The sequence below is a fragment of the Arvicanthis niloticus genome, chromosome 22 (assembly GCF_011762505.2).
Source record: "Arvicanthis niloticus isolate mArvNil1 chromosome 22, mArvNil1.pat.X, whole genome shotgun sequence".
In the NCBI taxonomy this organism is placed as follows: domain Eukaryota; kingdom Metazoa; phylum Chordata; class Mammalia; order Rodentia; family Muridae; genus Arvicanthis; species Arvicanthis niloticus.
In genome coordinates, this window is record NC_133429.1 from 634,790 (window position 1) to 706,878 (window position 72,089).

Sequence of the window (72,089 nt, forward strand, 5' to 3'; positions counted from 1 at the left end):
GCTTAGGGAATAAAGAAAGTAAAAGGAATTTCAGGCTGTAAGAAGCACATTAGTTGAATTATTCTATTCACCACTTTTAAATGTTTTAACATTCTCCATTTTCCTGATTTCTTTTTTATAAAAAACATAGAGGAATTCCATGGACTAAGAGACGCTTTTGTATGTTGCTCCTACAGCTGCTCTTGTACCTGCTGCTCAAGTACCTATAATTTTTCTTTGTTAAGGGCCACTGATTTACCCACACAGGCATGTCAACAATTTTAAGGATAGGGTCATTGGTACTTCAGTGATGGCTTCCCTTATAAATTTGGAAACTCAATCCCTGTGATCTTGTGTTTGGACAACTAGCCCAGCCTTGAGCTATTTTTGATGATGCATGGCAGTGTATTTCCCAGGAGCATGTACCAGTTCAGCCCTAATTTCATCATGAGGTCATGGGAATATTAATCTAAGCCCACTGTTGTAAAAGATCCCTTTCCTACAAACATATGGGTATGTCAGCTACATAACGCTTTAACTTTCCTTTTTGACATTCCAGTCTCACATATTTGTCCCATAGTACACTTTGTCTGAGATAACTTTCCAGTTCCTAGAAACCGTGTAGGAACCTTTGGAAATGGTCATTCTGAATTTCAAGATTTTTAATAAATAATAGTTATATTAGCCTCTGTAACCACCAAAACTACTATTTCAATACTATTTACTTGCAGTAATTTTAATTATAGTCTCTGATCATTAAAAACTGTTTGCCAGAATATGTTTTCCAGAACTTCCAAACCCTCCTGTTCTTTCTACTTGGTGTAGGAAGCCGCGGTTAGTGCCATTCCAAGATGGCGCAGACATCGTGTCCTCCCCACTAGTAAACAACTAACTGCGCAGGTGCAAAAAGGCAAAAGTGTGCCGAAAGTCACTGCCCATCCCGGGGCGTATTATGGGTAATGAGTGAACAGCCAATCAGAAGTGAATACGTCACTCTAGGGTACATAAAGCAGCGCCTCTTCCTGAATACGTCACTCTAGGGTACATAAAGCAGCGCCTCTTCCTGTCTTTTCGTCTTTTCCGCTTCTGCTTATAAAAGAAGTAAAGCCTCGTTGTAGTAACCACCCAAATTCTGCCTCTCGTGTCTCTCTTCCACGGGCGAAAGGGGACACAGGAGGTACGCAGAACATCTGGCGCCAAAAACCCGGGAATTTCAAGGTGCTGCGGAAGGCCCCCCGAGACTCGGGGCGGGTTACAAGACTACAGGATCGAGGTACACCTCTGGAAGGTATGCCTGGGATGGAAGCCTTCGTTTCGAGCGGATATTCACCCATTGCCTCCGCTGCAGTAGTTGGCCTCTTGCTTGTGTTTTCGCTGTTAGCTTATTTGTGTTGTGAGGATTCAGCTGGCAGCACAGTTATTAGGGCAAGTCAAGAGGTTTCAAGACTGGTCCGCTCCAGGCTATCAGAACCAGAGTGTGTTAGATGGCATCAGGCCAAAGGGCCTGGGGATCAGGCCAAAGAGCCTGGGGAAACAGAGTACTCAAAAGGAACAAGGGCTACTGCAGAGCTCGTTAAACTTAAGGACCCTTCACCAGTTGGTGAAGAGAGAGTGGAGGACAAAAGGACCCTCCTTTATGACAGAATCTTTGGGGGACCAGAGCAAACAATGCCAGGGATAGAACAGATGATCTTTGAAAATGCCACAGTTGAATGCCGTGCAGCCGTTGTCCCTCATAGGAACAGGAGGCTACAAGATTGGCTGAGGGCCTGTTGTGGCCCGGGAAGGGAGATGTTTGTGCTTATTCCACAGGTGAAAACAATTCAATTTGGGCCCCTACGCGGCTGGTGCAGATTGTGAAGAAGGAAGCCAGATTGCAAGATGATGACCCTGATTCTCCTGACACTGATGTTCAATTTGGCGATAAGTATACCACTATGGGACATAGTTAGATCTTGGCCTGTTCCATTGCCAGTACATTCAAATGCTGCAGGCTGCCTTTGTTTACAGCTATTGAGTGTTACTTGGTTGCCCTGTCCTCAGGTGCACCCTCCAGCAGCCTGAGTCATATAATGCTACAAGTTTTCCATTAAATTTTACACTTTGTTTTGTGGCAGCAAAACTTTACAGCATAAAGGTAATCTACTTGGTGTTGATTTCAGATAGAGAAAAGATACAACAAGTGTCTTTTAAGGTTTACAGTTTAAATTTAAGGTTTGAAGTTAAAGTTAAAGCCAAAATGCACAATTTGGCCTAGCCAAGCCTCAGAGAACAGGCCGGAGGGAGGTTACATTTGCATTTGAATTAAGACAATGCAGACTGAGCTGCAGAAGCCCAGGTGCTAAGCATCTCTTTTGTTCTGGGTCTTTACCACCAGGTCCTAGAAATGTGCTTACTGGAATTCGTCCCTTGTCTTCATTGTTTCTTGTGAGAAGAGGGATAAATCTAAAACCCAAAGACTTTACAACAGTCTGTGGGCTAAAAGTTATGATTATGCTGGAGAAATTAAAATTATGTCTACTTCCCTCCATGAGTATAACTGTACCTGCTGATAAAATACTGTTCAAATTGTTTTAATTTCTTTATATTCAAAGTTGTTAAAAATGAGATGCTTTGGATTCCTCAAATATGTAACAATTATTAGAGAATAAGGTTGGTTTTTATCCAATATATTCATTGGACTAAAAAAGATTGGTTATTAAATTAATCCAAAATAAAGTTCAAATTTAAGATTTATACAGCCTAACTTGCCTACTCCAGCTGCCATTTCAATAAATGCTTATAGAATTATAGATATAAAAGATGTTTTTATACCATCCCTTTACATTTCTGGTAAAGGTAAAAGGTTTACAGGCAGTAAATTTATTCATAATTTTTAAGAGCCCATGAAGCGATATTTGTTAAAAATAATTGCTTCAGAAAATGGTTAATCGTTTTACATTTTATATATATAAATATTGTTGTTGCTTTAATACAAAAAATTAAAAGGTTAAATATTTTAGTGTATATTATTCATTGTGTGATACTTTATTAGTGGATTTCTCTAAAGAAGTTTTCTGCAAGCCATTGCCCCAATATAACTAGCTTTAAAAAATTTTTTGGACTACTTGTTGCTCCAGAAAAGATTCTTTTTTATATTTGAGACAACTTGGGGCTAGAGAGATGGCTCAGCCGTTAAAGGCTAGACCTAATATTTTCAAAGGGATGCAAGTCCTAAATTAAATCATATGTGTATCTTCTTCAGTTTACCCTGCTTCAACACAATTAAATTATGTGTTGTAGCCACTGTTTAGAATGTTAAAAAAGGGGTGTATCTGCCTTTGTCTTGTTGAATGGTATATTTCATGAAGTACAAAATGTTTCAGCTACAAGATTTAATATCTCTAGCCATTTGAATAACATTAAAATTAATAAGGTGTTTAGGAATACATCTGCACAACCGGTGTCGGTGTATGTGGACCCTCCATTTTTCTTTGTTATCCAACTTTCAGAATAATTCTGATATCTTAGATTGTAAGAATGTTACATGCTTTTTAGCACAATGCTGGAATGGATCACTAGACCTAGCCTTGGTTGTGCATTTGCCTACCTTTGTGCCTATCCCAGTAGAAGCTGACCCTGAAACTTTCCCTACTACATCATTATTGAGACATAAAAGAGACTTTGGCATTACTGCAGCCATTGTCGCTACTATGCCATCTCTGCAGCTGTGACAGCCGACACAGGCATGGTTAATCAAGTTACAGCAGCTACTGTTGTTAATCAAATCTCAGCAAAGACCTCTAAGGCTTTGACCATTCTACAGAAAGTGGATGCATACCTGGCATCAGACATTTTGTTGGTCAATCAGAGAGTTGATTTGCTCCAAGCCCTTGTGGAGCAGCTCACGGATGTGGTTCAAATAAGCTGCGTGTCAGCAACCCCACATCCAGGTATTACACCTCTGAGATTTGTGAATGATACATTTATGCAAAGCCATAATCTTTCTGCTTATTTAAAAGAGAATTGGACTGGGGAGCTGGACCAGATGCAACAGCAATTGCAGATCCAGATCTTGAGCCTTGATGGAGCGCAGATGGACCCTGTTTCCCTTGGCGATTTTACTTCTTGAATTTCTTCTGCCTTTTCCTTCTTTCTTAAGGGGTGGGGATAGGCCTGTTTGATGCAGCCCTATGTGTGTGGATTGGTGTTCATGATGGTTGTTCTGTAAGCTCAGAGCCCAGCAAAAACGTAACAAGGCCACTATCGGCCAAGCACTCGCAGTCTTGGAGCAAGGATCTCCCCCTGAAAGTTGACTATCTAGGCTAAGAAAGTAGCCAATGACTGAGACCCTCAGTCGATGCACCCCAAGGGTTCAGCCCATTGCACTGGGTCGATGAGAGGTCTAAGTCCAGGCAGCCCTTGCCTGAGTAGCTGTGGTACCTGAATAGTAGGTTGATAGCCCTTGCACTCCTGGGAACTATACTCCATTGCACAGGGACGGGTGTCAATTCCTCTTTACATCCCCTTAGCCCTTGCACCCAGAGGACTTGTTTCCATTGCACCTGGTAGGGTAAGGGACAATCTTCGGGCTGTAAGCTTTTGATCGCTTATTCCCCCAAGATGGAGTTTGCTTGATCGGGCTTCAGTTTGAATCTTGATTGGTGCTGCGCTTAATAGGCAAAAGGCTGTTCCATATTAATAATTTAAACAGGGGGAGATGTAGGAAGCCGCGGTTAGCGCCATTCCAAGATGGTGCAGACATCGAGTCCTCCCCACTAGTAAACAACTAACTGTGCAGGTGTAAAAAGGCAAAAGCACGCCAAAAGTCACTGCCCATCCCGGGGCGTATTATGGGTAATGAGTGAACAGCCAATCAGAAGTGAATACGTCACTCTAGGGTACATAAAGCAGCGCCTCTTCCTGTCTTTTCATCTTTCTGCTTCTGCTGTTACAAGTAAAGCCTCGTCTGTGGTAACCACCCGAATACTGCCTCTTGTGTCTCTCTTCCACGGGCAAAAGGGGACACGGGAGGCACGCAGAACAACTTGACCCATTTTGACTTTGATGTAGGGAAACAGTAGAAGCTGAGCAATTCCTATCACCTGCATTAAATTCCATCTCTGTTTTTACATAGGCTATAATTTTCTCTTTTGAAATCTTCATCTTTAATTTCTGGATAGACAATGAATCCTTGAGAGATCAATCTGCACATTCCCAAGATCTCTACTGTCCTGGCAGGCAGAGGACCATAAACTCCAGTATATATTTTATAACATTGAGTTTTGGGGGATACAGTAAGATGTTTATCTATGGCCAGGCTGAACAGCACTGCCTGCAGTAGCTTGCATTGGTCCAATGGAAACCTTTGCCACATTCCCTGAACATACTTTGATGACTATAGGCTGTCTTTTTAGTGTATATATAGAAAAACATTACCCTTAAAGATGTCTTCTTTAGCCGGACAGTGGTGGCGCATGCCTTTAATCCCAGCACTTGGGAGGCAGAGGCAGGCGGATTTCTGAGTTCGAGGCCAGCCTGGTCTACTGAGTGAGTTCCAGGACAGCCAAGGCTATACAGAGAAACCCTGTCTCGAACCCCCCCCCCCCAAAAAAAAAGATGTCTTGTTTACTTTTTCAGTGCCAGTACCATATATTTTGTGTTTAACACACTGGCATTTTGTGATCTGAGATCTATAATGGCTTGGTCACTGTCTCTTCAAATAAGCGTATTTCATGCAATTGAAGCATTTTGATATTAGAGACCTCTAGCTATAGTTTGATCTATGCTATAGTTTGCGTATATGGTACACATTAGAACCAGTATCAGTCGTATCGCTTATCTGTTCATCCATGTGTGCTTCCCAAGCCTTTGATATATTCTGTATTTGCATTTTCCTCTGCCAAGGTTTCTATCAACACCTGCCTTACATCAGAGTCTGATAGGGCCTTCTTTACAGCTGAGACTAACTTTTGTTTTAAAAAAATCAGTGATGGTTTCTTCAGATCCTTATATAACTTTGTAAATGAGGCAGATCTTGTATTATTCTCAAATTTGTCCCAAGCTCTTAAAGCCACTAACAACATTGTCCTACAGTAACAAAATCGAATTGCTTTTTTTCATATGTCAGAGTACTGCCCTTTGCCTAGCAATTGGTCTTTTACTATATTCATTCCCCTTACACTATTTCACTTTTCAATATTCACAGCTCCTTCCTTTCAGCATGTGCAAAGGTATATTTCTATTTTGAGTAGAACAGTCATTTATGATTTGTTTCACGTAAGATAAGGGCATCCCAAATGAAACCATGGCCTCCTTAAAATGCCTTAGATTTATCATCTCAACAGGATGCCATCCTATCTTGTCATAACTTTGTTTCACCCTATGAGCAGGCACTTGCTGTATGACTGGGGGAAAGATGATAGTGATTTTGTAACTCCAGGCTTCCCTGCCTCCCACTCTAGTGGCACAATTGTTTTGAGATTAACCCTTTCTCTTGAAATAGGCTGTTTCATCAGACTGCCATCCTTTCTTTTCAGCTTTTCTCTGACCTGAGGAACCTCAAGAGCAGTTTCTTTCCCACTTTATTCTTGTCAGAAAGTCCTGTTGTCTTGTGCAGTCACCTGGACTGAGTCTTTTTGTTCTCCTTTTTCCAGTGCTTGCAGTTTCCCAAGTGCTTCGATCTCCACCTGCAATTTTTCCGGTATCCCTGACAATTCTGTAAATCTTTCGAAAAAAGAAAGAGCACAGTGAACCCTTTTGTTTTCTCATCTCTGTCCTTTGTTTCTCAGTCCCTCCATTTTCACTCCCAATGTTTCCAACTGCTGAGTCGTTCTCCCCACCTTTCTTTGAGACAGGATATGGGGAAAAGAAAAAGAAAAAAAGCAATGAAAATAAATATAAACAAGAACAACAACAAAACAAAACAAACAAACACAGAAGATCCTGAGAATAAATCAGGAAATGTCCCAAGGTAAGCAGCACAATAAATGTCCTGTTGGCATCTTGAAACAAAAATCCCTTCCTTCATCCCCAGCTGTTTCCTCTATGGCATTTGAAATAAAATTTCCCATTCTGCCTAGATCCACTTATGGGTGCCAAATGTACCCAGCATTTGCTTCTTTGTGGGCCATTTCTTCAGCCCTTCTTCACTCCTTTTCTTCTTCCCTTTCAACCTCCCTAGTACTAAATCTAAAAGAAAAAAGAATATAGGGAAAGGAAGCAATGTTAGCCTTAGACTACTTCCTGCTGATTAGAAGTGTTGAGTTCCTTGGGACAAAGTTTATCTTTGTCATCAGGATATCTAATTTGTTCTTGTTTCTTTGAACAATAGCATTCAACTACCAACCATCAACCCACACCCCCTCTTGGGGCCATAGCATTTATATATATGCCCTCTGAAAACTCTCCAGAATTCCAAACATGACACAATTGAAGCAACTATCTGCCACTGTGAAAAATCACATACGAGACAAATCACAGAAGCTCCATATACTCATACCTGGGATTAAAACAAAAATATATTCCTATAATGTTCCTGTGTTTTTTTAAAAGAAACCAAAATTACAAAATTCTCACTACTTCCAGATTATATTTTTAAAAGGTCCATAAAAAGAGATAAGAACACCAAGTGTGGAGGAATTTGAGGGTGGGGAGGGGGAGTGGAGGGTAGGTGGGGGCACACCCTTGTGGAGACAGGAGGGGGGATGGAATAGGGGGTTCCTGGGTGGTGGGGGGAATGGGGTAAGGGAATAAAATCTGAAATGTAATCATAACATCCAATAAAGAATATGAAAAAAAGAAAAAAAGAGATAAGTTTGTTTGGTTTGGGGTATTTTTAGTTGTTGTTGATGTATTTGGGTCATTTTTGTTGTTTTGGAATTTTTGAGACAGGGTCTCTCTTCATAGCTATGCCATGAAGCTCTAACTATGTAGTTAAAACTAGCCTGAAACTCATAAAAATTCACCTGACTCTGTCTACAAAGTGCTGGGATTACAGGCATGGACCACTACACCCAGCTGAGATGTTTTTAAAATGACCTATCTTTAAATCAGAGAATGAAAGGATAGTATAAGAATTAAACAGGAGTCTTCATTCTTTGGAGAAACAGAAACTTCTTGGAATACTAGAATGCATTTATTTTGACTGGTAAATTATTTGTGTTCTCAATATTTTGGTTGTTTTCTTTAATTTCATCTGTAATAATTTTTGTCTGTGCTGTGTTGTGCATGTGCCAGTCAGAAGACAACTGGCAGGGTCTATTCCCTATTTCCTCGAGTTGTAGAGCTGTAGAGATCAAACACAGGTCGTCCAGTTCTGCAGCAAGTGCCTTTAACTACCGAGTGAGATCATTGGCCCTTATTTACCTGTCAAAAATATTCTTGTATAAATGTCCCACTGTGTGTGTGCATGACACGGCCCAACTGAAAATATCAGAGAAAAACTTGCATGAGTGATGAGAGTTTCCAGATCACGTATAAACTCAGGTCATTAGCAGCAACCACCTTTAGTCACCGAGACACTTCTCTGCCATTCATCTGTGCTTCTGAGAAAGTGTTAAGAACAAGTATTAATTCCTCAGTATAAAGTAACCCATAAAAATGGTGGCAGTATTAACATCATTTTCATTTGCAAGTAGGTATTATTATTCAAATTATTCTGTGTTCCTCTATTCCTGGATGACAATTTGTAAACAAGATACTATTTTAATGATGAAATAATTCTACTAATCTTATATGATTCCCAGTGAGTACACTCAATGGGGAAAATGTGCTTGGTGTATAAGGCTTTACTGCATTTATTAGATTCATAGTGTTTCTAACCAGTAGTAATTCTTTCATGCCCTTGAAGACCATAACATGCAGAAGCATTATCATTTGATTACATTCACAGGTTTCTTCCCAGTATGAGTTCTTTGATATGTCTGAATATTATACTTACATGCCAAAGCTTACTGCATCAATTACATTTGAAGGGTTGCTCTCCATATGACATATTTTTTTGTGATTACGAAGACTACTGTGACATATAAAGGCTTGTCCCCACTGACTACACTCATAGTTTCTCTCCAGTATGATTTGTGTATTTGAAGATGCCTGCAACATGGAAAGGCTTTGCCACACTGATTAATTAGGTTTCTTAACAGTGTGATGCTTTCTATGATATCGAAGACTACTACGACTTGCAAAGGCTTTACCACATTGATTACATTCATAAGGTTTCTCTCCACTATGACTTCTTTCATGTACTTGAAGACTGAAGCGCCGTGTAAAGGCTTTACCACATTGATTACATTCATAGGGTTTCTCTCCAGTGTGAGTTCTTTCATGCCTCTGAAGACTAATGCAATGTACAAATGCTTTTCCACATTGATTACACTCATATGGTTTCTCTCCAGTATGGATTCTTTCATGTATATATAGATCACTTCGACGTGCAAAGGCTTTACCACACTGATTACATTCATAAGGTTTCTCTCCAGTGTGAGTTTTTTCATGTTTTTGAAGACTGCTGCTACATGCAAATGCTTTCCCACATTCAATGCAATGATAGGGTTTCTCTCCTGTATGAGTTCTCTTGTGTAGTAGAAGATTACTGCGACATGCAAAGGCTTTACCACATTCATTACAGTCATAGGGTTTCTCTCCTGTATGAGTTCTTTCATGTATTTGAAGAGAACTGTGACTTGGGAAGGCTTTACCACATTGAATACATTTGAATGGCTTTTCTCCAGTGTGACTTCTTTCATGTATAAAAAGATTATTGCGATATGCAAAGGCTTTACCACATTGACTACATCCATATGGTTTTTCAAGAGTATGGTGTTCTTTATGATTTTGAAGACTTCTATGACGTGCAAAGGCTTTACCACATTGATTACACTCATATGTTTTCTCTCTAGTATGACTTCTTTCATGTTTTTGAAGAGCATTGCTATATGCAAAGGCTTTACTGCATTGATTACATGCATAGGGTTTCTCTCCAGTGTGCTTTCTTTTATGAATTTGAAGATTACTGCTACTTGCAAAGGCTTTCCCACAGTCATTGCAGTCATAGGGTTTCTCTCCTGTATGTGTTCTTTTGTGTAGTAGAAGATTGCTGCGACATGTAAAAGCTTTACCACATTCGATGCAGTCATAAGGCTTCTCTCCTGTGTGAGTTCTGTTGTGTATTTGAAGAGAATTGCGACTTGGAAAGGCTTTACCACAGTGATTACATTCATATAGTTTTTCTCTAGTATGTTTTTTTTCATGTTTTCTAAGATGACAGAAATTTGCGAAGATTTGACTGCATTGCTTACATTCATAGGGTTTCCCTTCAGTGTGGTTTGTTTTGTATATTTGAAGAAACCTTGTATCTGCAAAGGTACATTGCTTCTTTCCATATCCCTTAAGTTCACAAGGCTTGTATCCAGAGTGACAGATGTTATGTCTATTAAAGGAGAGATGACAAAAGGTTGTCACAGTACATTCGCACAGGTTAACATTTTGTTCCCCATAAACATGTGCTATAAGGATTAAGACTTTTCCACAACAACCTTCTTGCCTCCTATGAACTGTTCCTCTCACTAAACTCTGGAAAATCGTTGTAACTCTATGAGTAACACTAGCTTTACTATGAACTATTTGCTTATAAAAAGTATGGGACACCAAATCAATGTGTATGCCTTTTATGATAATTGAATGGCATGAAACCAAATAGAGGGCAGCTACCTGAAACTGAAGTACATATAGCATTGTGAGAATTTAACAATTGTTAAAAACAAAAGGCTGTGCTTATTCCCACTGTTGCATCTCTTTAAAACTTCGGGTCCCATTAAAGCTTCCCATTAAATCAGTAATGTATTTGCATCAGCTTTCACATGAAACTTACCTTCTATATCTTCTAGAGCATTGAGAGTGTTCCTCATTATTCAGGTCTTCCAATTTACATCCTAAAATATGATTCCAGAAATTTTATTTATTTTTTATTTTATTTTTAATTTTTTTTACAAATCTCAGATTTCTTTGATTTTCCCCATTAATTATTTATTTATTCACTTTATACCCTGATTGCTACTCCTCCCCATATAGTCTCCCCTCACACAGTTCCTCACTCCTTCCTGGGAGTGTGGGAAATACCCGCCCCTCCAGGAATCTGCCACATCAAGTCTCTGCAGGGCTGGGCACATCCTCTAACACTGAGGCCAGACATGGCAGCCCAGCTAGAGGAACAGATTCCACAGACAAGCAACAGTTTTTTGGACAGTCCTTGCTCCAGTTGTTGGGGACCCACATAAAGACCAAGCTGCACACCTGCTACATATATGAAGGGGGCCTAAGTCCAGCCCATATATGATCTTTGGTTGGTGCTTCAGTGTCTGAGATTCCCCCAAAGGTCCAGGTTAGTTGACTCTGTTGGTCTCCCTGTGGAGTTCCTATTACCTTACGGCCCTCAATCTTTCCCCTAACTCTTCCATAAGAGTCCCCAACCTCTGTCAAACATTTGGCTGTGGGTCTCTGCATCTGTTTCAGTCAGATGCTGGGTGAAGCCTCTCAGAGGACAGTTATGCCAGGTTCTTGTCTGCAAACATAGCAGAGTAACATTAATAGTGTTAGGGATTGTGCTTGCCCATGGGATGGGTTTCAAATTGGGGCTGTTACTGATTGGCCGATCCTCAGACTCTGCTCCATCTTTGTCCTGCATTTCCTGTGAACAGGACAAATTTTACCTCCACTTGGGGGTCCTGCCTGGATACAGGAGGTGCCCTCTTCAGGTTCTCTATTGCCACTGCTATGAGTCTCAGCAAAGGTAACCACCATAGACTCCTGGGAGTCTCCCCGATCACTAGTCTTTGGCATGCCATAGAGATGACCCCAACCCCTCACTCCCTACCTTCAACAACTGTAGATTTCCATTCATTCTCCTGGCCTCTCTCCTGTCCCTCCCCACTCCTGATCCCAAATGCCCCCAAGTCAGTCCCTTTTGCATCCTCTCTCCTCACCAGTTGTCCCTCCACACGCCTGTTTTATTCCCTCTTCTCCGTGAGATTCAAGCATCCTCACTTGGGTCATCATTCTTGTTCAGCTCCTTTTGTTCTAGTGAGTGTATCACAGGTATCCTGTAATTTATTGCTAATATCCACTAATAAGTAAATATATACCACACATGTCCTTTTAGGTCTTGGTTACTTCACTCAGGATATTTTCACAGAAGATATGATAGTATAAATAAATGACTCCAAATTTTCTACCAGAGAGCTCCAATAGCTGATAAACACATTTAGCAACACGGCTGGATATAAATTAACATAAAAAAGTCAGTAGACCTTCTTTATATAAATGATAAACAGGCTGAGAAAGAAATTAGAGAAACAAGTCTTCACAGTAGCCACAAATACAAAATACCTTGATATAACTCTAAACAAGCAGGTGAAAGACCTGTATGATAAGAACTTCAAGTCTCTGAAAAAAATTGAAGAATAAATCCAAAAATGGAAATATCTCCCATGTTCATGGATTGGTAGAATAACATAGTGAAAGTGGCCATCTTACCAAAAGCAATCTACAGATTCAATGCAATTCCCATCAAAATTCTGACATGTTTTTTACAGACCTTGAAAGAGCCATTCTTGACTTCACATGGAAAAAGAAGTACCCAGGATAGTTAAAACAATCCTGTATAATAAAACAATTTCTGGAGGTATCACTATCCCTGATCTCAAGCTGTACTACAGAGCAATAGTAATAAAAACTGCATGGTATTGGTATACAAATAGACAGGCTGATCAATGGAATCAAAGATATAGAAATAAACTCACACACCTATAGACACTTGATTTTCTGACAAAGAAGGCAAAACCACAGGGGAAAAAAAGACAGCATCTTCAACAAATGCTGATATAACTGGATGTCTGCATGTAGAAGAATGCAAGTAGATCCATATTTATCAGCCTGCACAAAACTCAAGTCCAAGTAGATCGAAGACCTCAACCTAAAACCAGCTACAATAAATCTAATAGAAGAGAGAGTGGGAAATAGCCTTTATGTCTGGCTTTAAGTGAAATGTTTCAGGGAAGCTTTTACTATGTTTGGGTCAATCAGTAGAGGCTGAGAAACTGTTCTGAGACTGTTTGAACCTTGAGGAGATGCTGTCTACAGAATCTGCACTCAGTGCTACATGCAGTCATAAAGAACTGCACCAACCTTGCTCTGAAGACACTCCTGGGAAATTTTTAATTATGGCTAGCCATGGTCAAAAGATTTATGTAAGTCATCTGCTCACGGGGAGCAAAGGCAAGATAACATTAGTAGCTGCAACCTTTCTCAGTCACAATTACCCTGTTTAATGTTTGAATAAAGTAACTCTATTGAGCTAGCTTGGTGTCAGTCTTTTCCAAGAAGGCTGAACCCCTCTGCTCCTTCAAAAAATGAAGACTTAGCATATTGGTGAGCGTCTCTCTACCGTAGCACCTACAACCAACATCAATGAATAAACGGTGCCCAATTTTGTGGACCAGGAGGGAGAGGAATCCAGACTCACCAAGACTAGAGGTGAAAGAAGTTGTACTGACAAGGAGGTAAGTGTGCCTCCAGGATTTGGCAGAGGTCGGGGGATTTACCAGCTGGTCTGAGTCATTTCTTACCTCAAGAGCAGTTAATTCAATGTTTACTGGAAGTTAGCAGAGTGAAAGTGAAATAAAGATTATTAAGTTCTTTGCATTAATTAAAAAAGCAATGTCTATAATTTCAATCAACTCCAAATGTTCAATTAAAAGAGTTGCTATGGAAACAAGTGCTAAGCTAAGGGCTGTAAGATGGGCCCAGCAGAGTGAAGAGGAAACTCCTCTAAGGATTTGGTCTTTATGTACTTTAATTTCAACCGTATTAGACCCATTACAGAGTGAACAGTTGGAAACATACAGATCTAGTGCACAGCAAGATAATCAATCTGTCAATAAGTGAGAAGAATGCTTCAGAAGAGACTGGAAGTAAGACAAGTGAGGATGGAGAGGAATTCCCTCCCCTTCCTCCACATGAGATAGACCTAAAAGAGGAATAGACTGAACTTACTGCACAACTCCAAATAGTAAGTAAACAAGCAAAAAGCTCTTGAGACGTCCCAAAAGAAGAAAAAAGGTATGAAAATTTAAAAAGTTACTTCCCAGAAGATGAGGAAAGGTATGAAGACAATTTTTTTAAAGAGTTATTTAGAAAAGATTTAAACCAAGCAGACCCCTTCTCATTAAAAAGAGAAGTGTTCCGTGGCTTTAAGACCCTGGGGATAGAGTTGAGGAACCATCCAGATATAAGAAATGTGCTACTTGAATTTTTGGCTTTTAAAAATGCAAAGAAAGAATGGTAAAAAGTAATAATACTGTTAAAATCTCAAGTTGCCTCCTTAGATGAATAGATAAAAGCTATGGCTGACACTGAGTCTGCTGCATGTAATGCAACTTTAGTAGGACAAACACCTTAGCTAAATGTTTTATATCACACACACACACACACACACACACATACACCACACACACACATACACACCACACACACATGCACACACGCACGCACACACACCACACACACACACATACACACCACACACACATGCACACGCACACACGCATGCACACACATACACCGCACACACACCACACACACCACACACACCACACACACCACACACACCACACACACACCACACACACCACACACACACCACACACACCACACAAATACCACACACACAAACACCACATACACCACACACAAAAACACCACACACACAAACACCACACACACCACACACACCACACACACCACACACACACCACACACACACACCATACACATACACACACACACCACACACACACACACCACACACGCACACACACAATGCTATAACTGTGGGAGGCTTGGACATCTGAAAAAAGAATGAAGATGTTTGCTTACTCTATCTAACAAATGCCTCATTTTAAACAATCAACCACCGAGAACTAGAACTAGATGTGGAAAGGAAGACACTGGGCTGATGATGCTCATCAGTCAGAGGTGTCCCAGGCAATATTTTACCATCAGAAAATCAGATAAGGGGGCCTACCTTGGGGCCAAGATCAAACAACTTGAGCCAACACCATCCTGTTAGCAATGTAACAGTTCACCAACAAGGCAATTAGAGGAATGTAAATTTAATATTGGAGATCTAATTAATATATGCTACTTTAGGCACTGACACTACTGACTTAGCAGTAGGTAAATACCTTGCACTGTCTTCACAACTTCCTGTTATAAAATACCCACTGGAGTGCAGGGTCCTACTCCTACAGAGACAGAGGAGCCATCTTGTAAAGAAGACTTTCACAGATCAGGTGCTTGCTGTATATGCAAGATTAACAAATGAAGATTATCAAGGTGAAACTAAAATCAGGGCTTATGTTAAGAAAACCACACAGTTAGAGGCAGGCAATACAACTGCTCAATCTCTATTACTACCTTATCGTAAAGGTCAAGCAGCTTTAATAAAAAGGACAGAACGAAATCTCCCATGGAGTAAAAAGAAAATCACCGGCACTCGGAGCTTTAACATTTTACACTGATGCAAATTAATTAGGACTGGGAGGTTATAAATCAGGAAATATAAGTAAAGACCCTATTCTGTTCAAAAATCAAAACTGTATGTAATTCTTATGGTATTATTAGATTTTCCTGAAGCTCTTAATATAATTACTGATTCTCAGTATGCAGAAGGATTTGTCTCACATATAGAAACTGCTGACCTTGTTCCTGATAACTCAGAATTACCATTATTATTATTATTATTATTATTATTATTATGCAATTACAACAGGCAATTAAAGACAAAATTACCCACTGTGTATAACTCATATTCTCTCTCATACTACTGATTCAACGTAATGGTGAGATACATCAATTATTATAGAAATTATTAGAAGCATCAAGTAAGAGCTTAAAGAAAAGGTTCTCAGTTACATGGCCACAAAAATGATTTAAAAACAAATCATTAAAAATTGTCCTAATTGTTCCATATATAATCAAATTCCTTTACCTGCAAGCAGTGATCCTGGAGGTGAACAAAAACATAAAATTTGGTAAATAGATGTATTTCATTTAACAGAATTTGGAAAGCTAAAATATATACATGATACTATTGATACTTATCAGGGTTTCAATGGACAATTGACTTAAGGGCAGATTCTGTAGTATTAAATAAGTATTTAATTATTTAAAGATAAATAATAATAAATAATATTTAATAATTACTAATTAAAATTAAATACTAATCAAATAGCACATTTATTAGGAACAATGGTAATTATGGAGATGCCACCACAAAATAAAACTGATAATGCATCTGCTTACCTCTCTAACAAAATGAAACAATTTTTTATATGATATACATAAAACATATTACAGGTATTCCCCATAATCCAACAAGTCAAGCAATTGTGGAACAATCTAACATTACATTAAAAGAGATGTTTTTTAAAAGGGTGGGGGGGAGGACCCTAGAGATAGGTTAAACAATGCATTACTGAGTTTAAATGATTTTAAATGATAATGAAACATGAAAATAGCTGCTCAAATGCATTTTCAATGTTTTAACATCACAATGAAGAAATTTCAATGGGATGGAGGCTATGTCTTTGTTTCTACAGGAGATGAAAACATCAAAACTAATTAAAATTCTACAAGAGACAGGTGTTATAGAAGCATTTGCAGCTGACTTGATAGCATGGATGGGGTGGGGAGAGAGAGGGAGAGTCCTACATGGTGACAGCTTAAGAAATTGGCTGATAAAAGAGAAACAATAGTTTGTCTGGAGAAATCTCTGAACACTACTTGCTTTTTTGCCATGCTGTCTGTGGTAACTGTACAAGTATTGGGGTCATATCATCCTTATTGGGTTTATATTCCTAATCCTCCAATTAAAATAGGAGTAAACTGGGGAGACATGGCTATTCCTGTGTAGGTCAATGAATTTACCTGGTCCTTATGACCACAGTGGATCTGCTCAAATGGCAGAGGAGGGTAAAGAAATTGTAAATTATATTGTGGGAATAAAAGGAATTCTTATTTGTATGGGTAATGGAATTTATTGTCTAAGCATGACTTCCCATATTTGGATATCTAGAATTGATCATACTACTACCTAGAATTCTTACAGAAAACTTCTTATACTTTGCACATTTGGATTGGAGGGACTAGTTCTACAAGTTAACTGCCTTGCAAATTATGGCTTACTAACAAGGAATCTGACTGGAGACATTGGCAGGAATCCACTGACACAGGTATGTACAGTGTATACAAACAATGCTGTAACTGTCAGGGTGCTCACTGCACAGGTGAGGACCCTTGGGTGCTTGTTAATCTCCCAAGGAGAAGTCACTGGAGCCCTTATACTTGCGGGTCTTCAAATCCTTGACTATATATTCTCACTCAGAATTGGTATGACAATGAATAAACCTGTGGAAGTTGTCTCTGCTGCTAGAGGCTTTATTGAGTGGCATGTATCACAATTTGATAATTCTATTCAGACTAATCTGTGGAAATTGGCAAGCACTTTTCATCCACTTGAAGTGAGAACAGAAAGTTAAACTTTAATAATAATAAAAAAAATTCATTTGTCCTTTAATTTAAAGTCATAGCTTTTACAGCTGTGGGCCATTCCCTTATTTGTACTGAATGGCCCTGTGCAATGACACCCTAATGACTATAGCATCACTTATGCATGCTATACTCTTCATACCTGTGTCAAGGCCAGTGTGTCTTTAAATGTTTCTTTTGAAAGTTTATGTATTCTCAGAGCGAGCCCAGCAGTCTAGATGCCAGTGAGGTTGTCGAGGTCATAGAAAGACTCACCTGTGATGATAGCAGTACAGAAACTTGCTGAGAGAATATTAAGAATAACCCAATGGATGGTGGGACTGATAATTACTGTGGCCCTGGGAATTATCACAATAGCTGCTATGGCTACCACACCTGGAGTGAACAAGTTCATGAACAAGTTCAAACTGCTGAATTTGTTAAATACTGGCGTATGCATTCTCATGAACTTCAGTTCAACAAAGTAAAATAAATAGGAAATAGTTGATGAAATAGGTGAACTGAGACAAGCTGTAAAACTCATTGGAGAGCAATTAGAATTATTCAGAGAACAAATGAAATTGAAATGCAACTGGACTGTTATTACTTATTGTATTATGCCTTTAAGATTGAATGATAACAAATATGACTAGGAAAAGGTTAAAATGCATTTGTAGGACCACCTCAATTCTTCTCAAATGTTTTGTGATTTGCAGCAAGAAATTGTAGAAATGTTTTCAAAGAAGCTACTTAAAATGACAGGGATGGATGCTATAGAATGTCTTAAAGATGATGTAGCTTCATTTGATCCTATGAATCATTTGTATAAGTTTCTTCCTCTTATGATTTTATAATACTCTATGGCGATAACTTTACTGGCTTTAAAATTTAGGCTGATTTATTTGCATAAAACTGTTACACAACTAGATAGACAAAAGGCCATATTTACTGCACAACTCCTTAATTCTCCAATAATAACTCGTATCTCTAACAAATCCACTTAAAAGCAAAATGGAGGAAGATGTAGTGATTGTGTGTGTGTGTGTGTGTGTGTGTGTGTGTGTGTGTGTGTGTGTGTGTTAAAGCCTTTATGTCTGGCTTTAAGTGAAATGTTTCGGCAAAGCCTTGTCAATCTTCAGAGGCTGAGAAACTGTTCTGAGACTGTTTGGATGTTGAAGAAATGTCTCTCTAGAGAATCTGCTCTTGGTGCTACATGAGAACTTGCAGGTGCACCAATCTTGGTCTTCAGGTATTCATGGCAAACCTGGGGTTATTTTTTATTATTTATTTATTTATTTATTTATTTATTGGTTTTTCGAGACAGGGTTTCTCTGTATAGCCTTGGCTGTCCTGGAACTCACTCTGTAGACCAGGCTGGCCTCGAACTCAGAAATCCACCTGCCTCTGCCTCCCAAGTGCTGGGATTAAAGGCATGCGCCACCACTGCCCGGCCAAACCTGGGGTTATTATTTCCAACTATAGCCATGATCAAAATGGACTGAGGTTTATGTAGGTCATCTGCTCTCATGGGTAACAAGGGCAAGATAATTTTGGTATCTGGAGCCTTTTCCAGCCCCAGTTACCCATGTATAATGTTTAAATAAAGTAACTGGAGTGAGCTAGCTGGGTGTCAGTCTTTTTCCTCAGCTGAATCCCTCTGCTCCATCGGAAGGCTTAGCATACTGGTGAGCCTCTCTCCTCCATAGTACCTATGGACATCAATCACTAGTCTTGAACACACTGGTTCAGAGACAACTTCCTGAACAGAACACCAATGGCTCGGGCTCTAAGATCAACAACTGATAAATGTGACCTCATGAAACTGAAAAGCAAAGTAAGGCAAAGGACACTGTCAAAAGAACAAAACGGCTACCTACAGATTGGGAAAAGATCATCTCTGACCCTACATCCAACAGAGGGCTAATATCCAACATTTACAAAGAACTCAAAAACTTAAGATACCAATAAATCAAACAACCCAATTAAAAAATGGGGTACAGAGCCAAACAGAGAATTCCCAACAGAGGAATCTCGAATGGCCGAGATGCATGTAAGGCAATGTTCAATATCTCTAGTCATCAGGGAAATGCAAATCAAAATGACCCTGAGATTCCCACACATGCATCAGAATGGCTAAGATCAAAAACTCAAGTGACAGCACATGCAAGGATGTGGAGCCTCCACAGCTGGTGGAAATGAAAATCTGTACAACCACTCCACTCTGGAATCAATCTGGCAACATCTCAGAAAATTGAGACTAGTTTTACCTGAAGACCTAGCTAAATCACTCCTGGGCATATACCCCAAACTTACTCTGCTATACCATGGGACATGTGGGTCACTATATTCATAGCAGCTTTATTCATAAAAGCCAGAGACTGGAAACAGCCCAGATTTCCCTCAATGTGGAGAGCTCTTGGTTGCTTCTAGGAATTTGTCAAGAATATTTGACATTGGACCAGGACAGGGTATGCTCAGGAAAATACAGCCAAGGAATGGCTTATATCTTCATCATCTTAGTATGTCCCTAGAAACAGTAATCGCAGGACCTTTGTTTATGCTTTGTTTACTCCTTGACTACTTTGTTTATGCCTTAGGACTGGCCACATTCTTTGTATGTACTTAGACTGATATTGTAGAGTGAAAAATTATAAAGATCATTTTATAAAATATATATAGGCTTTTTCTTTACCCCTAGACCTGAGCAAAAGAATGCAGGTTCACCAGTTCCAGAAAGCGGAACTGAATGTAAGATTTCAGGCCTTCACCGCCCCGAGATACATTCCAGGAGGAGGACATTATCCCTGAGTCAGAGGACACTTGCTAGATTAACATTCCTCAAGCCTCAGAGAAGAGAACCTACCTGTGGGTGGGGAAGGCCCAAAGCAGGAAGACACATTCCTGACTACAAAGATAGATGCAAGACATCTGGGTGGTCCCAGGAACTGGCTGACCACAAGATGAATGGTTGGGCAAGGTTACATCCTTACAAAAGATAAGTGTACTTTCTACTATTTTTATGTTATGTTTCCTTGGTTACCCCTTCCTCCCACTTGAGGTCTTCCCAGTGTTCCAGAAAGCTGTAATTTAAGTCTAACTAGATGCTCTGCTAACCTAGATAAGCTTCCGCCTGCAGGAACTGCCCTCCACCCACACTGACTAGTACAGCCTGCTGATGTTCAAAAATTGTAAAGCAACCAATCATGTGTAATCACGCGAAAATTCCTCCCTTTCCCCACCCTGTGCTATAAAAAGCCCCTCAGCTTGCTGGTCTTTTGTCAAATTCAGCTCCTGCGTGGGCAAGCGATTTGACCGCTGGCTAGCCAACTCTCCCTAATAAACCTCTGTTGATTGCATCCAGGTATGGTGTCTTGTGACTTTTGGGTGGCCATGATTTCCCGAGACTTGAGTAAGGGTCTCCCGAGTTTGGGGGTCTTCAATATAAAAGCAGACTGGGAGAAATTAAACCCACTCCAGCTTCAGTATTAGCTGGGGTCATGTTACAGTGTTATCTAATTGTCTTTTCTTTCTCTAATCCTTACTCCCTCCAGTTGAGTGACTGAGCTGGCTTGGTCACCTCAACCAAAGAATGGATACAGAAAATATGGTTCATTTACACAGTGGAATATTATTCAGCTATTAGAAACTAGGACATCATGATTTTTTTTTCAGGTAAATGGATGGAACTAGAAAACATTATCCTGAGTGAGATACTTCACAAATTTTAAGTTAGTATCTCTGGTGTACCTAAGAACCATGTCTGATTACTCACCCATTCTTCCTTTATCAAAATTTAAATCACAGAAGTACACCAAAAAAAAAAAAAAAAACAAAAAACAAAAAACCAAGAAATATGTGTCCCCTTGTTTAGAAAGTGAAAGACAACTAGCATTCTTACCTATAGCAGTGAGATTCCAGTAGGTTTCCAGCATCACATCTTTGTAGAGACTCTTCTGAGAAGAATCAAGCAAAGCCCACTCTTCCTGAGTGAAGTTCACATGCACATCCCCATAGCTCACTGCAGCCTAAAATATCCCACATAAGGACATAATAGAAATGGTGAGATTGCACTGTACATGTATACTTCATTGAGAATATATGTATATACTTCTGGGTGCTTCACATACTTTTCCCATATTACAGAATTTAAAACACAATCAAAGTCATTTCTGAAAGGAAAAGGAGAATCACACCATTCCATACGACATTGCCAATGAAATGATAACAAGTAATGCAGATAGACAAACAAATCAACCCTATTGAGCAAAACTATATCAAAAAATATATATTTTATATATATATTATATAAAAAATTATATATATATACATTATACATATAATTATACATATAATTATATATTATATATTATATGTGATATATATCATATATTATACATAATATATAATATATATTTAATATATATTTATATATCACATATATAATATATATAAATTTTATATAATATATTTATAATATAATATATATTATATATATAATACATATAATATATAATATAATAGAGCCTATCCCAGTCATCCCATTATGCAAAACATTCTTAGTTTCACTTCAAAGATCCTCATATTGTAGAACAGGCTCGACACTGTTCCAATGCCCAACATTTCTTCAGAAACTCAAAGCAAGATCTTGACTGTGACATTGTGTAAAAACAAACATCAAACCACGTATTCCCAACACACAGTGGCACAGAACACTTATTTCCTTACCAATGAAGTAAGAAAAGATTAGACTAAGGCAAGACTGAAACCCTGCTGGGCAAACCCAAGTCTTGGAACTCTATGTCAGCCACTTGGGACTTCAGTCTCTAAGACTAAGATGGCTCTTTCCCTATGCAATTTTCATCTTCAGTCATGGGTTTCATTAAAAAGAAAAAATGCCATGTGATATCTTCATTATTGCAACCAAATGGCATAAACCAAATGGTCAACACTCATAAGTTTCCTGGTGTCACTCTAGTCCACTAAGGAGAAGTCAGACTTCCGTGCTGTGTGTTTGCTTTGATTTATTTTTACACTGATTTACCTGATATATATACTAGCTTCCAAATGAGAAGTTCTATTAGCTGTGTGCCTCCAACAAACAGTTATCCAGTTATCAAAGGAAGCTGCTAATGATCTACAATGCTTCAAAGACTCTCAGGAATTTGCACCAGCCTAGAGAGCCAACCTTGAGCAAACACAAAACCCAGAGGAACCAAAACAGACTGCAGGGTGCTAAACAGCTGCTGCCAGTGAGCTGCTAGGACAGCTGGAGACTGCAGATACAGGGGAAGCTGGATCTTAGTGCCTCACCTCACACTCCTGCCCAACAACTAGTAATCTCCATGCCTGTTTTCGTGCTCCAATATCTCCACCCAGCTCACTAAGTTCCCACTGGTGGTGTTCCTACCAGGTCAGTCCCATGCTTCAAAACCCCCACGGACTTTGTGGTGCACATCTGGCAAACTCACGCTTTGCCCTCGCTCCCACCTCCTACTACCCCCCACCCCCCACCCCACCCCTCCTACCCCCTCACACCGTTCTCTCTGGAACCCAATAGAACTGCTGCAGGAAGGAAAGCACCACACAAACTTAGCTCAGAAACAATGGTAACTCAATCTCTGGGCACAAAAACTAAAATTTTAATCTTGAATCTATATTAAATCTAAATCCTCTGGTGGCAGATCTGCCATAGAAACTGGGAGACACTAGTAGCTACATTTTGTCCTCACACTGCCCCTGTCCAGAAAAGGCCTCTCTCTCCTCCTCTTCCCCCATCCAACCCAGAAGTCCCTGCTACTTGTTTTATGTTTTCAAGATACAGTCTAAAGCAAAAAAGCTAAATACAGAGAAGGACTGTTTAACTCAGTTGTGCTTGGGAGATACTGGCCCTCAAACCTGTCATAGATCTGCTGAGTATGACACTTAAGATGTTTAAATTTAGTAGGACAGAGACTCTCAAATCCTAGTGATGAACTCCAAAGTCTCCAAGGAGATAAGGGAACACCAGCTATAGGCTTAGATTTCTCAAAACTATTTAATAAGGATTCTTAAACCCTTAAATTTCCCTTCCAGCCCACTACCCACCAGAGGCAGTGAAAAAGAAAGGTTACTAGGGCAACAGGGATGTGGACTTGTTTAGAGATAGTTCTTTTAGGTGGTTCCAATCTTTGTTGTCAGGATATCAGCAGTTCAGTTCACACAAATCAGCAGTGGTAGCTCAGTCCATTCAAACACCATTCACAAATCAGCAATGGCACTTCAATCTAGAAAAAGCCTCGAGGCTCTGCCAAACAGCATGAGTCCACTGAATCAGCAAGAAGCTACCAGAAATATCACAAGTTCTTTGGTGCATTTCTCTACAAAGTTATGACAAATGTTGCTCAGCGAACAATGTCACAGCTTCATCAGTGAAGACCAGCTGAGAGTGGCAAGGCGAACCAATGCCACAGCTTCATCAGTGAAGACCAGCAGAGTGTGGCAAGGCAAACCAATGCCACAGCTTCATCAGTAAAGACCAGCAGAGTGTGGTAAGGCAAACCAATGCCACAGCTTCATCAGTGAAGACCAGCAGGAGTGTGGCAAGGCGAACCAATGTCACAGCTTCATCAGTGAAGACCAGCAGAGAGTGGCAAGGCGAACCAATGCCACAGCTTCATCAGTAAAGACCAGCAGGAGTGTGGCAAGGCGAACCAATGTCACAGCTTCATCAGTGAAGACCAGCAGAGTGGCAAGGCAAACCAATGTCACAGCTTCATCAGTGAAGACCAGCAGAGAGTGGCAAGGCGAACCAATGCCACAGCTTCATCAGTGAAGACCAGCAGAGTGGCAAGGCAAACCAATGTCACAGCTTCATCAGTGAAGACCAGCAGAGTGGCAAGGCAAACCAATGTCACAGCTTCATCAGTGAAGACCAGCAGAGAGTGGCAAGGCGAACCAATGCCATAGCTTCATCAGTGAAGACCAGCAGAGTGGCAAGGCAAACCAATGTCACAGCTTCATCAGTGAAGACCAGCAGGAGTGTGGCAAGGCGAACCAATGTCACAGCTTCATCAGTGAGAACCAGCTGAGAGTGGCAAGGTGAACCAAAGCCACAGCTTCATCAGTGAAGACCAGCAGGAGTGGCAAGGCAAACCAATGTCACAGCTTCATCAGTGAAGATCAGCAAAGTGTGGCAAGGTGAACCAAAGCCACAGCTTCATCAGTGAAGGCCAGCAGAGTGTGGCAAGGCGAACCAATGCCACAGCTTTATCAGTGAAGACCAGCAGGAGTGGCAAGGCAAACCAATGCCACAGCTTCATCAGTGAAGACCAGCAGAGAGTGGCAAGGCGAACCAATGTCACAGTTTCATCAGTGAAGACCAGCAGGAGTGGCAAGGCGAACCAATGCCACAGCTTCATCAGTGAAGACCAGCAGAGAGTGGCAAGGCAAACCAAAGCCACAGCTTCATCAGTGAAGACCAGCAGAGTGTGGTAAGGCGAACCAATGCCACAGCTTCATCAGTGAAGACCAGCAGGAGTGTGGCAAGGCAAACCAATGCCACAGCATTGTCCAGTCTGCTGGGTTATATACCCTTTCCAAACATCACATGTCCTCTCAAGTGTTCACTTCAACAAAACACCATATGCCCTTTTTCTAGGCACCTTCCAGAAAAACCACGTGTTTGTTCTCAGCAAAACATCTTCTCATAAGACAGTCTTCAGAAAAACATTACATGACACAACTGAATCTAAAAAAAAAAAAAAGAAAAAAACCAAAACCTTGGAAATTTTCACTTCAGCAGCAAGGGACTCTATCTGGATTGTGGCAACATTGATTGCTGGGAAACACTGTCCCAGGGCTGTTCCCTAGCCCCAGGGCTGCTAGTGTCTGGCATGGACTATGAATGAGCAGCTGGAGAGCTGATTGTCCTACTTTTCCTAGACAAAGTGAGGTCAGTCCATCTCATGCTCCAACTCCACAGAAATGTTTCTGATGCTGTCCAGATACCTCTGGTCCATAACCATGGAGACCACAGGAGCCTGAGATGACTGTCTACATAATAAACTATGAACCAGTCTCTGTCATTTTAATTGATACATAAGACATTTAGATTATAATTTATCTATCTCCCAAGTGAGCCAAAAACCCTCCCTAACTAACAGCCATTAAAAGTTTACTGAAACACAGAGACTCACCCTAAACCATACTAATGAAATACTTGTAATAAATATGTATAAGGGGACTGATGTGCTCAGATGCTCTGATCCATAACAGCACAACAGACACAGTAGACTCACATGCTAGCCCAGGAGGAGAATCCTGGGAAGAAGCACTATGCTGCTGTGCTGCTGCTCACCAGTGCTCCTATGTTGGGAATTGGTTCCTAATGCTTTGTCTTAATTCAGCTCCCAAAAGCTACGCTTCCAGACACTGAGGGTCCCTGCCCCCAGCTGGCTTTGATGGCAATAAAGAATTGCTCATACAGCCAATGGCTAGGCGGGAACACAGAGGCAGGACTTTTAGATTTTGAAGGCAAGGGTCTGAGGTGGGGAGAAGAGGAGAATCACCATGAGTGGGAGGCGAAGAGATCAGAATTAAAGGCCCACCGACATATAAGAAGTCCAGTGAAGTGGCCTCAGGGGCCACTCCGTGCTTGGGTCTGGGAAACCAAAGATAAAAATAGATTTACAAAATGTTAGCTCAGGAATACCAGAGGGGAATATGTGCTAGCCATGGGGAGATTTAGAAGTGCCCAACCATTGAGCTAGGAAGGCATATTAAAAATTTAGCTGACATGGGTGTGCGTGTGTGTGCGTGTTATGTGTGTCTTTCATTCATGCATCCAGACAGCTCTTAGGCAGGTGCCAAGGAGCCCAGCGGCCTGCCGGGAACAGAATGGCATTTTACTATTTGCTGCTACACTCCCGCTGTAAGGCCTGTCCAGAGACCCTCTTTAGCAAGGGCCATCCAGCTACAACGGTTCACTAAAGGAACAACTCCCCTATACTGTAATCAGAGACCAAATGACTCACACAACACAGACCGTGCCAGCTCTGCTTCCCACCCCATACTGCAAATCTGCAGTTAGGTAGAAATTCTTTCGGTTTCCCACAGTATGTTCCTCTTACAGAGTGCAGTCATCACACACTCAACATCCAGTGCTGCCGTCCCTTTACCTCGGACCTGGACAACCTTAGGTCAAAGTCAAGTAGGAGCAACACGTAAAACAGTCACAAGGAGGGACATACGGAGGCCAGGAGAGTAAGTAATTAAGTAATTATGACCTCAAAATATATTTTAAAACACTGACAAAGGCTTTATGGCCCTATGTACCCAAGGGACTAACACTTTATGTTAGAGTGCACAAGGAATAACTCAAACCTTTTTTCTTGGGCTGTACATGTTCAGCCAGAAAAATACAACAGGTCTGTTAGGCAAGGCCACAGCAATTTCCCCAGATCCTATGGTCTGGGTGAACTAGTTTAACTACAGTAATTCAGTTTCTAGAAAAAAAATTCACTTGTGTATCCATATTCTTGATTGCTCTAGTCTGTGGACCAAAACCAGTGTTTATCAATAAGTTCATCAATCACTTAACACTGGTTACCTGGCTAACCTCTGATAAATGCACCTGCAGACAAACTGGAACACTCTCTCTTGTCCCTGCTACCTCCCTTTCTCTATACTGACCCTGAATGAACTACAAGACCCTGCAAGTGGACGACTGATTCCAATTCTGCACAGGTCACTCTGCATTTGAACCTCTCCAGCAAAAACCCGAGCTCCACTAGGAAACTTAGTCAGCTGTCTCCTTCCTTCTCACTGACCTGAAAACCTCATTCCCAGCACTAGGCAGCAGAGGAAGTTTTAGGCATTCAAAACAATTTTTAACAACATAGTAAAAGGCAATCCTGGCTTCCTACGCTGGATAGTTTTCTGTCAACCTGACACAGCCTAAAATCATCTGAGGGGAGGGAACCTCAACTCAGAAAACGCCTGTATAAGGCTAGGCTGTAGGCAGGCTTGTAAAGTATTTTTTAAATTAGTGATTAATGGGGAGGGTCCAGTCCACTGGGAGTTGTGCCATCCCTAGATTCTATAAGAAATCAGACTGAGCAGATTCTATGGAGTAAGCCAAAAAGCAGTGCCCTCTATAGCCTCTGCATCAGCAACTGCCTCCAGGTCTCTGCCCTGTGTGAGTTCCTGCCTGACTGTCTTCCGTGAGGATCAGTGCTGCTGAAGTGTCAGCCAAATAAACCCTTTCTTCCCCAACTTGCTCTTTGGTCATGGTGTTTTATCACGGCAACAAAAAACTAAGACACCTACATGACACATTGCTCTATAAATAAATAAATGAATTACTACTGGAAGAAAATTAGATGGAATTCTTACTAATTGATAAATATTGGAGAAGAGAAGCAAGTAGAAATTAGAGCAGTGATGTATGTAAAACAAATGAAAATTTAAAAGTAATACTATGGTGAGTGAGAATGACCCCCATATGTCCATGTTTGAATGCTCGTTCATCAGGGAAACAAAGGCGCGGCTTGAGGATGTTTAGAAGGTGTGGCCTTGTTGGAGGAAGTGTGGTGTTAAAGAAAGTGGGTTACTGGGGGTATGATTTAAGTTTCAAGGGCTTAAGCCAGGTCTACTGGCTTTCTCTCTTCCTGCTGCTGTTAGTGATTCTATTGCTGAGAAGACACATCATGACCATAGCAACTCTCATAAATAAAAGAAAACATTCGGGACTAGCTACAGTTTGAGGTTTAGTCCATAATCACTACGGCAGGAAGCACAGCATCATCCAGGCACACATGTGGCTGGAGAAGGTAAGAGTTCTTGGTCTTCATCAAGACCATGAGGAAGACTGTGTCACATTGGCCAGCCTTGTGCTTATAGGAGACCTCAAAGCCCACCTCCACAGTGACAGACTTTTTCCAACAAGGCCACACCCACTCCAACAAGGCCACACCTCCTGACAATGCTCCTCCTTATGAGCCAAGCAGTCAAAAACATGAGTCTAGAGGCAATGCCTGCACCACACTATGCCAGATGCTAACACCTGGCTTTTAAAAGAAATAAACTGACTACAGATCATGTAGGTATATCATGTGACTTTAAAACAGATTAAGTTCATTCCTGGTAAAGCAAATGCCATTAATAAGAGAGTTTATGATCTACCCTGTGTAAAATGTTAGCTGCTGAGTGCTGTATGCTGATACACTAGCCACAGACAAATGCCCTGTGTCTCAAACCCCTCACCACGCTGAAGAGAGCCAACCAGGCTTGCACTTACCTATATGAGAGAGTTGGAAGAGTGGGAATTTCATTGGCCCAAGGTAACCTCCCCAAATTAAACACCCATCAGTTTGGTTGGCTGCATTCCTATCGTATGAATTAATGCTTGCTGGGAAAGCAATCAGTCACCTGAGACATCAGAACACTCATTATAATGGAGGCCAGCAGGCAGCACTAACTGAGACTTAAAGCCTGTAATACAGCTCCTGTCTGTCCCTGTCTCCTCCTGCAGTTTACACAGTGAACTATTCCTTCTACTCTGGTTTCAAGAAAGAAACACACGAATCTTTTTCTTGTCACTGGCATGGCCAGTCTACTACATGATTCAAATTTTGTGTTTTCAGAACTGTGTGGTGCTAGAAACCTTCAAGCCAAGAAACAAGGAGGTTGATTCGGAGGCAGCCAGGCCTCTGTGGCTACGGAAGGGGACCTGCGTCAGCAGAAGGGCTTGTTGTCAAATATTTTTCTGAAAGCCTAAAAGTGAAGCCGTTCTTGAATTAATGTGCCTTCCCAATGAGAAATCACACCACACACTTAGAGCTTAGGAAACAGAAAATCTCTTCCTAATGCCAAGCCTCAAGCTCTAGCTAACAGATCTGCAAACCTCCATAACTACTCACTGCAGGCTTATACATCCCACATGCACTGTCAGTCTTGGTAACGGTGCTCACTGCCTCTAACAGTTCCAGTAAGAATGGGACCACAGGCTCATAGATGTAAATGCTTGGTCATTAGAAACAGGTGCTGCCTGGCAGGAACAAGGCCCTTTTGTGCCTTGGAGGAAGTGAGTCACTGGGGCTGGGCTTTGGGGTTTCAAATGCTCAGGCCAGACTCACAGCCTCTCCCCGCTGCCTGCTAGTCTGGATGTAGAACTCTCAGCTACTTCTCCAGCACCACGTCTGACAATGTCCCACCATACTCCCCACCGAGACATTAATGGACCAAACCTCTGACACTATAAGCAAATCCTAAATTATTTCCTTCAATAAGAGATGTGATCATGGCATCTCTTCACAGAAATCTTAGTTTGACTAAGGCACTGCTCTGATCTCATAGTTTGCAAAGATTGCTTTCTTATGCAACGTAAGACCACATGCCCACGGAGGCACCAAACACAGTGGAATGGCACTATTATATCCCTATACATTTGTCCTCAGGCCAGTCTGTCTGGTTTGTTCCAAGCTCACCGTATCTGACCAGCATACCCACTCCCAACACTCAGAGACAAATTCTTAAGCAAACCTAAATTCTCTTAACACTCAGTTTTCATCTTGTGCATATGTGTACACAATTAATTAATTTTTGAAAATCCGTCAACTTTAAGACTGGAGAAATGGCTCAGCAGTTAAAACCACTTATTGCTCTTTCAGATGACCTGGGTTTGGTTCCCAGCATGAACATGGTAGCACAAAATTATTCTTAGCTCCTGCTGCAGGACGCGTGATGGCCTCTTTGGTCTTCTGTGTGTACAAAACACCCAACTGGTGGACACACATATATGGAAGCAGATTTATACACATGAAAGAAATTTAGTAAGTTAAAAATACAGACTCCTATATCTCTTCCATGTCAGCATGGATAAAATGGTCAGAAATACATAGAAATATGACAAACATCTGTAGCCAAAACTACAACTTCTAATTAAAAGAATCATGGAACTTGGTCAAAGGAGAGAAATTCAATAATTTTGGACAAGAAGCCTTAATACTATTTCAGTGAAATATTTGCGCTATATATTCAAGGAAAGTCCAGTTTAAAAAAGAAATCTAATGATTCCTTGGCAGTCCTGGTGCACAACTTTAATCTCAGCACTTGGGAGGCAGAGGCAGTTGTAGCTCCCCGAGTTCAAAGGCAGCCTGGAATACAAATAAAGTTCCAGGACAGCCAGGGCTACAGAGAAACTCTGTCTCGAAAACCAAAAAGTCTAACGATTCCTGCAGCGAACGACAGAACCCGATGACAAAGGTCATCGTGGACGAGAACCTGAGCAGCACAGACTGAACACACAGCGCACAGCGCCGCCATCTGACTTCAGAACTTCCCCTCACCTGCAGTAAAGACTGCGCTGTCTGAGAAGGAATAAAGAATCAGCAGAACGTGAGAGAACACTTAGAACACACGCACAGTTAACGTCCCGTCAGTGCTGACACCTGAGGCCGGGAAACAGTGGGTCTGTGGCACTAACACACGTGTGCGCAGGCGCAGTCAAGGGAATACGTCACTCAGACGTCCCGCTTCCGCCTGCGAGGTGCAAAGAACGAACGGAATCGCACCGGGCGCCGCGTCTCGCCGCCGGGTCCCGCACCCCGGGACAACGCCCACGGGCTCCCGCGGATCCTCCCCGCGTGGGGACGGCGCCCCGCTCACCATGGCGCCGAGTCCCAGCTCGCCCGCTGTCCTCACGGCTGCGGGAAGCAGGGTCACTGCGCAGAGCATGGACCGAGGAGAGCCTTCCACAGTCACACTGCGGAACCTGAGGCAAGGCAGACCGGAAGTGCCCGCCTCCATTCCGCCCGGTGTTCCGCCTCCAGGCCCTGATTAGCTAGTGACGTCTGAGTGACAGGAGCAGCTCCCTTGGCGACTGAGCGTAGTGAAGAGACGCAGCCCAGTCATTCGCAGCCCTATCTTCCATCCCAGGCACAGAACAGAGATTGGCATTGCAAAGTCGTCCGTGCACCTAGTAGGGACTTCTCCTTCATATAGGCATAGGGTGTCTGCATATGCAGGCCATTAAACAATGGCAAACGCCTTTCTCAGCTGCACACCTTTGGCCAAACAGTAACACTTTCCCAGCCTTCTGTGGTGGCACTGGCTTATCATACCTTGTGAGGCAGAGGCGGGGCATCAGTATTTTAAACCAGCTTGGTCTATGACACAATACTTAAAAACTTCTGGTCCAGGGAGGTATCAGTATACGATGATGATGGCTCATGCCAAACAAGTTTATTAAGAAGTACAGATCTGGTTCCCACCGTGACACACTGTTCCCTCAGGGCGCCAAAATAAAACCTTTCCTCCCTTTAAAAAAAAAAAAGTACAGGTCTGATGCCCTGTTTGCAGAGGGAGAATCAGACAAAGTCAGCAGAATCCAATTCAGCAATGCTGACAAGAAGAATAGGATACCTCAAACCGAGCACAGGTGACCTTGGGACTGACACCCACAGCCCAACAGGCCCAAGAGCCAGTTCCCTTGACTCCTTCAAGACTTCCTCAAGCGCCACAGCAGACCTTGCCAAGCTGGCCCTTGGACGAGAACACAGAACTAGCACATGTGAGAAAGTCTCGGACTGGCTCCCAGGAAAAAAAAAAAAAAAAAAAAAAAAAAAAAAAAAAAAAAAAAAAAAAAAAACGGCAGCAGACAGGTGTTGAATCGATCTTAAGGCTGTTTTCTATGTGGGCATGTTAGAAGTAAGTTCAGGGTGCCAAGGAAGAACAAGCGGTGCCATTTTTGTGTCTGGAAAAGGAAAACTGTACTGTTCATCTAGAGGCTATGTTCCTGCCCTAAACAGAGGCTTCCTTGGTTTTTATTCCAAAGAAGATGGTGGGTGTATCATCTCCCCTTTGGCTTGGGTCTCAACTCAGTCTTACTCATTTTGATGTCTAGAAAGAATTGCTGCATCAGATATGAAGACGGAAGGGAACAGAGGCCCTGCTCCAGCTCTTTAAATTCCTACCAGAGACAAGTGGGTCTTTGAGGAAACTCAGGTTTTACTGGGTATGGAGATCAAAAGTATTTGAATTTCTTAATCCAAAAACAAGATTAATAGTATTGGAAGGAAAATACTCATATTTGATTTGTTAAACATAGTTTCTTTTGTCTTTTCTATAAATGCTGTTTTCTTTAAATTCATTTAAGATGTCATCACTATGTCCTGTGTTGAATCAAGAAAGTACAATGAGGAGGTAGTACCTGTTTGGTGCTAGTTGATCCAATAATCCTTAGACGGGCTTCAAGTACAAAACAAATAATTGTATCTATTTCATTATTATGGCTTAGGCTGAGACCTTTGTTTCATAGGTATGGGTCCTTGGGCAAGATATTGGCCAGTTCTCGTTGGAATGTTAGGCCAGAATCTATTCTATCTTGATGAGTTTAAATTCTGTGTCTAAATCATTCTTTTTTTATCATTTTGTAAAGATTTATTTATTTATTAAGTATATAGTTCTGCTTACATGTATGCCTGCAGGCCAGAAGAGGGCACCAGATCTCATTACAGATGGTTGTGAACCACCATGTGGTTGCTGGTCAAGACCTTGGTCAACAAGTTATCACTACTACTTTTAACTTCCCTCCTTCCCACAGCTCCTAGAACCACTTAGCTCAAAGATCAGAGCTCTGAAAACACTTTTGGGATCGTTGAACTCCAGTAAGGATGAAGCTGTGCAGGCAGTCAGCTTTTTTCTGTCATTTCTTTAATTTTGGAAGCTGCTTGCTTATACTTTGTACATACTCAGGTAATAATTATTCCTTCTCAGGTGTCTGATGGGGTTAAAGACTAGGCAACTATAGTCTCCCACATAAGTTTAAAGTCTTTAGGATTTAAGAACATGTACTAAGGTCTATGCAAGTTATGGTAAAGAATGATTAGGGCTGGAGAGATGGCTCAGACTTAAGAGCACTGGCTGGTCTTCCTGAGCGGGCATACATAGGGCAGAATGCTATGTACATAATAAATAAATAAATCTTTTTTAAAAATTATAAAAAAGAATGATTTAGACACAGAAGTTAAACTCACCAAGATAAAATAGATTATAGAACACTTTATCCAAAGTTTCTAAACAGAAAAGGCCTTTTAAAAGGGCTTTTTATTTATAAGGGGAAAATGTAGACATAATGTTTTTGTTCCCAGTGGGAAGATTATCTTTGTATTATTCAATCCTGACTTTTCTGGCTGCATATCTGATTTCAATCCTTATTCTAAGTATCTCCTGCCTCATTTTGTATAAGTACCACTCACCATTTATTCTCTGACTTCTGAATAAAAGTTTACCCGCCAATTACTGAGCAGGGGAGAGAATAGGTCAGGATTTCATCCCAGCCCCAGGGGAGAAGGAGAGGAAGTGGAGATTACCCTGGGAGAAAGAGGGCAGAAGAGACCTTGAGAATGACGTAAAATGCAAGTGTGCTGGCACTGGGCTGCTAAGGAGCTAAGTCAGCATAGAGGAGTGAAGGAGTCAGAAAGACTCAGTTACTTTGCCCTTAAAGCTTCTTAAATAAATATATTAACCTAGTCTCAACTATTGGGGAGCTGGCTGAGTTATAAAAAAACAATAATATACTTATTAAAAATCCACTAACATAAACTCTCCTTCTTTATGTTTCTTACATGACTGACTCACAATTTTATAAAATACAAAAGGTTTCTAGAATTTTTTTTTCAGGAAACATTCAGCCATCTTAATCTATCTATCTTAATCTATCTAAGAGCACTTCCATATTTCAGTTCAGCCATCTTAATCTATCTAAGAGCACTTCCATATTTCAGTTCTTCTAGTATTTTCTTTCACTTGCTCGAGCATTTATCTGAATCATTGCCCCCTGGTCTCTCCCTTACACAATCCCTCCCCTTCTCTGAGAGGGTGCCCCCCATCCCCAAGTATCCCTGCATTCTGGCACAATCTCTGCAGCATCAGACTCCCTTCCCACTGAGGGCAGACAAGGCAGCCTAGATAGAGAAATGAATTCCACAAAAAGGGAACAGCTTCAGGAACAGAACTGTTCCAGCTGTGAGGGTACCACAGGAAGACTGACCTCATGCGTGAGTTTATTTCTGGGTCTTTAATTCAATTCCATTGATCAACCTGTCTGTTTCTATATCAATACCATGCAGTTTTTATCACTATAGCTCTGTAGTACAGCTTGAGGCCAGGAATGGTGATTCCTCCAGAAGTTTTTTTTATTATATGGAGTTGTCGTATTCTCTTCCTTTTCATTGGAGACCAAGGAGAAGAAAGAGTATGTTTGGTGTCTCCACATTCACAGATGTGACTCTGGAATACTTTTGGCCTCACTGAATTCTCCTTGTATATCTGTCTATCTGGTTTTAGCCTGCCTGTGATTGAACTTCTGTAACCAAACTTCTGGATGTATATACAGAACTTCCCATTTCAAAGAGACAAGTGAGCTTTTAATGGCTGTGCAAGATTGTCTGGCTACCTTAAAAGATAAACTTCAAATAGTCCCTTTGTGGTGAGCACATTTAATCCCAGCACAAGAGAGGCAGAGGCAGGAGGATCTCTGTGAGTTCAAGGGCAGCCTGGTCTACAGAGTGAATTCTAGGACAGTCAAGTCTATACAGAAAGCCCCTATCTGCAAACAAAACTTTCCTTGACCTTTTTCTCCAATTTTGGTTACAATCTTCAAATTAAATACAAGTAGAGTATGAAAGAACTCTAGTCCTGCCATGTGAGATGGCATTCATTAAGTCAGGCTGTCTGGGTTGAAAAAGGTACAGTGGGATTAAATACCTACTCTTAATTTAAGGACCATAGGACACAGAAAACATCTACGTTAACTGAGAAGAAGACTATATTAGAATGTTCTCTGTAGCTTGTTTATGTCCAAGCAACTAAAAAATGAAAATGAAAGCACAGTTCTCTAGGGCATTCTTCTGCAGAAACAAGAATGGCCACCACCAGGAGAAGACAGGAGTCATGAGTATCTGAGGGAAAAAGGCGCGGAGCTCACCAGTGGGGTGCAGAGGTGTCACCAGTGGGGTGCAGAGGTGTGAGGAGAAGCATTAAGACTCAGTGTACCCTGGATCTGAAGCCTCCCTTTGTCATAGGTGCTCACTGGCAGCGGCTTGTCTAGCACCCAGCAATCTATTCTTTTGGTTCCCTTGGGATGTGTGCTTCACAAGGACGGCTCTCTAGGCTGATGCAAATCACATGAGTCTTCAAATCTAATCATGGTAGTGAGTTAGGACCTTTGTTTAATATCTGGATATCTGTTGGAGGCAAATAGTTAAGAACATTTGCATAATTTCCAATAAAATAATTTCCTGGCAGTATATTTGAGGCTACAAATGGGAAGACCACAATAGTGAAGGACATTGTAAAAATTCTAGAAGACTTGGAAGGTAATTTTCACATGCAAGCTGATATGCATGTGTTGCGGTAAATCTTTTGCCCATAGGGAGTCCAGAGAATAACGACACAAGTCAATAAGTATCAAATGAATGTTGCATGTCTAGATTGGGCAGATTTACCATTAAACTACACTATTTCCCCGGCTATGAGAGCTCTTAACAACTTGTGGTTTCCTAGGTCATGGTCTTCTTCGTCTTCTCTCTCTCTCCCAACTGCCCTCTTGCTTTGACCAACTGCCAACCCGGCCGCTTCTCCCTCTTCGCTCTCCTCGTCTTCTCCTTTTCCTGCCTCTGGCTCCTCCCACTCCTCTTCTACTGCCCAATCACTGGCTGTAGCCTTTATTTAACAAATTTGATTGGACAGAAGGTTTACAAGATTCACTCCTCCTTCGCAGCCCCTCCCAGGAATAGAGTTACCATGACAACAAGAGGCTAGGGCTATCCACCACATTTCCCCCTTTTTGTCCAATAATAAAAAAATTTTTTTTCTTTTCACATATTAATTGAACACTAGCTATTTTACCATGTTGTGTTTGTTAAAGTACAAGATAAACCTAACACCCAGTCCATCAATTTTTGTTAACTAAATAGAACCTTTGCCATCTCTCTCAATTAATAACTTAGTTCTGAACCTGGCTTATGTCCTGTCTTCAAAATGAATAGCATCTGAAAACCATCCTCTCAAAGTAAATAGCCTGGGTTGGCTGTGAGATTATAAATCTTCAACCCCATCAGAAATCCAGAATGACTCAGTTAAATAAAGATATGGGAAGCACAAAGTGTGGCTTCTAAAACTCAGCCAATTTAAATAGACCACTGAACATCTAGACAGTTCCTTATTTCAAAACATTGGAGCATCTGGTCTTCTGGGCCTTCTGGCCCAGGAATCATCTGACAGACCTAGTAATGCAGAATTACTAAGGGCTGATTACTCTGTCTTGGCAGATATAATCAGTCGATTATTCTGCAAGTGTGTTTCCTTTTTGCACACTATTTTGTCTGTAGATTAAAAGAGGCAATTCTTGCCTAGTGGCTGTCATACCACAACTGGTGTAACTCCAAAGATGTTCAATTTCTTCTTAGAATCTAAGACTGGGAAGCTGTCAGGATCAGATAGGTCTCCAATAAAATAAATGTTTATATCAGAATGTTTGTAATGTCAATTCTATGGATTTCTGACGTTTTTGAAAATCAACTATGTATGGCAATCTGAACAGTTGTCTGTTAATTCCTTTCCACTAATTTTTTTTTAAAAAGGACTGGGTCTAAGCCTTGTATTTCTAAATAAGATATATAGGTACAATGCCTACATGAGAGTAATATATTAATCCCACTTTTGTATTAATAAGAAACTTATGCCAGTGAAAATCCTAAATTTGTATAAAATAAATTCTATATCAATGTAAGAGATTATAATTTCAACCTTGTAACTATCATAAAGATTTCTTACCAATGTAAGATATACCTCCTTTTTTTTTAAACTGGGTCTAAGCTTTGTATTTCTGTATGAGTTATACAGGCACAATGCCTATATAAGAGTAAAATATTAATCCCACTTAATTTCTGAGATTTAGCTCTCTAATTCCCTTCCTGTCTGAAGCTACATTTGTAAAGTATTTCTTAAATTACAACACATGTATAATTTACAAAGTAACCAGAACCATCCACCCCAACATAAGGAACTGGGGCGATGATCTCCTTTTGTCTGCTTCCAGCTGAATTGGGGCGAAGAATTTCCATCTGGGGGCCCAAAGGGAAACAGGAAAATTGGCTTAGTCAAAGGAGAGCTAGCTGGCATCATTTGCCTTGAAGTCACTGTGTACTGAGAAAGTTCATAGCAAAGCTGACACCATAACTGTTACAGTCAGAAAGGTTGGACAGGCAAGCTAGATGTTCTGGAAAAGTTCTGGAAGCAAGTCCTTAAAAGAAGCGGCTTCGATGTAGTTGCAGTAGAATCAAGCACGAAGCTGGAATAGGAGGTCCTAGAGACTCAGAATCCTCGAGTATAAATCATGTTAGGGCTGAGTTTCTCTTCTTTCATCCTGTAACATATAAAACTTAAAAGCAACAGGTAGTTTTATAAAAACATTCACGTAGAACATGTAGGGCACACAGCTTTGTCAATGAAGATCAATAAAGAAAGGCCACTGCCCTCTTCAGGTTAGTTTGATTACTTAATCAAACTATATATAACTTATACACATGCCCTCATAAAGGATGGCATGTATTAGGTCATGAGAAATTATTACCCAATTAAATGTTCTTGGCTTTGTATTGACATTTTAGTCACAGCCAGTTAAGTCCATATAAGAGACATAACACCATATATACATCACCCATTTGGTTGGTTGAGTTAGTCTCCCTTTTCTTCTGTGTCGACTAGTGCTTCAGGGGGTCTCCCTTTGTCATTTTGATCTTTATCATTTTGGAAGGAACCCACAGCTTTTCTTTTCCTGTGGAAACATAAACATAACCTCTCCCCCAGCGTAATACATTTCCCACTTTCCATTCTGACGTCATACTAACCTTAATATAAACAGATTGATTTCGTTCAGTAGTTTTATCCACCATCCAATGTTTCTCAGCGACTGTGGTGTTTTGTTCATTAATATTCAAAAAATTTAAGTTTAATAAAGCAATATATAATCCATCTTTGGGGGTTCTTATTGATTCCTTTTGCCTATTAAGCATCTCCTTTAAAGTTTGATTAGATCTCTCCATTTTTAGGCACTCTTCCTTCTTCTGCTCAAGAGCAATTTCTAAGGTCTTGAGCCATGAGTCCTTTTTTAGTCCTGAGGAAACCAGGGAAGAAGCAAGCTCTTTGAGATCCAAGAGAGAAGTCTCCTTCTCTGAGAGGTCTCCTTGCAATAGGCTGACTTTTTCTTTCAAGTCTTTAAGATCTTTCTTGTAGGTTTCAATCTCCTCTTGCTTCTCTCGCTCATCTCTGTCCCGTTGCTCCTTTAAACATTCAATTGTCTGCTCTTTGTCTGCAAGAGCCTCCTTCAGCATTGTCAGAGCTGTGTCCATGTTAGTCGTGTCCACCTGCAGAGACTTGACTTGCTCTTTCAAGCTGCTCATCTGCTTCTCTTTATCTCTTAGTTGTTCCTGAAGATTTTCTATCTTCTTCTGGAGAACATTGACCATCCGCTCCTTCGTGTCTAGCATGTCCTTGAGGTCATGTATCTCTCCAGTTTGTGTGTCCTTCTCCTCAGTCATAACTGGTCTCAGAACATCTGTTTTTGAAGCAGTGACATTTAATTGTCCTGAGGAAGAGAATTCTTTTGCCCATAGGGAGTCCAGAGAATAACGACACAAGTCAATAAGTATCAAATGAATGTTGCATGTCTAGATTGGGCAGATTTACCATTAAACTACACTATTTCCCCGGCTATGAGAGCTCTTAACAACTTGTGGTTTCCTAGGTCATGGTCTTCTTCGTCTTCTCTCTCTCTCCCAACTGCCCTCTTGCTTTGACCAACTGCCAACCCGGCCGCTTCTCCCTCTTCGCTCTCCTCGTCTTCTCCTTTTCCTGCCTCTGGCTCCTCCCACTCCTCTTCTACTGCCCAATCACTGGCTGTAGCCTTTATTTAACAAATTTGATTGGACAGAAGGTTTACAAGATTCACTCCTCCTTCGCAGCCCCTCCCAGGAATAGAGTTACCATGACAACAAGAGGCTAGGGCTATCCACCACATGCATGTACCTCTAAAGAAATTTCAATGTACCCAGAGGTTTTATGGAAAAGCAACAGTGTGAATGAGCAAAGTTTAATGATGATTATTAAATTCTCAGAATGCTATATAACTCAATGTCAGGTAGCTGATAAGTTACCTGACGGCTTTCCTCTAAGAAAGAAGGCAAGGAAACAATGTCTTAACAGATACCACAATGTTAATCATAGTCACGTGAGAGCCATCTTGTAGAACTGTCCATCCACTCACTGAGTTTAGCCCTTGCTACCTCAGGGACCAATTAAACCACTGCATTTAATTCATCCAACTGAGCAGCAGCATCTCCCACCCTATGGTCTGGGACAAGAAAAAGGGCAAGAACAAAACACTTCAAATGTGCTTGTGCCCCTCTCACCAGTTTGTGTCGTATAGGATTCTTGAAGGGTTTATCTTCTGGGCCTTCCCTTTGTGGAGCAGTGGTTTTTACACAATGTATCCACTCTAGCGTTGCAATTTCCCCAGCCTTAAAATCCCTTTGTCATCACTAAGCCAAGGGATATCAGGCATCTCTAACTCCTTTTCAGTAGGCCACTTGTTGATAAATGCTTCAGCCAACCATTCAAACAAACTTCTGAAACCTTGTTTAACTGTGTGAGCTTCCATATTAAACCTAGAATCTCTACTGAGAGGGCCCAGGTCACTAAACTCAGCCTAATCCACTTTTATGTTTGGCCACCATTATCCCACACCCTTAAAACCCATTCCCACACACATTCCCCAGACTTCTGCTTGAATGAATTAGCAAACTCATTAAGCTCTTCTTTCTACCCTCCTCCCCCAGGGACCCGCTTCACCTTGAGTCTGGTTCTAGGTCTAGAAGAAACTATTGGTGGGCCTTGAGGAACATCAGTATTGTCTTGCCCAGCGTTTCCTTCATGGAAAGTCACTGCTGGTTATCAGACACTGAAGAATTAATTTCCTCATGTGAAAGAGGCATTATTTCAAGGGGTGAGGCTGAGGTAACTACTTCTTCAAGTAAGGAAAACCCTTGAGAATCTGAAGATTCAACATTCTCAGCTTCAACAGGGTCCTCCCACACATCCCCATTCCAAGTTACGGGATCCCACTCTTTACCAGTTAATGCCCTTGCTTTAACTGCTGACACCTCTGAGGCTGAGACCTGAATTTTCGCTGTAATTCAGCCAGCCTTATAATGAGGGCTTCAGTTTGATTTTCTGCAGCTCGAGCTATGGCTGCTGGGGAGAAGATCCTTTTCAAGGGCACACTTAGGGACCTTCAGATCGTTTATATGCATCTGGAGCCTGTCAATTTTATCACACAGCTCATTCTTTTCCTTCGTCAATTTGTCCAGAGATACTAAGAGCACCATGTCAGCAAAACCATCTTCCTTGTTTTCCCCAAAGTTGTAGAAAATTTTGTATACCAGGTCACCTAAATCATTGCCAGTTACAATTGATGGATCACGAGAATAAAAGGCATTAGCTTTTTTTATTAGATATTTTCTTTATTTACATAGCAAATGTTATCCCCTTTCCCAGTTTTCCCCACCCCAAACCCCCGATGCTACTCCCCCTTTCCCTGCTTCTATGAGGGTGTTCCCCTATCCACCACCCACCCACTCCCGCCTCCCCACCCTGGCATTTCCCTACACTGGGGCACTGAGCCTTCACAAGACCAAGGGCCTCTCCTCCCATTGATGCCCAACAAGGCCATCCTCTGCTTCTTTAAGTTTGAAATATAGTTTCCACCACAGGCCTTCAATATTCTCCAAGCTCCCAGGAGAGAGAGAGAGAGAGAGAGAGAGAGAGAGAGAGAGAGAGAGAGAATATCTGGAGTGGTTTCAGTAGTTGAAGGTTCTGGTCAATTAGAAGTTGCTGGAAAATTATTAAGCCAATTCCAGATTTTTAAAAGATTCATCCTTATACTTTTGCTCCTCTAGAACCACTCCTAGTACCAACTTCTGTATTAGTCAGGGTTCTCTAGAGTCACAGAACTTATAGAATGTCTCTCTATATTGAGGGAATTTATTGTGATGACTTACAGTCTGTAGTTCAACTAACCCAACAATGGGCAGCTGTGAATGGGAGTCCAAGAATCTAGTAGTTGCTCAGTCCCACAAGGCTAGTTGTTTCCGCTGGCCTTCTGTAGAAGCAGGTTTCAACAGATGTGGTGGCAAGTCAGTACGAGCAGTAGAGAAAAGAATCTTCCTTCTTCCAAGTGTCCCTGTGTTGGCCTCCAGCAGAAGGTGTGTCCCAGGTTAAAGGTGTGTAGCACCTCGCCTGTATCTGGGACTTGCTTTGTCCCAGGCTGACCTTGAACTCAGAGATCTCCTTGCCTCAGTCTCCTGGGATTAAAGGTGTGTACTACCTTGCCTGGACCTAAGCTTTTCATAGCCACTATGTCTCCTCTCAAAATCTCCGTGTCAAGATCCAGGTCAAAAACTTGTGTCTTCCAGTCTCAAGATCTGGATCACAGGTAAGGCCCTCCAATTCTGGATTGCAGTTCATTCCAGATATAGTCAAGTTGACAACCAGGAATAGCTATTACACACACCATTCAATTACTATCAAAATTACACACTGGTAAGGAGATTATTGTGTGTCAAAGATTCTTTAAAGGAAATCTTCCATATTAAAGTATCCTTCATATACATCAGTGTCTTACTCTAGTTAGGTAGAGAAGCAGTTTATGAGAGAAAAGTATGTTGTTGTTGCTGTTGTTGTTGTTGTTGTGGAAATACCTGAATCCCTATGCTATATCTATCTCTACAAGAAACAAAAAGTTAACCTGGGTGAATGCAGTGTGAAAACCTTTTATTTGTTATTCTTCCTTTAATAGGTATATCATCTGTCACTCTGGACTCGAGCTCTTCTTGCCAAACTTGGCTACCTCAGTTTCATTTCTAGTTCTCACAGAGGAAATGGAGAAGAGACACCTGAACACTGTCCTCTGCCTGCCATATGGACATCATGACAGAGGTGTATACACACTGTTAAAATTTTGGAAAACATGAAATTAATGAAGCAAGTAACTAAAATAGTGAGGATATAGAACACAATTAACCAGGAGAAATTAACACATTATAGAGATACAACACATGTTCATTGAAACCGTGATAGATCTTTTAAATCTTACATTACATCTTACAAGTCCTTTCATTCTCTGCTTCAAAGACAGGTGGTTTAAAAAACACCTCAGCTGCTTGTAGTGGTGAATGCTTGTGATCCCAGCACTTGGAAGAGAGAGGCAGAGGTAGATGGAGCTCTCTGAATTTAAGGCTGGGATTAAGTTGAATATCACAATCACCTGCCTTCATATGACTTTCCTTAAGCTTCAGAGTATAAATTGTCTTGGACTTTAAATAAGGTTGGCTATTCCATGAGACTTCACTTTGACTTATTTGTAGGCTCCATTATTCCAGGTACCACCAAATAGAGAATGGTGCCAAATGGCACATGAAACAGGGACCTGAAGATAGCTACGAGATAAGAGATCCTGGACCTTCAGAGAAGCAGGGAGAATGATGGGAAGAAACCAGGAAAGGCATTGCTTTATGTTGAGCTTCTATATCATTATTTTTAAGAAAGGAGAAGCACGATGTTTATAAATTTATAAACCATGTTCTCCAGAAGAAACTTTAAGTGAAGAACTATGGGAAAGAATATTGAAAAGTCTATAAACAAAGAGAAAAGATCCCTGATCAATTTTGGTTACAAAGACATTAATTCGGACTGTTTTCAAAATACTTTAGGAAAAGAAGAAAATTGATCATGAGGAAGAGTTGACCAATTACTTGAATAAATATCAAATGGATGATCAAAATTTTAAATTGATTTAAGAAGCAAGAAAGATGTCCTCATTCAGGGGAAATTAAAGGTAAAAATGGTTCCATTGACAACTGTGACAGTGATGGTTCCCTCAACACTATTACTGAAGCTTCCTTTAAATACATGTATCCTCTATTGTCTGAAAATGATCCAGAGGCCTGGGGCGAGGAATTATCAACATAATCTTGAATCCTCTCCACTTTTGATAAGGATTTAGGAGATCTTATGAAAAAGCTAAACTTACAACCTCAGCAAGACCTGGCATGGTGGGGAAGCAAAATTGTTTACCAGTTCTTCCCCAGCCTCCAGAGGTATTAATTGTATGATTTCAGCAAAAAAAGAAAAACGTGTTTCTCAGTGATTAGATGTGGATGTGATGAAAGAAATATAAAGGCTTCTGCTTCCTACAGACCCAATGCTCCATACTGTTATGAATATCTTTTTGTTTGGAGTAATGATATACAATTTCTTTGATGCTAAATGTAGTTTGCAGATGAAGCCCTTGAAAAAGTTCAACAACTAGGACTAGCAGGTAATCCTGGAACTGTCTCATAGGAAATAGCTTCAGGGAGAGGTACCCAGAGATTATCAATTGCATAACAAAACCCCTGCAGACCTGCCAAATGTTAGGAATACAGGATCTGCTGCCAGAGTTCAGGTCAAGAGGAGGAGGTCAGGTGTGGAAAGAATGAAGACACATGTAGGTATGTGTTCCTCACAAACCATCTGCCTGCTCTCAAAGAGGACCTCGTTTGTGTGTCCTTCCAACACTGTGTACAGAAAAGCATGTGGTACACAGGTTTTACACAATCAATTTCCAAAAACTTTCAAGGTTACATTGCTATGTTCCCCTAGCCTTCTACCCAAATTCTTCTTCCATGTCTGGAGAGCAAGAAGAGTCACAGGCTATCAACCCAACATTTAAAGAGTTCTAACTGTCTCCGCAGGAAACAGACAGCCCCTGAACTTAGCAAACAACTAGGCCTTTCAATACAAGGCAAGATATTTTGTCCAATTGTCCTTCATGGTTGTAAGGTGCCAGACGTTTTGTCTTGAGAAGCAAATCTCAAGGAGTTATTGCAGTTCTTTAAGAGGCTTCATGCAGTAGCTGCACCAGAGTCTAGCAATAATAAGCATTTAGCTTTTACTGAAGTGCATTCATTTGTACCTTAGTTCCAGAAGCCAGCCCTGTTCTCCTCATACATTCCCAAACAGAAAGAATGTTACATTCTACTCTTTCTCCATTATACCATGGTAGCCAAAATCTTTCTATGTATGCCCTTGAGTATAGAGGGGGGTGGGGGGGTGTCAAGCCAAGCCAATTTCTTAACAGATTTCTTTACTCTGGGTGCACGCCAAGCTTCTCCTGCCAATTAATATGCTACATAGCTTGAAAATTTAATAACTTAAGGCATAGCTCTTTGAGGTTTATTGGCAAGCACACTTTCCCCCTATCCATTTGATCTTGTGCCACCTGTTCTAGGGATAAGTGCAAAATCTAAGCCTTGCTCTGGGCACTCAGTCCTGTAGCCAGTGGACCAGTAAGTTCCTGATACCATTTGTATCATCATCTCTCAGAATACAATCAAAAGGACATATTAAACATACTTTAGTGGGGTCACATAAAGTAACTTGTCTTAAAACTATTGGTGTAGTCATAAAATCAGGCTGTGTAGGAGTAAAGGGGCCATAGGAAATTTCATCTATTCCTACAGTATTCCCATTTCATTTCGTCTTCTTAAATCTCCCCCAGGAGAATTGTTCTCCATTTCCCTGTAAAATTCCCTCCTTATTTTCCTGTGCCCAAATCACCATGAAAAGCTCAATAGCAACAGCAACCAGACCAAGAAGAGAGACCCAGGGACAGACACTGCTCCGGGAAATGACAGGAGTTAAAGCAGGATCTTCTTGCAGGGCCTCTGTGATACAACAAGGAGCTCAAAGGAAATCTGCCATCTGGTAATCTATCCGTTTCCACACACCCACAGCATCTCTGGCCATGCATGGCTCCTGCCAACTTGATGTCAGATCTACTTATACAAAAATTATACAATATCCCTCTGAGCCTCATGCTAATTTCATAGGGAGACTCGAAGATTCTACTGAGAAACAAGTAAAAGGGGAACAAATTCAAGAGTTATTATAAAAGAGCTGTTTTTTAATAATGCCATTGAAGACTACCAAGGATTAATCATGCCTCAGAAAGAGACAGGAAATGTTATAGACTTTCTAAATTATTTAGGAACATGAGGATCTACAAACAGAACAAAATTATCTGATGTACAAGACAGATGTCTGAAGAATATTTGAATGGAAGCCTACCTCACCACTTAAAGAAACAATATAAATTGCCCTGGAAGCACACCAATACTCTGAAATAAAGAGCTTATGGTGTATGCCTGAAATGCAAGAATACAAAAAACAAAAATGAAAACACTAGGTGAGGAACACTTCTGTAAAATTGATAAGAACAGCATGCATGGCCTACCAACTCCAACACCAACAACCATGAACCAGGATATGGATTCAGGCTCCTCTTCATGCCCCCAAAATTCTTCCTACCATTCCTATCTCTGCCTGGAAGTTTCCACTTTCCTCTCCTGCCAAACTATAGGCCATCAGCTCTTTATTAAACCTCTGAGAAGGTGAAGGAGTATGTTTACAAAACACCAAGATAGGTAATACTTCATAAACTTAACAGTGCCAAAGTCCAACTCTCTGCTGGTATAGAAATCAATATTTGAATAACACAAAGACAACCTTTTCATAGTATAAAAAAGATTATTCCAACACTTCATGAGAAAAAAAATGTGTTTTACTTCCTGAAAGAGTATCTGGTAATATACAATAAACTGTAGGTTTAAGTACTTTATTTAAGGATAATGATAAACCACTATTGTATTTAAATATAAGATGAAAAACTTTTTACAACTATAATTGACCCTGAAACTGATGTTTTGATTATAGCCATAGAAGGATGGCCACCTGAATGGTCTATTATCACAAATATAAAATGACTTGGTGTAACGCTAAACAAGCAAGTGAAATATCTGAATGATAAGAACTTCAAGTCTCTGAAGAAAACAATCGAAGAAGACCTAAGAAGATGGAAAGATCTCCCATACTCATGGATTGGCAGAATTAGCATAGTAAAAATGACCATCTTACCAAAAGCAATCTACAGATTTAATGCAATCCCCATCAAAATTCCAACACAATTTTTCAAAGACCTGGAAAGAACAATTGCAACTTCATATGGAAAAAACAAAAAACCCAGGATAGCAAAAACAATTCTCAACAATCACCATCCCTGACCTCAAAGCAATAGTGATAAAAACTACATGTTATTAGTACAGAAACAGGCAGGTAGATCAATGGAATAGAATTGAAGACCCAGAAATAAACCCACATACCTATTAACACTTGACGTTTGACAAAAAAGCCAAAATCATACAGTGGGGTACGGGGAAGCATCTTCAACAAATCATGCTGGTCTAACAGTCAGTCTGCATGTAGAAGAATGCAAATTGGTCCATATGTGTCACCTTGTACAAAGTTGAAGTCCATGTGGACTTCAACATAAAACCAGATACACTGAATCTAATAAAAGAGAAAGTGGGAAATAGCCTCAAATGCAGTTGCACAGGGGAAAATTTCCTGAACAGATCCAATGGCTCAAGTTCTAAGACCAACAATGGACAAATGGGACCTCATGAAACTGAAAAGCTCTGTAAAGCAAAGGACAGTGCCAATACAACAAAAAGCAACCTACAGATTCAGAGAAAAAAATCTTCACTAACCCTACATCCAATAGAGGGCTAATATACAAAATATATAAAGAACTCAAGAAGTTAGACCCCAAAAAGCAAATAACCCAATTTAAAAAATGGGCTACAGAGCTAAACAGAGAATTCTCAACTGAGGAAACTCGAATGGCCGAGAAGCACATAAAGAAATGCTCAACATCCTTAGTCATCAGGGAAATGCAAATCAAAACAACCCTAAGATTCCACCTCACACCAGTCAGAATGGCTAAGATCAAAAACTCAAGTGACAGCAGATGCTGGTGAGGTTCTGGGGGAAAAGGAACACTCCTCCACTGCTGGTTGGATTGCAAACTGGTACAACCACTCTGGAAATCAATCTGAAAAATCAGAAAAATGGAAATAGTTCTATCCGAAGACCCAGCAATACCACTCCTGGGCATATATCCAAAAGATGTTCCACCATACCACAAGGACATGTGCTCCACTATGTTCACAGCAGCCTTACTGATAATAGCCAGAAGCTTGGAAACAACCCAGATGTTTCTCAACTGAAAAATAGATACAGGAAATGTGGCTCTTTATACAAGATAATACTTTTCAGCTATTAAAAATGAGGACATCATGAATTTTACAGGCAAATGGATGGAACTAGACAATATTACTCTGAGGTAACCCAGACTCATAAAGACATGCATGGTATGTACTCACTGATGAATGGGTATTAGCCAGGAAGTACAAAATATCCATGATACAACTCACAGATGGTATGAAGTTTAACAAGAAGGAAGGCCCAAGTGAGATGCTCCAATCCCACTTAGAAAGGGGAACAGAATAGTAGAAGGAGGCAGAAGGAGGGAGGGAGGGATCTGGGGGGTTAGAAGGGAGGGAGATGGGGCAGGATCTGGTATGGGGTAGACAGGAGAGAAGCCTACAGGGTCAGGAGAATGAATAGAAATATGCAGCTGCAGCGGGTAGGGGATGGGAAACCTCAAGAAAGTTCTAAAGACCTGGATGTGAGAGGCTCACAGGACTCACAGGGTATGACCTTAGCCAAAATGGCCAAAAGTGGGGAGAAGAAACCTGAAGAAACCACCTCCATTAGATAGTCAGGGCCCCCAGTGAAGTGATTGGGCCACCCAACTATCTTTCAATTTTTTGACCCATAATTGTTACTGTTTAAAGGAAACACAGAGACAAAAATGGAGCAGAAAGGCCATCCAATGACCAGCCCAAATTGGGATCCATCCCATGCACAGCTACCAAACTCTAACACTACTACCAATGCCATGTTGTGCTTGCAGACTAGCATGCCTGTTTTCTGAGAGGCTCTAACAGCAGCTGAGACAGATGCAGATACTTACAGGCAACTATTGGACTAAGGTTGGGGACCTCTATGGAAGAGTTGGGGGAATGATTGAAGGAGCTAAATGCAATGGCAACCCCATAAGAAGAACAACAGCATCAACTAACCCAGACCCCTCAGAGTTCCCAGAGGCTAAGGCACCAACCAAAGAGCAAACACGGGCTGGTCTGTGGTCCCCAGCACATACGTAGCAGAGGACTGCCTGGTCTGGCCTTAGTGGAGAAGAATCCTGTGGAAACTTAATGCCCCGTGGGGATATAAACAAATCCTTCTCCCCATGCTGCCTTTCCTAGTTGTAAACTTATTTCCCCCATAACTAATGTTGTGAATGTATTGACATATGTCATGAGAAGTCACCTCAGGCTGTGCCCAATTGTCCAAATACAGGACATCACAGGAAATCGAGTTTCCAAACTTATAATGGAGGGCACTGCTGAAGCACCAGTGGCCTTACCCTTAAAGTGGTTGACTGTCAAACCTGTGTGGGTAGAGCTGTGACCCTTAACTAACGAAAAATTATAGGCACTTGAGCAGATGGTACAAGACCAGCCGATAGCTCAACACAAAGAAAAGTCGAGCAGCCCATGGAATTCCTCTGTTGTTACAAAAGAAAAAAATCAGAAAAATGGAGGATGTTGACAGATTTAAGAGCAGCGATTACAATAAGTCAACCAATGCATCTGTTACAGCATTTTACCTTATTACCTGTAAAATGTTTTTGTTTAAGAGTAGATTTAATAACCCATCCCTATTCATCTACTTAATCATAATATTACGCAGTAATATTATGTAATATTAAGTAATATTACATAATATTATAAGTAATATTAAGTAACATCCCTCCATGGGATATAACATATATACTTAATCCCCATGGAGGGATGTTACTTACTGGCTTGTTTGCTTTCTGATAGAACCCAAGATCACCAGCCCAGAGATGGCACCGCCCACAATGGGCCCTCCCACGCTTGATCACTAACTGAGAAGCTGGATGTCATGGAGGCATTTCCTCGAGGGAGGCTCTTTTCTCTGTAATAATTCCAGCTTGTGTCAAGTTGACACACAAAACCAGCCAATACAATGCCCTTCCCTTTATCTACGAATGAAACATGGATAGAGAAGAGAAAAGGTGAGAGAAATCACTGAGTATAAACTCTGCTTAGTTTCTTCCCTGTCCAAGACCATAATTATTTGTAAATTAACCTTTAAAATAACAACATATCTATAATTTATTAAATAACTAAAACCATCCATCCCACCTTAAGGGACTGTGACAAAGGTCTTCTTATAATTGCTTCCTGCTGAATTGGGGTGAAAAATCCTGTTTGGGGTCTAAAAGGAAATTGTAAAACTGGTTACATCAAAATAAAGCTAGCTGTCATTATTTGTTGTCCAGTTTTTATATGTTGAGAAAGTTTAGGAAGTCCTGATTGGAACAGTCTGAAATGCTGGATGGACAGAGGTCATCTGGAATTAGCAGCCCTTTTTGACAGTGTCCCCAAAGCAACTCTCTGAAAACGACATCACTCAAGTCAGGACCAGAGGGAGCTGGAGCAGCAGGACATTTTAGCATCCCTGTGGGTGCATCTTATCAAGGCTGCCCTCGTGATATTTCATTTTGTAATATATACAACTTACAACTAATATGTAGTTCTATAAATATATTTGTATGGAATGTGCAGGGTGCACGAATCAGTTAAGGACTAATCAAGTGAAAGAAAACTGTCTTTTTTATGAGTTAGTTTGATCAATAACCAAACTGTAATATAATTTTTCATTCATGCCATATGTAAAGATAGCATGATGAATTTTGAGGACTCTCTAGGCAACAAGATGTATTGGCTACGTATAGCTGAAGTTTGGGCTACTGACAGTTGTTGACATAATTATTTAAAAATGGCCTCTGGTCAAGCTGACCAAGCTGACCAAGCTGACCAAGGTGCAGCAGCTCTGCCTAGCTCAGCTGCCATGTTCCATGGCCGGAGGCCACATGCGCACCACAGCTAGAAATGGCCAGCCAGAAACACCAACCCTGCCACCCATGAGACACCAGCGTGGGAGATGGTTCTGCCAGTCTTCCATGCTGTCTTTACAAGGCTGGGCAGTGCCCAGACCATCCCACCATCCACGCAGTACCCAGTATAAATGAAACTCTAATGCTTAAAGAGTAACCAAAGGCTTTATATGTTTGGTAATGTTCAATAATAATATGCCCATACAATTAGAGGTGTTCCTCAATTAACTAACCTAAATATAAGTTGTTACCCGGAACTGCTCTCCATACCTGCGTGGCTCTTCCTCCTCCTACCTCTCCGCCTCTCTCCCTCACTCCTCCTCTTCCTTTTCCTCTTCCTCTCCTTACTCCTCCCACCTTAGCTCCTCCTACAGTTTTATGCTTTTGCCAGTTTTAGGCAGGAGTTAGCCAATCGTGTTACCTGTCCTGCTTGGGCATTTTTATTTACTTTTCTCCCTGTCTAGAGCCAAGATCTTTAGGAGGTCTTCGTCTATCAAATCTGATCCTTATTACTTTGGAAAGAGTAAAAGGCCCTTGTTGTTGTTGTTGTTGTTGTTGTTGTTGACATAAATACAGAGCCTCTCTCCAAAAATAGCATATCCTTGGTCCAGCAACCCGAAGTCATCAGAAGCGTAGATTGATGTAATTTAGCAGTCTCTTGCTCTACTTTGAACTCTCTCATAGAGGATTTAACCACCATTATAACCACCAAACTTATAACCCCCTCAGTTTTGACGATTAAAACAATTATTACTATTTATTAAGATAGGGTTCCTTGTAGCCCAAGCTGACCAGGATTTGTTTAAAGATTAAGTTGGCCTCAGACGCACAAGAAACTTAAGTATCCTTGCCTTTGTTTCCTAAGCACTGACATCAAAAGCCTGGACTTATTCATTTATCTATATATTCTTAAAAATATTCATATTATTTTTATTTTTTTCCTTCCATCCTTAAAGACATTTATATCAATTTCCATTTATTTCTTCCTTCTTTGGAGATTGATATCTCTGTGGATAAATATACTCATATCCACTTTCTCTTTAAATAAATTAAATTAATATCCTTTTTATATTTAACTTTATTTTAATTCTATTTATTGCATAAGCCTATTCCCATGCCAACATATATGAGTCATGCAGTAGACCAAGCAGTCCCAATATTCCCATGGGGCCACTTGCAGAGAAACCAGTTGCTTAACATCACTATAGAGTATCCAATGTCTTTTTATTATTCTTTAAATTTTATTTTTACACATTTCATTAAACAATAACTACATCACTTTCCCACTTCTATTTCATTCCTCCAGCTCCTCCCATATTTTCTTCCTCCAACTCCTTCTATAACTTCCAACTTTCAAATTCATTGCCTCATCTTCTTTATTTTTGTTAGATACATGTTATGTATATATGAGTATGCCAAAGTATGAATGCAGCCTACTGCGTCTGCTTTTGCTGCTTGTGTGTACATGACATTATACCTGACAATTTTGTATTGTATAACAACAGAGGGAGCTCATCCTTGTAGGAGGCTAAGCCTACCTCTGGCAGAAGGAGTCCAGTCTTTAATGATGAACAGAAGTCTTGCCTCAATGATTTAGACTGCCTTGAACAAGAAACATTGTCAACAATGTAGAGCTCATGCTGGAGAAATAGCTCAGCGGTTAAGAGCACGGAGGACCCAGGTTCAATGCTCAGTAACCATACGAAAGCTAGTGACTGTTGTCACTCCAGGTCCAGGGTATTTCACTCCCTTCCAGGCCTCCATGGCCACAGAATATGAACACAGTATAGACCTGCATATGGCAAAAAGATCAGTGCTCAAGAAACAATAATTTTCAAAAATTGAAAAAGAAAGTAGAAATTATTAACACTAAAAACTTTCTTTTTCACCAGCTGGGAGTAGTCATGTTTGCCTTTAATCCCAGCACCCCAGAGGCAGAGGCAGGAAGTGATCTCATTTCTAACGCTGACAATCATATGCACAGTCATGTCTGAGAGACTAGTAATCATACTACTTTAAGCAGTAATTTAGAATTATAAAATCTATTGGGAAAAAACAAGGGCAGGTTGAAATGTTACAAAGTATTGATAAATTTACCACATTTAATCTGGTATACCTAGATGTGTAATTCTAAAACTCAGGACAATCTGGCCCCTGAGACTTCAAAGACATTCTATGTTCTGAGTGAGACCCTGATGCAAGGAAGTTTAAAATATAAAATAAAAATTATACATATTAAGATTTAACTTTTAGCCACGTGTGGTAGAGCACATCTTTAATCTCAGTACTTGAGAGGCAGAGATAGAGAGATTTTGGTAAATTCAAAACCAGCCTGGTCTACAGAGTGAGATCCAGGACATCCACACAGTAAAAACTACACAGGAAAGACCTGCCTCAGAAATTAAATTTTTAAAAAATTAAAAATAGTAATTTATCCTTATTTATTTATTTATTTATTTATTTATTTTTGAAATAAAGTCTCACTATGCATCTCTGGGTGACTTGGAATACACTATGTAGTCCAGGATGCCCTTGAAGCTATAGACATGCACCTCCTTCTCCCTTCTGAGTGCTGAAGTAAAGGTGTGTGACACCACAACCTGAAAACCTTTGTTTTGGAAAGATAGGGTCTCATATACACCAATGTTTTTTGTGATGTGATAACTATATAAGGTAGTGTCAATGGCAAACCACACTGTATATAATGGTGAGTTTCACTTGTGTGAATTGTACCTCATAAAGATAAAAACTCTATAATGAATCTCTGCATTTATTCTTTTCACTGAAAATCTTTGTTTATAAGTGCCAAGAAAAGAATAAATTTTAGAGTCCAATTCTTGTGCCAGCAAAACTGTTTAAAGATGCTTGAAACCAAGCTTAATGACCTGAATTCAACTCTTGTAATCCATAGGGTAGAAACTCCTGCACACTGTCTTCTGACTTCTATATGATATGAATTCTGAGCTCACTGTTTAGAAGGAGTAGAGTCTTTCCATTATATTCATTTGTTCATTGATTGTTACAGAGAATATCACTGTGTAGTCTAAACTGGCCTAAATTCCCAACATATTCCTGATTGAGCTGGACTCCATGGAATCCTTATCACTCAGTATTCTAAGTGGTGAGAGTGCAGCCATGAGTCAAGTTGCCAAGTTTCCATCTCTAGAAAGAGACAGCCTGAGGGAGAACAACCTGTAGATTTCTTTCATTTGTGTATTTCCTAAAAAGACTCCACAATGTCAAAGACAAATTTGTCATGAAGGGGAAAAACATGAACCTCTTCTTGACCAACTGTGGTCTTTAACATTGTGTAAAGAATGGAGGGATGTACAGAGAGGGACATCAATGCTAACATGTGGAAGAAGACAGGGGCTGGGGCCAAAGCTCAGTGGTAGACTGCTGGCCTCGGATGCACAGGGCTCTAGGTTCTGATGGAGCAGCCTGTGGGGAGCCAACAGAAGGCGGCTATCATCCTTGCAGCCATCTTGAGCATATACCCTGATAAGAGACTTGATTACAATAGCCTACAACAGCTGAGCACACTCTGACAACATCTTGTTTTAGATACCCAGGATCTTCCCTTGGGTGTGTGAGACTTAAAGATGTGTGACTTAAGGGCGTGACTTAGAGATCAGACTTAGAGACAAGGCCTAAGGGCATGACTTAAAGGCGTGAGTTAGAGGCATGGCTTAGAAGTGAGACATAAAAGGTGAGAGGCAGACAGATGAAATCAGTAGGAATTAGGCATTGAGGAAGAAGACACTTGGACTAGAGAACTCAGAAGAAATTATTATTAGGTATTAGGCACTTGGTACTTGGAGGAATAACTTGGAACTTGGAGGCACTAGGGACTAGGAACTCAAGACTTGGGACTTGGAGAAAAGAAGAGAGACTGAAGAATAAACGGGATTGAATCACACTCTGCCTGGTCTCCATTCTTCGAGTCCGTCCTCACTCTCTCTCTTGCTGAACCCTGACCCGAAGACTGGAGCTACTTGGGGCAGTGTGGGCTAACAAGGTAGTCCCCAAGGCTTTTCACAGTGCGGGTTCAAACATTGACAGAGCAGTCCCCGATATTTTGGGCCCCAACCTTGGGGCAGCTCAGGCCACAACACCAGCCTGACTCCATTTTAAGGATAAAAGCCACTTTGTTATGAGCTTAGAATGAGTTCATTTCTGTTTGCTGCAATGTTTGTGTTGACTATGCTTTAACTTGTTTCTGGAATTTGACATGCTCACCACCCTGTGGAGTTTGAATCATACACTGAATATACCCTGATAAGATGTTCTTCCACATAACTTTGAAATATCCAGCCAAGTTCCTATGTAACAAAATTCCTCTGAAAATATCCCAAACATTGAAAACCCCTAGCCTTACCCCACCCTCTCATGTGTTTGATGTTATTTTCTCAAACACAGCTTTATAGAAATAGCCCTATCTAATAGAAAATGCAGCTTACTTAATTAGACCAAAGAATTTAGGTAATGGTCTTTACTTTCCTTCAGTGGAATTAACAGTTCTTCAGCTTAGCATAAACCAGGCGTGGTGGCTCATGACTATCATCCCAGCACATAGGAAGCAGTGGTGGGTGATTCTGGAATTCAAAGTCATCCTTAGCTACATTGGTGAGGTGCAGGCCACCCTGGTGTAGATCTGCATACCAGAGTTCTATCCATAGAGGACTTTGGCCTGGCCTGGTGGGAGGAGAAAGGGCATGAGCAGGGAGGGAGAAGTGCTTCTGCCACCTCTTGCTGCTTCTGCTGTTCTGGTACCACTGCTGCTCTGAGATTCTGCACTGACTGCACGGAGCCAAGCTGGCTGACAAGTGAAATGCAGGGGTCTTCTGGTGGCAAAAGCTTTGGTTGGGAGAGCGTTCTCTTCCCAGGCGGTGTTACAGCTCTTGTGACAGCAGCTCTCAGACAAGGGAGTAATGCTCACACACCTTTATTCCTCTGGATAGGATCTTAAATACAGTTTTGGGGTGGGGTGGGTCTGACAGCAGGTGGTTTTTATTGGCTTGGCCTGAAATGCCTCATCTACATGAGGAGGGTCTTGTGGTGCTGCCCCTACATAACTGATGGCCACAATTCTCTCTGATGAGGGCTGTGACTACATGTCAGGGGCCTGGTACAGGGAGCAGACAAAGCTCCTACCATCCCTTCAGCGTCCCCAGGGTTCAAGCTTTACCTCAACCTTACCAGACTTTCTTTCACAGTCTACCACCCTACAACTCCCCCATATCTTTTATAAAGTAGAGGTATCATCAGAATAACTGCCTCCTATGTTGGGGACAGTATGATACTGAACCAAGGGTCTGATTGGTAGTGATATTTGCAGTGCTACTCATCTGCTGCTTTAGAAATTAAGTAAGGCAGGGTGCCAAGAGAAGCACAGCATCAATGGCTAGTGTGGGGCCAAGTAGGGCAAAAAGCCATGCTACTAAGGGTGAGGGTACCAAGGGGTAAGGGTGTTGGGAGCATAGCCTACCTGGAGATCCCCCAGAGCTCTTTGAGCATTTGTATATCTCGTTCTGCTAGCCCAGATTCATTGACATAGAAGCAACATTCCTCCCCCAGCAAAGCAAAAATGCCTCCTTGTTTAATAGTCAGTAAGTTCAGGGCTCTCCAGTTTTAGAGAACAACTCCTACCAGGGAGGTTATCTGGTGTTGAAGACTCAAGGCTGTCTGCAGATGAGGCCATTGCCTGGTCAAGCTTGTCTTGAAAGTCACTGGCCAGATGTTTGTGTTTGGACAAGGGCTGCTCCAGCAGTTCCTTTGAGTTCATCGAGTGAGACAGTGAGGCCTAGTTCAATGAGCAGAGGGATGAAGATCTCTCTCTTCTTTCAGCTTCATCTCATCTGCAAGATGAGTTTTTCAGGTTCTTAGAGATAAACCTGGGGGACAATCGTGGGGGTGCAGGAGCCTTGGAAAGGGGGGGGGTTAATACAGGCACCTGTAGTGCCTTTGCACCAAGAGGAGAGCAGAAGGATTAACACATACTGACTTGGTGATGGTAATGTCAGGGGAACATGTAAGATGGAGTTTCAATGAGGGTTCTACAAGGCAAACACAGTGGGCAGGTTGAACAGAGGAGTGTCCTGTGCTTTCCTTGTGGGTAGGGGTCCACGGAGTTCATGAAGGGAAATGTTAATGGGAATGAAGCAGTGGGAGGAGTTGGGGTAGGTGGTTAATGGAAGGAGGTCAGCTGCATACTGGATGTACTGTAGCCAAGAGAAGGTAGCTTGGAGTTCCTTCTGAGACTGATTTTTCTGTTGGAGAATATTAACATGGGTAAAGGCTGATATAGAGGCAGGACCAAGCTCACAGGAGTCATGTAGGCCAGCTATGGGATATTTGGCATAGCCATTGGTATAAAGTTTACCCATGACTCCGGTTCAACAACATTCATTCCATGGATCGCTGATGGAAAGCCAAAAGTGAGTTCAAGGTTGATAAGTATGGTGCCGCCTTGGCTGATGAATTCCATTCTGCAGCTCTAATATCTGCAGCCTCCATATGTAGAGACCTCCTGGAGACATTCACCTGTGTTTCAGTAAAGGGCTGGGGGTAGTGGAGATGGAATCAGGGAGTAGGGTTATCTCAATCCTGGTCCAACATTCTTCAAGTGGGCAATCCTGGGTTCCTATGACTTTGTTTTGAAGAGGCTGGGCAGTAGCAGATTTAGCATGAAGAATGACAAAAAACAGCCATAAGAATGTAGACAAAAAACACACATAAGAGTAGAGGGGGCTTGTGGAGGGCAAACAGCCTGGGCAACAGTCACCCAGTCATGGATGTCCTTCCAGAAGATCTTGCTGTCCGTCTAGATGTGATGTTTCCTCTGCCTCCTTTTCTTCCTCTGTCCTTGATCTGCCAGTGAGAGGCTGGCCATCTTCTTGGTTGGTGGTAGTGTTAGACATTTCTAGAAGTCTTAGAACCCAGATAGGCTTAGACTGGTCCTGTGGAGTGGGATCCCTTGGGTTGTTACCGATTCATTTAGTCTTTGGATAAACATTCCTGCAGAGTACTGGACAGCATGCAGGTGCCCCAAAGTCATTTTTCTTCTGAACTCTCCAGGTCAGTTGTACAATGGATCCTCAGGTGTCACATGGCCTTGAGAGGCCCCTCACACTCCTATAGACTTTTTATACCAGTGGTTCATCAATATGAGGATAATTAAAGACCTTGCTTGATGAATTGTGGCTTTCTCTAAAGCCTGCATTGTGCCCCCGCTTGTTGTACATTGACAATGTTTTGAAATGATTGAGTAGGTTGACCATGGCTCCATGCTCACTGGCAATAGGTTTTCCAGCACCGAGCAATCTATTCTTTTTGTTAGCTTGGGATGTGTGCTTTCCCAATATTGGCTCTCTAGGCTGATGCAAATTCACATGAGTCCTCAAATATAACCACTGTAGTGGGTCAAAAACTTTGTTTGATACCTGGATATTTGTTGGAGGCTTGTGGATAAGAAAATTTGCATAATTTTCAGTAGTATGTTAAAGGTCTCCAATGTTGGTAAAACAAGCCAAGTTAAACCAGATTAGATTAGATTAAAGGCAAGTTTATTGGGAAGCTGCACTCGGGCAAGTTCATTAGTCCCAAAAATTGACATCAGGGAAGTTGCCATGGGGGTGGAGGAGAAAGAAAGAAAAAGGTGTGCTTCACAGAGAGACAAGAGGAGAAACCAAAATGTCTGGATTATATAGGGAAGAGGCTCTGGGGGTAGGGTAGCTCAGGCCCTAGGAAAGTTCAAGGTTGGGGGCAGGGTATGCCAGGTAGAGACTGAGAAATACTGGGACAACCTAGAGGCCAGGTCTGTTTTGGTATGTAAAATATAAACCTCAATCCCTTGTCCCAGGTCCAAAACCAAACATCCCAGCCTTTTGTTGGTTATAAATGAATAACAGATGCCATAATCTTCCATGGCTACTTCCTGCTGATATTGGGTTGTAGTCTTAGAGTTTGGGCAAACAGCTGGAATGTCACCCAAGTCTGGAAAGAGCTGTTTGTTTCACTGTTGTCCAGGTTGTGGGACCATCTAGGTTTAGGAATGTATAGGTCCAGTTGAAGCAGTCCATGAGGCTGGGTCAGAGATCCTGTGGGTAACTACTTGGGAGCTTTCCTAGATGCAGAGTCTAAAAAAAACACCTGGATGTTAGGGACAGAAGATAAAGTTTAGGGAGAAAACCTTTTTCTTGAGTGTACATTTGAAACTCGTAGGCCCATGGTCTTGATAGTTGGAGGACAGGGAGGTCCCATTACCAGGGAAAGGGAAACAGATCCTGTATGACTCTAGTGAGCAGAGCCTTAGTTTACTGGTGACCTCTGAGTGAACCATGTGGAGATGAGAACCGATGCAAAAAGCAAGGAGAGTTTTAATGATCCAATGCATTGGAGTCATCCTATACCTAAGGTGGAGTGGTGACCACGAGCCACCCACTTGGTTGGTTCTTATACTGCTTAAGGGGTAGATTAGAGAAACAGTGACTAGGCACAATATGATTGGCAAAACAGTGTGACTTTCAAACTAATTGGTCTTTAGGGGATGAGGTGGCTGGGGCTTCCCTTGCCCGTGGGTGGCCAACAGTCATCTTGTGGAATGTGCCCTGACAACTAGGTTTTCTCCCGTTGTCTGAGGAATGTTCATTAGCCTCTCTCTCTGGAGCCATTCCTGAGCTGACCAGGAATGCTAGTTAGCCTCTCTGTTCTTAAACCAATCTCTTCATTCCCCCTCCCGTTTGTGTGTGTGTGTGTGTGTGTGTGTGTGTGTGTGTGTTTCAATCTTGAAGCTGCTGCAGCTCATATTCCTGGTCCTCTGTACTTAGCTCTTGATATCTTTGTCTCAGAACCATCAACTGCACTGTGGTGACACTCCTTCATCAAGGGCATTGAGAGCTCGGACTACCAAGGCCATATCCTTGCATCTGGCTCTCACCATACGGCATATGCAGAGCAGACACAACGCACTGGTTGCCATTAGGACAAAAGCCAGTACCCCTATTTTCGCCCATTCCTTCAGATGCAGGACGGCAGCACGAATCCATGAAGTCAATCCTTCTGCAAGCGAGGCATCAACCCGGGTAGAATTGATGGTAACAATAGATACACGCAGCTCCTGCACCAAGGCATCTGGACAGGTTAGCTGCATAGGAGCCATTATGGAAGGCCACAGAAGTAACACACAAACCTGGCATCTTTCATTCACACCCCAATTGAGCCACTAGTAAAAAATCGGCATCATGGAGCAGCAGCATCGGCAATGGGAACGCCGACAGGATCCCCCATCGCAGCTCCGCCTTCACCGGGGACCCCTGCATCAGACACATCAACAGCAGAATCTTCCACATCTTTCCTGCTATTCACTCTTCTCACGAGCCTCTCGGGCACCCAGACTGGATCTTGGCGGTCCTGTGGATAGACACAAACAGAACCTCGTGCCCATGTTAGCACGGGATCGGGACCCTGCCAGGACCCCGTTAAGACATCTTTCCATTTCACCATCCCTTGGGCCACGCCACAAGATGACTGATGCCGATCTGCAGCCGAGCGACCAGCCGCATCCAAATTTAAAAAATTAAGGGTAAAGAGGGCTAAAGATAATCTTTCCTTTGGGGTACGGCCATGGCCAATTCCCCCTTTTTGTTTTTGTAAACATTCCTTTAATGTGCGATGAGCACGCTCAACAACCCCCTGTCCCTGTGGATTGTAAGGCAGTCCATGAGTAATCATCACAGACATCTGGTGACAAAAATGTTGAAACGCCCGTGCTGTGTAGGTGGGGCCATTGTCAGTCTTCAAAGCATGTGGTTTGCCCCAGGCAGTGGGTGATAACATGATTAACCTTTTCTCCTGTAAGGGGTGATGCAAAGATAACTCCAGAACATGTGTCCATGGACACATGAACATATTTTAACTTTCCAAATTCAGGAAAATAAGTGACGTCCATCTGCCACACCTTAAGTGGAAGCAAGCCCCGAGGGTTTACTCCAATACCAGGAGGATGCAGGTGGACGACACAATCTGGACAATCCAAAATTATCTGCCAAGCATCTGCTCTGGATAAGCGAAATTTTTGTTGCAAGGTTCTAGAATTAACATGAAACTGTGTATGAAATGCTCTTGCCTGATCAACAGCAGAGCTAACAAACACAAATTCTCTATGAGTGCAAAGATCCACAATCTCATTACCAGCACTCAAAGGGCAGTTAACCCTGTATGTGCCCAAATATGTTGAACAAAAAACTTATGTGTGCGCTGCCAAATCAAAAGCTGCACTTGCTCAAACAAGGCAAACACTGAGCTGGTGCGTTTAAGGGGACCAGCATTTTCAAGTAATTTAACAGCATTCACTACATATGCTGAATCAGAGATTAAATTAAAGGCAGAGGGGCATGCCGTAAACACTTCAATCACTATTTGTAATTCCACATGTTGTAGAGAGTTAGGCTGAAATTGAAAAAGAACGGGATCACTCCCCTCAATCATATAAGCTCCACAACCTGTTTTGGATCCATCAGTAAATATATTGGGGGCTCCAGAAATAGGTACAAAAGAAAGTTGCTTAGGAAAAACAACGGGCTGATTTTGAAAAAAGGATAACAAAGGATGTTTTGGATAATGATTATCAATTTCTCCTGCAAAACTACAAACAAGAACAGCCCAATTATTGATGGTTCCACACAGGACTTTTCTCTGGTCTATGGAATAAGGCACTAAAATCTTATCTGGAACTCTTCCAAAAAACTGTAGATACTGTTGTAACCCAGAAAGAGCTAAAGAGGCAACTGCTTCAGGATAATACTCCACCGATTTACTAGGTGACACATGCGGATAAATCCACAGTAAAGGTCCATCCTGCCACAAAACGCCAGTAGGCTGCATTGCTGTATGCAAAATACATAAACATATTGGCAGCCCTTCTTTTATTCGTAGCAAGAAGGCTTTCTGTAAGGCTTTCTCCACCTTTTGCAACGCCTCTCGAGCAGCTGGAGTAAGCTCCCTGGGAGAATCCAAAGCTGAATTTCCACTTAAGATATCATATAATGGCCGAATTTCATAATTTGGCAATTTCATATAACTACGCACCCAATTAATATCCCCTAACAATTTTTGAAAATCATTCAAAGTTTTCAAATTATCTTTACGAATTTCAACTTTCTGTGGAAGAACAGATTGATCTTTAATAACTGCACCCAAATAATTAATTATAGAATCCTTTTGAACTTTCTCGGGAGCTATAAACAACCCTTTCTTTTCTAAACACTGCACTAAATCTACATATGCAGAATCTAACAATCGCTCATCCTTTGCAGCCATAAGTATATCATCCATATAATGGAAGCAACAAAGGGCGGGATATTTTTGTCTCAAAGGAGCTATAGTGGCGCTTACATAAAGTTGACACATGGTGGGGCTGTTAGCCATACCTTGAGGTAAAACAACCCACTCATAGCGCTGGTCAGGCTCCTCATGATTGCAAGAGGGCAAGGTAAAGGCAAATCTCTTACTATCCTTTTCACACAATGGAATGGAAAAAAAAGCAATCTTTTATATCTATAGCAATAAGGGGCCATTGTTCTGGAAGAGCAGAGAGCAGTGGCAATCCTCTTTGGAGTGAGCCCATGAGTTGCATCTGTTGATTAATAGCCCTCAAGTCATGTAACAATCTCCATTTCCCAGACTTCTTTTTAATAACAAAAATGGGTATGTTCCATGGCGAGGTGAAAGGTTGTATATGCCCCAATTTTAATTGTTCTTTCACCAATTCAGTTGCAGCAGCTAGCTTTTCGGAAGACAAAGGCCACTGAGAAACCCACACAGGCTCTTCCGTCTTCCATGTGATGGGAATTGCCTCCTCAATGGCTGTCATGAAAAACCCAACCCTGTGGTTGGCGAATAACTTCGAGTTTGAATAGGTTCTCGAATACCCTGAGAATTTCTTCCTAAGCCTTTTGACGGATCCCAGCCCATATTGCGCATCATCATCTGCGCCTGAATTGAATAATCATTTGAAAGAGTAAAGCCCAAGGCTTGTAAGAGATCTCTCCCCCACAGTGAGATGGGCAGCTTTAGCACATAGGGTTGCAATTGACCCTTATGACCTTCATCATCCTTCCATGTTAATACTTTGGCACTTAGATTAGGGGACTGTGCAAAACCCAGTCCTTGTAAAGTCTGCGAAGACTGCTGGAGGGGCCAATTCTTTGGCCAATCTTTCTGGGCTATTATGCTCTTATCAGCTCTAGTGTCCAACAATCCCACAAACTTTCTTCCATCTACATTCAGGGTCATTAAAGGTCTATGGTCCAAACCCAGAGATACAAAGGCTGAGTCACATCCTGAGGATCTAAAACCTCGGTTCCCTCGCACTCGGGGGCAGCCTCAAAAAGGCGGTGTAAGCTGGGTAATAATAGTAATTGGGCCACTCTATCTCCTGGGGAAATAGCTACCACTCCGTGAGGGGAGGAAGCTAAAATTTTCACATTTCCTGTGTAATCAGGGTCAATCACTCCAGGATGAATAATAAGACCTTTCAAGGCAGACGAGGACCTTCCAAGTAACAACCCTACCGTGTCTTTGGAAAAGGACCATTATAATTGGTGGGTAAAGGCTGCACTCCCATTTGGGGTGTTAATACTATTTGGGTGGTGCAGTGGAGATCCAATCCCACGGAGCCTGAAGTTGCCCTTCGCTCGGAGATAATTGTCTCCTCTCCTGCAGTCCTTGTACAGCCCCATATATTTGTGGGCCCTGGGACTGGGGCCCTGCCTCCCGTTTTTTGAAATGGGTCGACCATTGATGTCTTTTACCGATCAATACTCATTTGCCCAATGGTTCCCCTTTTTACAGATTGGGCAGAGTCCAGGAGCTTGCTTTACTACTCCCTGTCCTTCTCCCCTCATGGGACATTGTTTTTTCAGGTGCCCTTGGTGGCCACAGTGAAAACAGGCTCCGGTCCGAGTTTTTCCTTTGTGCAATCGTACAGTTTGCACCACGGCAGCCGCTAGTCCTGCATTGGACAATGGACCTCCAATCTCCCTACAAGCCTTCATCCATGCCTCTAATCCTTTTCCCTTTCATGGTGTTATAGCATTCCTGCATTCCCTAGTGCACTGCTCAAAAACTAATTGCTGCGCTAGAGGCATAGCGGTCTCAATGTCTCCAAAGATCCATCCTGCTGCTTCCATCATCCTTGCTACAAAATCTGAAAATGGCTCTGTGGGACCCTGTATTACTTTTATAAGGTTACCTGTCACCTGTCCCTTATTAGGAAGAGATTTCCACGCCTTCACGGCCATCTGATTAATATGGTTATAAACCTGTGGAGCTAGGTTCTGTTGATTAGCTGCAAATATTCCCTCTCCTAGATACATATCCGCAACCCAATGATGGTCAGGAGCGCCTTGTGGTTGGCTTTGATTAATGCACACCTGCTGTAAAACTAAATCTTTATACAAACTTTTCCAATCAAGATACTGCCCCATAGAAAAACAGGCTTTAATGAGCCCTTGCCAATCTGACGGAGTCATGACATAATTTTGAGCTATGCGCTCCACCAGGGCAACAGTATAAGATCCACCTATTCCATAAGCTTGTACAGCCTCCGCTAGGGTTTTTAATTCTTTCAACTCTAAAGGTTGGTGAGAATGGAGGCCATTCTCTTCATAAACAGGAAAAAATTGACCAGCCTCTTTCCACAGCTGTGGATGAAAAGTATGTCTTGGTTCTACCACTGGCCCTCCACCAGATGGCGCGCACGACTCCAAATAAGAAGGCGGCACGGGGCGGAGGGAACAGAAGGGCACGAGGGAGGAGTAATAGGCTCTAATGCCTTCCCCATTTCTTTCTCCCTTTTCTTCCTCTTTTGCCTTCGAAGTCAAAGCTCCCTCAATCCCCTTTCTAAATCACTCTCATCTTCTGAGCTGCTAACCCCAAGCTGAGCTTCCTCTCTAGCCAAAAAATCTAACAGTTCCTCCTCATCGGAATCATTTTCTAGCTCTTTCTGTAAATCTGGATACAAAGCTGCTCCCTGCTTCAGTCTCGCTCCGGGGTCCGGTCGTCCCCTTGCGGATTTCTCTGATTTTGTTTCTGACCTGGCCTCTTTCACCTGTTCCACAGCACCAACTGCCTTTTCGACTGCATCATTGCAATCCTCACTTTCCAAACAAGTCTTAATCATCTTCCAGATGGCACGGACGCTAGCCTTTCCTTTCTTGTCTTGTAGTGTCCCCTTCTCCCAGGCTTCATCAAGATCTTTCCCTAGCTTCTTCCAGCAAGACATAGTTAGGTTCCCAGAGACTTCGAACCAGGGGGCTACTGTATCCACCTCCTGTAGGAAGTGATCTAAAGCAACCTGCTTCAGCTTCAACCCCCCAGTCTGTGACATCTCTTGCAAAGAGATGCGCACAGGACAAGAAGGGGAAGTACCCATGGTGGCAGTCGAAATTTTCTCCTGACTCTCTTTACTTTCACTTTTGGTCTCTACCGAGAACTTTATCATCTCCTTCCGAGAGCTTGAAAAAGGAATTGGACCACACTTACCGGTCACTTACCAAGCGTTTGCCCTGATTGCTTGAAGGTTCTGGAACTCTATCCTCAAACCCGCTCTTTAACGAGACAGGGTCCCCGTACGGGCCACCAATTGTGACGCACCGAGCTCCCGACCAGCAGGAAGAAAGACATGCACAACAGTTCCTTCCAACAGCAATTTACTCAGGCATTGAGAGAAATGGCGTGAGCCCCGGGGCGATCTGATGGCTTCTCTCCTCCTGCCCTCCTAGGGTGAGCCTTATATCCCTGAAATGACGTCCCAGCACGCCACATCACGCCACTGCAAGCCATAGGCTCGGGCCTAGCAACGTCAGGTCAGGTGATTGCTAAGTCCTCCCATCTCTCCGCCCAGCCAGGAGTTGTCTGGCACATCTGCCAGGCGCCATCTTTAGGGCACGGTGTCGGTGTGGCTCTCCACAATGTTTTCCTACAGAAGCATCTAAAGCATACTATAAACTTTTAAATAAACAACTACAAACAATAATGAGTAAGCTCACTCCTAACTCCTTCATCTCAGAGGAGCATGAAAACACATTCCAAGAACAAGGCTGTGATTTGAAGAAACTATGGTCATAAGAATCTTCTTGTTTTTTAGGTGTGTTTTTACAAGCACTCAGAATTTGAATCTAACTCCATTCTAGGACTGTTTCTCAGTAATACACGTAAATTAAATTACATTTATTTCTAAAAAATATAACATGTTTTTACACTTAAACATACATGTTTTAAAATACGGAGTCATGTGTGTGTGTGTGCACAAACGCACATATGTGAACCTACAACCTTTGCATACCCACTGGCCAAGGAAGCCAGAAGAATGTATGAGAATTTCTATACCAGGAATCTGGGGTAGTTCTGACCCATCTGATGTGGCTGCTAGGAACAGGAGCAGTACTGCTGTGTCAACGTTCCAGACCACAAATATGCAACTATAATGCAGAAAATGAAAAGGTCCCATTATTCCCCTTGGTCTTCTATCACTTACAGGGTCACTGATAAATGATCATTGAAGAACTGAATGGATATCTATCGTTTTGTGAATGAACTCTGCTGTTGCTTTTCAGTGTCATTTTAGCAGCTCTTTCCATGAGAATGAAGACAACAAAAGAGTTAGTTGAGTAGAGGTAAATTCAGATTATACTTGAAAAGGACTCGTAAAGGGAGACATGGTTGTTTGGTTTTAGGATATTTTGTTCTCAATGCCTTGGGAGTTTTGTTATGGTGGTGGTAATGGTAGGATGGTTGGCTTTGGGATATTTTTTTTCTTTAAGACCAGGTCTCTACACATAACCATGTCATCCTGGCTCAAACTCAGAGAAATCCATTCGCTTCTGTCTCCCAAGTGCTGGGATTATAGGCAAGTACCTATATACTCAACTGAGGTGTTTTTACAATGACCTATCTTTGACTCACAGAATGAAAAGATTATGTAAGATTTATACACAAACCATCATTGATGAACAAAAGCGATATATTAATTACAACTGGTAAACCATTTATGTTCTTAATACTGTGGTTATTTTGTTTTCTTAATTTCATGTTCAATAATTTTATCTGGGTGCATACACCTGTGCATGTGTCAGTCAGAAGCCAACTTACACGTGTCTATTCATATTTCCTCTGGGTAAGTTTGATAAGTAGTCAAGTTTTGCAGCAAGTATCTTCAGCTGGTGAGTGAACTCACGGGTCCTTATTTAAGTTTCAAAACTATTTATGTATGTGTTGCTGTGTGGGTGTGCATATATCATAGCACAAGTATAGGAATCAGAGAAAAACTTGCATGAGTAATGTTTGTCTAAACATTAAGCATTAAAAACAGAATAAACTCAGATCGTCAAGCTTAGCAGCAACCTCCTTTACCCACTGTGGGAAGCCATGGCAAGGCCTTACTCTTGGCAAACACTCATCCTTGGCTCTCCTATCTACTATTCTTCTTTCTGTTTACATTCCATGATTCACTTATCAGTTCTCAGAACTTCAAACAAGGCCTTATAGCAACCCACCCTAGTAACCTTCCTCCTGATCTCTAGATTTAGCCAATATCCTGCTAGATAGATGTTTTTAGAAGCCCTGGTAATGGCAAGGCTTTGTGAGAATAACTTACACCCCACAGCTGCAGCTAGCTTCCTCTACCTGCAAAGCCCTCTTTCCTTTCCTACCCCTCCCCATATCCTGTTTTCAGAGTATATAACCTGTGTGAACAATAAAATCTTTGCCAGCTTGATCAGACTTCTTGACTTGCTGTGCCTCCTTATTTTCTCACACATCTCAGTCCTCTCCACAGGGTCTAAGGGTCCCACTTGATTGTCCAGCTGGACTGGACACCCACCGTGATAATCTCTGCCATTCTTTTGTGTTCCTTAGTGTTAAGAACAAGTATTTATCCCTCAAAATAAACTAACATAACCCATAAAAATGGATGACAGTATATAATTGTCATTTGCAAATAGGTTTTATTATTCAAATTATTGTGGTCTTCTATTCTTGGGTGACAATTTGTATATAATAAGAAAACTAGGGGGCTGGAGAGATGGCTTAGTGGTTAAGAGCACTGTCTGCTCTTCCAGGGGTGCTAAGTTCAATTCCCAGAAACCACATGATGACTCACAAGCATCTGTAATGAGGTCTGATGGCCTCTTCTGGCGCACAGGTGTACATGCAGATAGAACACTCATACATATAATAAATTTTAAAAAAAAGAAAACAAGACAATTTTTAAAAGATGAAATAGTTCTAAGCACCAGAACATGGCTCAGAGGGAAAAATGTGCTTGGTGTACAAGGCTTCAGTGCATTATTCAGTGATTATTTCTAGTAGAAACACTTTCATGACTTTGAGGAAGACTGACATATAGAGGCATTATGACATGGACTTTTCTCATATATTAGGTCTGTGATGTATTTTAAGATTACACTGATAAGCCAAACTTCTATTGCATCAATTACATCCATAGGATTTCTATCCAGTATGAAATTTTTTGTGATTACAAAGACTAGCGTGACAACAAAGGCTTTTCCACATTGAGTACATTCTTATGGTTTCACTCCAGTATGAACTCTTTTATGTACTTGAATATTACTTTGACTTGTAAATGCTTTACCACACTGATTATATTCATAGGGTTTCTCTCCAGTATAAACTCTTTTGTGTATTTGAAGATAACTGTGAGTTAGAAAGACTTTATTGCATTAATTACATTCATTTGGGTTCTTTCCAGTATGAGCCCTTTTGTGTACTTGGAGATAACTATGACTTATAAAGGCTTTACCACACTGATTACATTCATACGGTTTCTCTCCAGTATGAACTCTTATGTGTATTTGAAGATAACTGTGACTTGCAAAGACTTTACCACACTGATTACACTCACAAAGTTTCTCTCCAGTGTGAGTTCTTTCATGTATTTTAAGACTGCTACTACATACAAAGGCTTTACCACACTGCTTGCATCCATAGGGTTTTTCTCCAGTATGAATTCTTTCATGTATTTGAAGATCACGCTTTAATACAAAGGCTTTACCACACTGCTTGCATCCATAGGGTTTTTCTCCAGTATGAATTCTTTCATGTATTTGAAGATTACTGCGACGTGCAAAGACCTTACCACATTGGTTACACCCATAAGGTTTCTCTCCAGTATGATGTTTTTCATGATTCTGAAGACTAGCACGACTTGCAAAGGCTTCACCACAATGATTACATTCATACGGTTTCTCTCCAGTATGAACTCTTTTGTGTATTTGAAGATAACTGCGACTTGCAAAAGCTTTACCACAATGAGTACATTTATAAAGTTTCTCTCCAGTGTGACTTCTTTCATGTATCTGAAGACTACTGCTATATGCAAAGGCTTTACCGCATTGCTTGCATTGATAGGGTTTCTCTCCAGTATGAATTCGTTCATGTATTTGAATATAACTGCGACTTGTAAAAGCTTTACCACACTGATTACATTCATAAGGTTTCTCTCCAGTGTGACTTCTTTCATGTATTTGAAGACTGCTACTACAAACAAAGGCTTTACCACATTGAGTACACCCATAGGGTTTCTCTCCAGTATGATGTTTTTCATGATTTTGAAGATTAGCATGACTTGTAAAGGCTTTACCACACTGATTACATTCATACGGTTTCTCTCCAGTGTGAGTTCTTTTGTGTATGTGAAGATAACTTCGAAGTGCAAAGGTTTTACCACACTGATTACATTCATACGGTTTCTCAACAGTGTGAGTTCTTTCATGCCTATGAAGAATACTCTGACTTGTAAAGGCTTTACCACACTGTGTACACACAAAGAGTTTCTCTCCAGTATGATGTTTTTGATGATTCGAAGACTAGCATGGCTCGCAAAGGCTTTGCTGCATTGGATACACTCATAGGGTTTCTCTCCAGTGTGAGTTTTTTCGTGTGCTTCAAGAGCTCTGCTGTATGCAAAGGCTCGGCCACATTCATTACATTCATAGGGTTTTTCTCCAGTGTGAATTATTTCATGTATTTGAAGATTATTGTTAGTAGCAAAGGCTTTACCACATTCACTGCAACAATACGGTTTCTCTCCTGTGTGAGTTCTTTGGTGTATTTGAAGATTACCTTTACTTGCAAATGCTTTACCACATTCACTGCAATCATAAGGTTTCTCTCCAGTATGAGTTCTTTGGTGTATTTGAAGATGACTTCGAGTTGAAAAGGCTCTACCACAGTCATTGCACTCATAGGGTTTCTCTCCCGTATGAGTTCTTTCGTGTACTTGAAGAGAACTTCTACTTGGAAAAGCTTTACCACAGTGACTACAGTCATACAGTTTTTTCCTAGTATGACTTCTTTCATGTTGTCGAAGACTATTAAAATTTGCAAAGGTTTTACTGCACTGATTACATTTACAGGGTTTCTCTTCAGTGTGATCTCTTTCATATGTTTGAAGAACACTGTTACTTGCAAAGGTACATTGCTTCTTTCCATATCCCTTACACTCACAAGGCTGGAGTCCAGAGTGACAGGTATTATACCTATTAAAGAAGAAATAATAAATAAAAGGTTTTTACACTGCAGTGACACCTGTGAAATTTTTTGTTCCCCATAGACCTGTGCTATAGGGATTGAGGTTTCTCCATAACATCAACCATCTTGTTTCTCATAAACTGTTCCTCTCACTAAACTTTGGAAAGTCACTGTAAGTATATGAGTAACATTACCTTTACTATGGACTATTAGCTTATAAAAGGATATTTACTGGGCCCCTAATCAATGTGTATGCTTTTAAGGATACTTAAATGGGATGAAACTAAATAGATTGACAGTATCATGTGTTAAGATATTGTTTCTTTGTCTTGTTACTTAGAGGAACCCCTTACAAGCACAGGTCAACTACCTGAAATTCAAGGACATGGTCTTCTGAGAATTTAGTAGTCATCAGTACACTTAAATCTGTGCTTGTTACACTGTTGCTTTTCTTAAAAAACTTTGGAGGACATTAAATTTTCTTCAGTGATGCATTCGCATCAGCTTCCACATGAAAATTACCTTTTATATCTTCCAGAACTTTGACAGTGTTTCTTCAATACTGTGGTGTTCCCATTTGTAGCCTAAAATATAGTACCAGAAAATTTATGATATATTATTTGATACTGTGCAAATTTTAACTTATTATCTCTGGTGCATCTGAGAACCATGTCTGATTATTTACCACATTCTTCCTCTTTGACAATAGACATTACAGAAAGGCGTGTCCCTTGTTTAAAAAGTCAAGAAAAACTGATTCTTACCTATAGCAGTGAGGTTCCTGCACGTCTCCAGCATCACATCTCTGTAGAGACTCTTCTGAGAAGGACCCAGCAAAGCCCACTCTTCCTGAGTGAAGTTCACATGCACATCCTCATAGCACACTGAAGCCTAAAATATCCAATACGTGTACATAATAAAAATGGTGAAACTTGCCAGCGTTGTAAACGGACAGTACATTGAAAATATATTTCCAGAATGCTGAGTGCTCCACACATTTACTCCATATCACAGACATTCAAATGCAGTCACAAGTCATCACAAGTCAACAGAAAAGAGGATCACACTCTCATTTCTGGGCCACTGAGCTCCACATGGCATTGCAGAAGAAATGACTACTAACAGACAATACAGAGAGACACTCAGACAAAACAACAAAGAATAGATTTCTGGGGAATAGACTATCTGCTGTTAGTAACAAGCTATGCCAGCAGGAGGCCGCAGATACAGGTGAAGCTGGTGTTAATGCCTCACATCATGCCTGTGCCCCAGCTGGGCATCTCCCTGCCTGGTTTTCCCTAAGACTGTCTTGTGTCCTCTGTTCTACCTGTGATGTCCATTCTCGAGTCTGCCCAACCAGACCTGAGAACCTATACTTTTATTTTCATTTTTGAGTTTGTTTTGACATATAAGCGATGGAAAAAAAAAAACACTGTGACATTGTTTCTGTTGTGGATCTTATACTCTTTAAACTAGGAGTGAATATTTAATCCAACATTGCACATTTAGTGAATAGTTAATCCAACATTGCATATTTGGCAAAGTGAGTAGAAAGGGTTTTGTTTCAGTCACAATTTCCTACAACAGTTCATCATCAAAAACAGTGAGAGCAGAAACTGGAGCAGAAATGTAGAAGCAGAAGATGCTGATGCAGAGGCTGTGGAGGGGTGCTTCTTCCTTGCTTGTTGCTCATGGCTTGCTCAGTCTGCTTTCTTATACAACTCAGGACCAACAGCCCAGGCATGGCACAATTCACATTGGGATGGACACCCCCCCCCCATCAATCAATAACTAAAAAAATACCCCAGGGACACTTTTTATACTTCGTGAATTTTACATCATGGACACAAATCCCACTCATCTGCCCATCCCTTCATCCCTCTTGGTCCTTACAATTTTTCCCCAAAAGAAAAAAAATCTCTTTGTGGAAGCCATAGTGTGTCAGAGTTTATCACACAGTATCTCA

The 72,089-nt window shown here is 41.3% G+C and overlaps 2 protein-coding genes across 11 annotated transcripts in view; both read right to left on the reverse strand.

Moving 5' to 3' along the window:
* Positions 1-7,460: 7,460 nt before the first annotated feature.
* On the reverse strand, positions 7,461-31,321 carry LOC143435761 (uncharacterized). 10 transcript variants are annotated; one of them, XR_013106190.1, is made up of 6 exons: positions 31,189-31,306; positions 21,443-21,569; positions 16,007-16,021; positions 10,832-10,892; positions 8,900-10,390; positions 7,461-8,504 (listed from the first exon to the last, which is right to left on the reverse strand). XR_013106190.1 is itself a non-coding variant. In XM_076919224.1 (6 exons), exons 3-6 carry the CDS (start codon positions 21,474-21,476, stop codon positions 9,085-9,087), a joined length of 1,416 nt encoding a protein of 471 aa, XP_076775339.1. In that variant the 5' UTR covers positions 21,477-21,569; positions 23,629-25,270; positions 31,189-31,321; the 3' UTR covers positions 8,054-9,084. The 10 variants fall into 10 exon arrangements, 9 of the variants coding, with proteins under 9 accessions (XP_076775339.1, XP_076775340.1, XP_076775342.1 ...); XM_076919224.1 differs by adding an exon at positions 23,629-25,270 and having other exon boundaries at positions 8,054-10,390; positions 31,189-31,321; XM_076919225.1 differs by lacking the exon at positions 31,189-31,306 and adding exons at positions 23,629-25,270; positions 30,870-31,174 and having other exon boundaries at positions 8,054-10,390.
* A 36,152-nt stretch (positions 31,322-67,473) lies between these two features.
* The window catches only part of LOC143435758 (uncharacterized), a 21,510-nt gene continuing 16,894 nt past the window's right edge, over positions 67,474-72,089 (reverse strand). The window contains 5 exon segments of the mRNA XM_076919214.1: positions 67,474-69,452; positions 69,455-70,131; positions 70,646-70,674; positions 70,676-70,707; positions 70,888-71,014. Coding sequence (XP_076775329.1) covers positions 68,314-69,452; positions 69,455-70,131; positions 70,646-70,674; positions 70,676-70,707; positions 70,888-71,014 — 2,004 coding nt within the window. The 3' untranslated portion in view covers positions 67,474-68,313.

Bases quoted from the DNA above. Each gene is read 5' to 3' on its own strand.
- LOC143435761 (XM_076919229.1), bottom strand. From the start codon at position 31,257: ATGCTCTGCGCAGTGACCCTGCTTCCCGCAGCCGTGAGGACAGCGGGC. The intron at 21,570-31,188 runs GTGAGCGGGGCG...GGGATATTTTAG, and splicing joins AGCTGGGACTCGGCGCCATG to GCTGCAGTGAGCTATGGGGA. The intron at 10,391-10,831 runs GTAAGTTTCATG...CTCCTTTAATAG, and splicing joins TGCTCTAGAAGATATAGAAG to ACATAACATCTGTCACTCTG.